This window comes from Numida meleagris, chromosome 5 (genome assembly GCF_002078875.1).
Source record: "Numida meleagris isolate 19003 breed g44 Domestic line chromosome 5, NumMel1.0, whole genome shotgun sequence".
Lineage (NCBI taxonomy): Eukaryota > Metazoa > Chordata > Aves > Galliformes > Numididae > Numida > Numida meleagris.
This window is the reverse complement of record NC_034413.1, coordinates 3,581,579-3,633,704: the sequence shown is the minus strand read 5'-3', so window position 1 is coordinate 3,633,704 and position 52,126 is coordinate 3,581,579. Positions and strand designations below refer to the sequence as shown.

The 52,126-nt window shown below is 42.4% G+C and overlaps 1 protein-coding gene across 3 annotated transcripts; it reads right to left on the bottom strand.

Moving 5' to 3' along the window:
- CHST15 (carbohydrate sulfotransferase 15) lies at positions 491-44,817 on the bottom strand. Of its 3 annotated transcripts, none has more exons than XM_021398297.1 (8): positions 44,690-44,817; positions 18,029-19,095; positions 16,958-17,297; positions 12,766-12,912; positions 8,510-8,666; positions 4,696-4,852; positions 2,334-2,481; positions 491-1,128 (listed from the first exon to the last, which is right to left on the bottom strand). In XM_021398297.1, the coding sequence occupies exons 2-8, from the start codon at positions 18,569-18,571 to the stop codon at positions 938-940; spliced, it is 1,683 nt and encodes a 560-aa protein (XP_021253972.1). In that variant the 5' UTR covers positions 18,572-19,095; positions 44,690-44,817; the 3' UTR covers positions 491-937. The 3 variants fall into 3 exon arrangements, with proteins under 3 accessions (XP_021253972.1, XP_021253974.1, XP_021253971.1); XM_021398299.1 differs by lacking the exon at positions 44,690-44,817 and adding an exon at positions 43,619-43,760; XM_021398296.1 differs by lacking the exon at positions 44,690-44,817 and adding an exon at positions 27,929-28,161.

Here is a 52,126-nt window from a genome sequence, read left to right as displayed (position 1 = left end):
TTTCTGGAGAGGGAAAGATACAGCGTGCAGCTGATTCAATAATTAACATAACTTTTCCATGAGGACACAGGGTACTGTGCATCCTGCCCAGACCGCTTCTGTAGGAACCAACAGAAAACTCCACAAGAGCTCTCCATGGCCAGCACTGGACTTTACATCAAGCCCAACAGCTGTTTCCTGGGAAAATATGCAGTATGAATAGATGATACGTATTCGTATTAATATAAACAGAAAACGGAAGTCAAATGGATTTGTTACTCTAAACTTTGAATGCGGCCAGTTATCTAAATTTCAGTCATTCGTTCTTATGTGAAAAGTTCTTTTAATACAGCCACAAGAACTATGGCTAGGAAAACCCATTTACTAAAGATATAAATTAGCCTTGGAAACGCATGCAAATATAATTATCTATTAAAATTACTTTCAGAATTAAGGACATATAGAAATCCTAGTGTGAGTGAAGACCACTTGTGAACAAGAAGGAACAAAATTTTGGCTGAATTCAATTAAAAAATTTAATGACTACATGACATTGATAGTTTGAAAAAATGAATGAATTACATATACTGAAAATGAGATTATAAGTGTAACTGTAAGAAACTGATGCTAATCCCGTGTTGCAGCATCAGAGATAAGGTTAAACTTCAACATCCCAGCCAAGAGTGTAAGACATCACCTTTGTACTAATGCATTTCCACTCCACACTTCCGCTGGGGTAAAAGAAGTTGCAAGAAACTGATAAGCAAGATGCTTTACATTCTCACAAGGAAAATGTGATACACCTGTCGTGAAGTGTGCTGACTGAAGATGAGAGTCTCATCTCCTCAATCGGCATCTCTTTGGAATGGGAAAAAATGTAAATATCCACACACAAAAATAGAATTTAAAAAAATAAAAACTCCTTTAAGCGCTGTATTTGTGGCACTAAATTTACAGATTATGTCCTCTTCCATAAAAAAGCATCATCAAAAAGAACTTGTGCCAGTTTTGTATTAAAAGGCCTGTAGAAATCTCTTAAAATTGCCTTTGTTGTTGGTAGCATAGGTCCCAGGCTTCTGTCTTCAGGTCGTCTGGTGTTTGACGCAGGACTTTTTGTAATCAGAGCTTCTTGTTTCTCACTTAGAGGTCCTGTGGTAAAACAGAATATTATCTTAATATCTTTCACCAGAAATGCCCTTGCTAAAGAAGACAAATGACTAACTTGGAAGGGTTGCCAAGGGAAGACAAATGGAATTTGTGTTAGCAGAGACTATGTTTCAGAATATTGAATGCGGGCTTAGATTAGTAAAATAAATCACGCTTAGTAAATATGGAAATAATATGTTTTTTCTCTCACATTAATTAATCATCTCTAAAACCAGCAACATAAATCACTTCTGATGGAAAAGATTTGTTTTCAGAAAACAACCATGACATTGAGTATAAATCCCTGTCCATTTCAGAGTCAAACTTCTTATATACTGTTATTTCTTTTTATGATGCGAGTTGTCTACAACGCCAGTACAAACTCCATTAGACTCACTCGTGCCATGAAAGGCCCTTTGTTCTTGTTTTTGGGGCTGTCAGTGGGATCAAACTGACACACAGGTACAGTTGTATATATATTCCAGGATTACACCTTAGCCCTTGACTATGGACTTCAGAAAGATAAGAACCCATAGACTTTTCCAACATAAACCATTTTCAGGAAGATGCCAAGCTCTTCATCTGTTCAATCTGCTATGTTTAAACTTTCTCATCATCTAGACCAATGTTTGGACCAGCCAGACTATTTTGCAGCCACATTTTCATCCTCTTGCTACTGTCAAATCAACATTGGGCAACAGTTTGTCTGGGATTAGCAACAGATGTCTCACTCAACACAGCAAAAACACAATTTCCCCTTTCTTCCCAGCTAAAAACACAACCTTTCATCATATGCAGATTTAAATGCTGGATCATTTTTAGCTGGTAACAGCATTCACAACCTGGTAGCACTTAAATAACTTTAAGTTGCGTGGGATATCTCTTGAACCTATGTAAGCCGATGACAAACAAGCCCTGCCTGCCTTCAGAAGCAGGACTGGCTTCTTTCTGGTAAGCTCTCTACACTGTGAAAGATTCTGATTATTATTATTATTTTTTTAATTAATGTAGCCTTATTAAGTTCTTCTAATACCAACTGTTCTATGGGACTTCAGGAATTTTATTTGACTCAAGGCAACAAGATTAATGCAGATGAAAGACGGATTCACACGTTTCTGTTTTGTCTGCTAATAAAGCAAAAATGACCTAGAGGAAAGATAAAAACAATTTTATGTGCACTTATCTCCAAGCAGCCAGAGAACACCTACCCAGATCCAGAAACTGGAAAACCATGTGCATGGTGTATTTCACATTTGATGCATGGTCCTCTAAGCGAAGAACAAGTATCTGATCTTTGTCAAAAACAGTCAGCCAGTCCAAAAGATAAACAACATAAAGCCCAACCTGCAACCTTACCTGTAAGCACAAAAAAAAAAAGAAAATAATTCATTTACAACACTTTGAGCAGTAACAAACCAAAACTGGCCTGTGTCTTCTAGGCAAAAATCCTAGATTTGTTCTCTGGAGGGACCATGAGAAGACAGTACCTGAAAATGTTATCATCTTCCTCTTGTTTTCAGGGCAGCTTATGGAAATCTTTGCAAATGGTCTCAGGGTGGAGACATCATTTTATGAACGGCCTGACCACGCACTCCGAATGGCAGAAGCACCAACTTGTGCAAACCAGAGAGGACAAGGATGGGTGGGAAAGCTTGTCCTGACCTGTCTTTCTCTCCCCCCTCGGTTTTACATAACAAGTTGCAATATTAAAAGGGTTGTCTAGGATTCTTAGAAGTCTAGCCTCTGGCTATGCTTATGAATACTTGTCTAAATCTCTTCAGGCTCAAGAGAGAGGAAGAACACAATTCCTGCATCATAAATGCTTTTCATAAAAGATACTTAACTTCTTCAAATCACATTTCCACAGAACTGATGAAGACAGATAACAAGTCTCTTGTTTCTTACATCGACTCATGTAACCTACACTGATACCTGAATTCCAGCAAAATAATCCATATTTTGAAGGACTAAGTCATTATTATTATTATGTGCTTTCTTGTCTTTAGAAAGAACCTTCATTTTCTTCCCTGTGTAGTATACTGTATGACTTCTTTTTCACTGCTGTTCTTCCAGAAAGTTGCTTCCTTCCTAAGCTCCAGTGTTTCGCCCTGTGCATCAAAATGCATCAATTTCCCAAGCCATTCTCCCTCCCACAACATCCACATCTGCAGATTTGGTTTGATCACTGTGGGCCTGCATGCCTTTGTCCAAGTAACATCTTTTTCACTGACTCTCAGCAAGGACAAGCTGACAAGCACCCCTTTTCTTACATGTTAGCACCCATCACTTATAATGACAACATCTATGACATTCACCTCTCTTATTTCAGGAACATATTAACTAGTAGCAAAGCAAAATTCTTCTGCTACAACAATTAGCAAAAAGTCACATAATTAGCAATCTAATGAGCTCTTAGGGGAAAATAATCCCTACTTTTTCAATCTGTAGCAAATGATGCACATAAAAGAGCCTATTAACTTGGCTGAAGAAGAGGATAAAGTCCATCAAGGAACTGTTAGCATCTGTGTTTTATTACGAACACCTGCTTGTGTTCACATCTTCTTCTGAGGGCTGCCTAAGACAACAAATGAAGAGTGCTTCTGCACACTGAGTAAGAAAAGAGGAAAAAAAAAAAATCATTCTTTCTGGTTCTCTCCCTAAACTACAAGAAAGACATTCATGCAAGCAGACAGCCACAAAGTATTATAACGCTGCCTGGCAGGAGCTCATGTCTGTAAGGCCCTGGAGGCTTCCATCCAAGCCTGGCAGCACCCATCTACCTGCCGAGGTAAGGAAGAGGAATATCCTGTATGCCCAACCACTGTAGGGCTTGCAACTCTGCACTACACTATTTATGGTTATTTTATGGATTGGAGGAGGCAATAGCTTCACCCTGGTGACAAAAGAAAGAAGTATTCCCTCTGAGGTCTTTGAAGTCTTAGCAAATAAAGTAGGATTGAATGGTAAACTGGCCAGACTTGATACTTCAAGTCAATCTCTTTCATATTATTCTGCAAGTCTTTCTTCTCCCCCTCAAGCAAAATTTGAAGCCAGTTCTACACCAAACACGTGAATTTTGGTATGACAAGCTCAGTATTCTGATCTCCTGGCAGCAGTTTCTGTATTTCTTATCATTTTTGGACATGCACTATTATAAAAAGGTTTTATCTAGTTATTGGTAGCTTTTCCTTGAAAAAGAATACATAATTTATTCTGATTTTGAGGCAATTTCATACCACAAATATCCTTGCCAGAGCTACTTTTAGGATAGATCTGCAGAAAGCTTACACATTAAACTGCAATCTTCACTAAATGTGCTCTCCATACGCCTGCACAATAGAATGACCGTATTATTGCTGCTGGCATTCATCAGGGAACAGACTGGTGACACAGCTGAGCCAATACATCAGCTTTTACATGCTTGCATGTATATTTATGTCATGTGCTTTACAAATGAAAAGAGAATTTTACTTCTTGATGCTTATAGGCGTAGTATTTCGGCATTTTAATAACCTTGACACAGCGTGTTGTTATACAAGCAAGGAATCCAGTGGCACTGGGAATACGTACAGGCATGGCATTGTTAAGGGTGTTGTTGTAGACACAGGCTCTCAGGGAGTAATCCAGCATGCAATTCTCAAACAGCTGCAGCGATTCAGCCACTTTTTCATGAAAATCTTCTGCAGATTTATTAGCACTTGCAAAGTACAGATAATCGGAGTACAATCTGTGAATGAAATATGTGCAAGTAAATGAGAAGGGAAATGAAAGAAGATCTATTTACATAACAATTGCAATCAGCTGCATGAATTGAGAGAAGAGCCACGTGTGTGTGCAGCATTGCCCCACCAGCACTGTTCAGCAGTAACACGTTTTGAATTCATTTTGATGGGTTTTGGTTCAGAATGACAGCTACTCCAGGGAGCTGCTCACCCTCATCCCTGCGTGCAAGGTCAGCATATTGTGAAATCCAGACCCTAGCAAATTGCACAAGCGTTTCCTTCTAAATGCAAACTTTTTGAACGTATAGAATGGCTTTGGCTGGAGGGGACGTTAAAGATCATTCCGTTCTAAGTCCCTGCTTGTGGACAGGGTTGCCACTCGCCAGCTGAGGCTCCCCATAGCCCCATCCAGCCTGGCCTTAAGCATCCCCTGACATGGGGCACCCACAACTTATTTGGGTAAGTTGCTCCAGTGCCAACCTGTTCCAGTGAACATACCAACTTGACACTTCCGTTGTCTGTGAGTTGGTCTCGGGTGATATTGGTACCCCCCTGTACTATACGCTCTGCTATGGATAGAAACAGTTCTTAGAAGCTTACAACTAAAATCAAAACCAAAAGGGGAATGGGATGAGTTAGAAACAGTTATTTTTCTGTGATTACCAGGCTGGACATCGTCAAAAAATTCCAGACTTCCTAGTTATTGCAGTTACTCCACCTCAAATCCCAAACAGCTTCTTTGTCAACTTCCCACCAAAAATTCCCCAAATTACCAGTCCCAATCCTTTTCAAGGACTGTAGGACATGGCCCCATGTCTTTGTAGGAGCTGAGCCTTGTGTCAGCCACCAGCAGCAGGAATTCCTTTAAGTTGCAGCTCAGGAAGTATCCCCTCGTGGCATATTTTTAGTACAAGTTTTATGGTTGTTTAACATCGCTCAGAAAAGATCATCTAACATCTTGTCCCTTGGGGGAATGTGGAATGGAAAACAGCCCAAAACCTAGATGCAAGTAACAGATCTACTTGCATGTTAATCCTTAAGAACTTGATCCAACTCTTCCAACACCACCTGGTTGAAAGAGACCAAGCAGATGCTGTAGCATGGCATAAAACTGTGAATCATCTATGGAACACGGTATTCTCATTTTCTCTTATTTAGTCAACCTTGAAACACTTGAGAGGGAGTTGCTTTCCCATTGTGTTTGCAGCATATTACACTCCACAGCACCACCTCTCAGCACAAGTCCATTGATCCTATCAGCCTCATTCAAAAAACACGGACTCATTTTATTGCTCTGGCAGTCTTTTGTATTGCACTCGCTCTATTTATTTTTAAACTTCCCTAGATTGCCACAGGTACTTTAAAATTCATCATTTTATTTAGAAAGTTTCGGCTCTAATCCAGCAAAGCACTTAAGCACAGGAATAGCCCCTTTGCACTTATTTTGGTGTTCTGCAACAACAGGATCTTAATTCCCACATGACATAAATGGAAACTCTCTGTTCACTTAAAAAGGAAGAGAAGGGATACATATGTTGCAGAATGGCTTTCATTTAATTTTTTACACCCTTTAAAATAGAAGTTACAGCACACCATAAAAGAAGAGGCAGCAGCACCCAATGCACCAACTATTAAGAAAGAATGACAATCCTGATTTTCGCCCAGTCCTTTCCATCTGGCAAATACCGACTTAGTGCTTAGGTGATGCTGCCTGGCATCACCTTCTGTGCCCACGGGTGACCTGGCTGCACAATCAGTGCACAGCGCCAGCCGCCGCATCCCACCGTTGCTCTTTGTGGTAAAAGCAGAGAATTTGCAAACGTTTCTCAGTTTACAGATTTAACACTATTCTGCCATACCATGCACTGCATATTGTGTTTGATCATGGTGCTTTGAGAACTAATTAGAAAAAACACCTCAGCAGACACTTGGCATCAGTGATGTCCTACAGATAATAATTTAATGCTGATAGCCTAAAAAAAAAAAAAGATATTGAAATATCTTACTGGCAGTTTGCTTCATATTTTGTGAAAATTACCATGAAAGTTAAGGATTAAGACATTACCTTAGCCCTGTTTATGAGCAATAAAAAGAGGGAAAAAATGTATTTAAATGGAAAAGCTCTGTTTCAGAGCTGAGGGACAGTACTAAGTACAGTACCCAGACTATGCAGCGCTGAGGACAGCGATGCCCAGCAGTGCATGAGGACTGCATTGATAAGCTGGGACAGAGATATGGGGCAAAGCAGGCATCACATACAACACGGGCAGGCTGTCACTTCTTTGAAAGGCTTAATAGGAGGGCTTAGTATTTCTAATCATCCATTAAAATAAACCCAGATCATTAAAGACTTGCTGACATCTTATGGAAAGCTACAATCTTGAAGACAAGCTCTCTCTCTGCAGAGAGAGAGATTTTCTATATTTCTTTCCATCTGTTTTTAATTCTGGGGACATCTGCTTGGAAATAAAACCTTCACTGATTGGGATTTCAGCTGTTCCAGCTCCTTAAAGTCATTACCCTCTATCCCCATCCATTACAATGGGATCTAGATGTCCACTGCCCCAAACCTTGAGGTTCTTCAAACATCCCCAATTCTGTGGGCCTCTCATACACCAGGTTCTGTGCAGCAGCTTCACCCTCCCAAATATTGCAAGGTGACTGTCCCCAGATGCCCTTTCTGCCATTCAGATGGGCTGTCTCCAACAAGGGCACAGGAAATTGTAAACAAAAAGAAGCCAATTGATTATAAACACAGTAAGGGAGGTGAAGCTCACTTTTCATCTCATCCTTATTATAGCTGGCACACACATTATGGAGGATGGTTAAAGCAATCAGGGAATTTGTAGGTAATTTACATGAGGGAGCCACTTCAGCCATTTCTCCTGCATAAAATTATCATCTGCTCAATCCTGAGGTCAGGAGAAGCAGTTAAAAGCTGAGAACTGTATTTGCTGACGCGGGAGACTGAAAGCACTTGCCCAGCTCTGCAGCTCATGAGTGGGTGCCTGCTGACACCTGCATCCTCCTTGTCTCTGTCATAGAATCGTTAACAGTGTAAAAGACCACTAAGATCACCAATCCCAGCCCACCCCCACCATGCACACTGACCATGTCCCTCAGTTCTGGAACACTTCCAGGGGCAGTCCTCTGACCTGGCCCAAGTAACCTCAGTAGGCACCTGAAAAGGTCTCCTGCACCCTCCCCATTATCCTTCTCCTCATCCTCTTCCTCCAGAGGACACAGTGGAAAGAAGTCCCCTAAAAGACTGGAGAGAGAAGAAGTGCAATGCACATGGAAAGGATATTTGTGGCTAAAACAGCAGAAAACTATTCAAGAGCAGCTCATACTTTTGCAAAGGTAGAGCCCTTCCTTCGCAGAGTCAGGAAGGCCAAGGGTGAGCTCCTGAGTAGCAGTTAACTCAGCAAGATAACATTGTCTAAATGAGCTTTATGAGTGTTGCACTGAGCATTTTAATATTTAAAAAAGTTTGTATCACTTGATGACTCTGGAGCTCTTTGCAATCTTTTATTTATTTGGAGCGGCATGTCCTTGAAGACATAAAGCTTATTATTTAATACGAACTGAAGCACTTCATGGGACCACTTACACCGAGGCAGGTAAATGCTCTTGCATACTTTTGCAACACAACCCTTGCTCACCTTTCAACAGGATCTCTCAGCATGATGATAAGTTTGGCATCTGGCTGGAAGGCATGGATAAAATCCTGGATTAAGAAGGGAGGTTCTCCTTCGCTACTGTTGTCATAGAAGAAAATCCACGCATTGTTGTCCCACATCGTGGAGGCACTGGCTTCCCCTGGAAATAGAAAGCATCTCTGCTGGTAACTCCTTTCATTCTTTGTATCAGAGTGGAATTTGATAGCTGGTGCAGACCATTTAGAAGTTGCAAGCTCCAGCACACCTTGCTGGTTCTTGCAGACTGCTCTGGCTCCTCAGAGCTAGAACAATCACACTGCGAGCTACAGCTTGCAACAAAACAGAGAAGGAAGCGGAAACAACCACTTCAGTGGGTCAGCACTGCACAGAACAGAAACAGGAGAGCTGGTGAGCACGTGGGAAACAAAACAAAAAATGCACTGGCACAGAATTCAGCCACTATAGTTCAAGCATCCCTTTATGAAAGAAGTCAAGTATTAAAGATTAACACATGGTTAAGTGTCAGATTCTTACATTCTTTGATTCTTAAGCTACTTACTCCTACAGTAGTGCTACAGGGAGAAGCACAAGCAGCAGCAGCACTGACAGAACAAGGTGTGTGATGCTCCAGCTACTGAGTAAATGATCTGGTATGATGCTTTGCATGGTTCATCCTTCCCTCTCTTTTGAAGTCATACTGGCATTCACGTGGCATGGATATGTTAATAAAACATACATAAAAACTTTCTGGCAACTTCCACATGTTGAAAGTTTAATGAAAGCTAATTCTTGTTAATGAGGTTTTTCTTTTTTTTTTTTTCCCCAAAGGTAACGAGATGAAAAAAATAACAATGTTCCAGACTTGTAGACTTTCACATGATTTTCCTTTCTTGATTTCTCTCTTGGGAAAGTCCAATAAAGATTTTAAAAGATTGCCAAAACACAAAGTGAAATAGGTATTTGTTCCAAACCAGCTTAGCATAATGTGATTCATTAGTAAAGTCTTGGAGCTGTTAGAGAACACATTAATCTTCTGTCATGTTCATTTTGCCTTGTTTCAAAAGGAGGAGATCAGGTCTGTTGGCTAAAGCTGGGTGTCCACAACGGCTCTGCTTTTCCGTTCTAAATTAATTAGCCAAGGCACTGCCTGATCATCGGTGCGCTTTGACTCGTCAATTAAAATGCACTTGGCCCGGGTCCCATGCTGGGTGAAGCAGAAGCACAAAAGATCCAACAGAGGACAAGAGGAGATGGCCGGGCCAGGAAGCATGGCATAGCTGTACCTGTGCCAGCAGAGGAGGGCATGGGGCATGCCCAGAGTTACAGGATAACGCGCTGTGGGGATGGAAGGGCCTTGGGAAGTCACCGTGACACCTCCCCGACAGAAAGGGCTGTGCTGAAACCACTTCCTGAGCAATGTTTGCTTAAATCATGCTGATGATTAAAGTCTAGAACCTCATTAAGCGCCCTATTCTTGTGCTTCGTAGTCCTTAAAACAAGAAAAGTTCTCCACATGCACAGTGCAAGTTACCGGCTGCACTGTAGGCCCCCACCATCTCCATGCCCTCTTATACACAGCCTCTTCCTCTCTGTTTTTTCTGATCTTTCTTCACAATCCTCTGCTCCAAAGACCTCTGATGATATTTAATGCTCTCTAAAGGATTTTCCCTAATTAGCTTATGTAGAGTGAACAAAGCTGAACACAACAACATCTGCATACACAGGTGCTAGCTGAACTAAATAAAGTCATTGCACTTAGACATAAATGGGATGATATTCTCAATGCCACAGACCAGAATACTCCACAGAAATAATCTCAGCTGCACCCACCTACATCCACAGGTGGGTCAGAAGCAAAGGGCGATCAGAGACACCAAATAATGCTGAAGCATTAACAGGGGCTTGAGGCACTGCTCTAATGCACACAGCCCAGGAGAGCTTGGGTTCACAAGGCAACTCTTCTCAAAACAAGATGGCCATCCAGAATTAAAAAAGGGGGAAAAAAATAAAATCCTTCTGATCTCTTCTGACTCTTATAATTTTAATTTCCTGAAACAGCCAAGAAAAGCCTCCTTGTAATTTGACAGCGTTCTCTTCTGTGTTATAATACAGATTTAATAACTGCAAAGAGAGTGAGCCATACTAGACGTGAGATAAATTAAACTCTGCTCTTAATTATATCTCATTACTGCAGAGCAACCAAAAAAAACCATCATCTTTTCTTATGGACTTAAAGAACATATGAATTACTAAGCTGCCCAAAGAATAAATGTATAACTGATGTATTTGGTCATGAATAGGTTATAATCATATTATATTTTCAAAAGACAATCTTGTGAACTCATCCTATTAATGACTGCAGATAAACAAGTCCTGCTCAGAATGCCTCAAGCTAGAGCAGCATTGTCCGCTTTGGTTCATCTCTCAGCAGACATCATTTTATTTGCAAAAATGCAATTATTACCCACTAAGTATAATATCCAACAAAGCTGAAGTTTTCAAAATAATGTAGCATGATAAACTACTGAAATACTTACAGCTTTAATTAGATTTTTGTTTCTAATCATCCAAAAAAAAAGAAAATGGAGGATTCTAAGCAAACCTGATATTCATACAAATTCAAGTTAGACAAGCTAGCTGTGTTGTTGTGGGTTGTGTTGTTTTTTTTTTAACCAAGGTAATAAAAAAATGACTTAATGAGAATAATCATTCAAGACTTTTCCTGTAAACTTAATAAGAAAAGTGAACAGAACCTTAATGAAACAAGAAATGAGACTACAGGAAAAAGAAACACAATCGCGCTCCAGAAAAAGCTATAACAGGAGGTAAGTAATCAAAGATGTACATTGCTGATTAGATTAGGGAATATAATTAGTATAAACACTTCACCCATGAAAGGGCAGGAGATATTACTGTAAGTAGGAGGAAAATCTGCAGATGTCCTTCATGGCAACATTTCTTAGTCTTACAAGTTTTGCTCAGCACTGAGTATTTGATAGTGTGGGTGACAGACTTAAATGGAGGCTGAGGTGGTGTCACACAAACATGACTGTAGACACGGATATGCAATGGAAGTCAATGTCACCATTTCATCAAGTCAACAATAGGCTCATTTTTTTTTTGTCAGAATGCGATGAAGAAGATTCTGAGGGTATTCCCTCCAAGGGAAGGAAGCAAAGACCTTGATTCATTTTTGTAGGATGGACAACTGCAGCTTACTTCAGAAGTCTCTTTTCAACAAACCAGTCTTTTCATGGAAGCATCTGGCTTCCTTGGCAGATTTTGAGGCAACAGAGTAAGATTGGCAGAAGTGTCTTCCCCCTTGGTTTTCTGCTTCCAGCAGAAAGCAAAACCAGAACTTAAGAACGCCTGCAAACATTCCTCACAGGCACCATAATCCAGCTGCACCATGGTGCATTGGCCACCATGTGTCATGGAGAGCAACTCAGGCATCTTTCATGGAGCCCGGACCCAACTGTGGGCTTCCCTGTGGAGCAATACAATTGCACTTCTGAACTAGACCTTTACATCCCTAATGCTAATTGAGTAAGTTAATGCTAACTGGAGCCATAAAATTATCTTCTGACTGGATCCTGTACCATGCCTCTCAGTTCCGCATCTGAAAAATAATACAGCACAAGATAGCCTCAGCTTGGAACTGTATTTTCCTGCTAGGAACTTGGGTTATCTTTGCTGGTAACAAAGCAGTGCAGGGGCTTCATCAAGTTTATTTCAGTACACCACAGGCCACGTAGGGATGATGACACACAAAATGGTGGTCCCTTTTCCTACGTGTCTCTTATGATGGAGCCTGAGAAGAGCCAGCTGGAGTTGTGTTGCTATCATGGAAACCTTTGCTCGTCAGCTACATGATTTCTACAGGACTGTAAAAACAAATGCCACAATTTGTTTGCTATGCCTGGGGAAAAAACACACACCATTGCAGTGTTTGAACCTGAAGCTACAGGCAAACCCTTTGTAATGAGAACAAAATGCAAACCGTGTTGGAAGGAGTAACCAAGTTCCCTCGTTCTCTTTTTATTGTATTATTTAATGAAATGCTGTCGTTTGTCAGGCATGTATTGCTTTCTTAGGCATCCTACAACAACTTCTGCACTATCCACACACACCAGAGGAAACCAATATCAGCAGCCCTGTGCACTGAACCAGTCACACCTAAGAAAGTGCCCCTCCACATGTCAACTCCAGATGCTACAAGCCCACAGACACAAACATTTCAGAAGCTGTATCTGCCCTACCAATTATGATGTTATTCATCTTGCTGTGCTCCTTTACTGCCTCGCTCTGCAGCACACCCTGAATTTGATGAGCTGCTAAGTCAAATAGATCGAGGTAATCTTCCACTGGGTAGCGATCATGAAATCCATCCCTCAGACGAATGATTCCTAGAAACAGTGAAAAGAGAGAAGTTAGAAAAAAAATTAAAAATATATATATATATATAGCAGGGCAAGATTAACTGCTGGGTAGACGAAGACAGCTTCGTTAACATTTCTGGATCTGAGCCAGCTAACAGCAGCACAAAATTAGAGCCATGAAGTGTAACACTCAGATTCAAGTGCCAATAATGAAGTAGCTAAGATTCAAGATACTATACGATTAAGCCATAAATTCACAGAGATAGGAGATATCTTAAGTATTCTGTTTTATAGCTTCTGCATGAATAGCTTGTATTTATTTTCTTCTAAATTTAGCTTTTAGAATGAATATGAAAGACCAGATTCTGCTTTCATTTACATCAATGTGAACTGGAGTAATACAGACTCCCACTAGAGTTACTGTATTGAGACTAAAACCAGACTCTAATGCCAGATATGGAAACCAACACACACTCAACAAAATCAGAAAACTGGGAAATCATTCATGTGTTCCTCTTTCAGAAGTACGAAAGCAAGGCTCCATGTTGGCACCTTATTTTCTCCTCTCCCGCCTCATGCTCCAGGGCATGTTCAGTGCCACCAGCCTTCTCCCTGCCTGCACAGTGCTACAGATTGCCTTGATTTGTCATCACCCCACTTCTGTGAGTGGAAGCTGTGGCTAAGGGCCAGGAAAGAGAGACAGTCAAGCTGGGACAAAGTCCTGCCAAGCATCAGCCATCCCAGCAGAACAGGAAAGCGATGATTTGTGAAACGGGACCTTCCCAGGAGGGTTATTTGGCTTCAGCTGAAATTAGTCAGTCTTGTAAAAATCCTTGAATTAGAGAATGCCATAGAACAAAGAGACTTTCTTCTCCAGATAAGTGTTAGAAACTAAACAACTTAATAGCCAGCAACATAGGAGTCATACCCACAAGCTGGCTTTTAAAGGGGTCTGACTCAGTTTCACAGGTTAGCCCATTTGTTTTATTCTCCTTCCTGCCCAAATAGCAACCTTCAGGTGAAGTATTGCTGAGGCAGAGAGAAATGACAACAATTTAGTCTTTCTGAATGACAGACAGCCTAAGATGATCAACAGGTCATCTTTACAGACCTTCCTCCCACAAGATCCCAAGCTCTGCAAGCTTTCCTCATTCTTCAGCTTTAAAAAAAATAATGTCAAAAGATTTAATTATGTAAACGAAGATCTCATGGAAGACGCAATCTTTTACAGATGGCTTTGCTGATGGTCTCTGCAGCTCCACACCCAGAGACAAGCAGCATGGCACTCGCAGTGTCCAAATCTCAAATCCACTTTCCTCATTGATCTGACTTTCCGCCCTCAGCTCAGGAGATATTTCTTATCATTCACCTTCAGCCAGCCACTGCCTGTGCAGAATGAGCTCCTTCCCATGGGGCTCCGTGGTCACCACAATGCTTCTTGTTTGAGTTCACAATTCGCCCAGCTGCCCCATGCACACTGGTACCTGCAGCATCTCCAAAGTCAAAGTCAAAGAAAGCCCAGCTCACTGCTTTTGAGCTATTTTTGTGCTATGCTACATGTGAGCCACTTTCTCACGCCATTTGCAAAGAAAGAAAACACAAATCCTGAGAAGAAAGCAAAGCCATTTCTGTATAAGAAGTTAGAAATCCCAGATCCATGGCTGAGCCCTCCCCAGCAAGCAGCAAAGACCAAACTCCCTGCCCATAGGAGCTCAAGGGCTCTTCTGGGCTCCAAGGCAACACCACGTATAGGGGAAAGAACTGAAGGTAAAATCCCCAAATAAAGAACAGAGTCAGCACTGCAGGTGTCCCAGTCCCTCAGAAAGCAACCTTCTGTTGGCCATGGCAGATCATTAGGAGAGAGAGTTTCCTATTTCAAGGAAGCTTAGAAAAGCACCACAGGAAAGTAGTGATGTAGAGGCTTCATCACATCACAGAATGCTCTACTCTACAGTGTTAGGTTTTTCCTTGCTCCAAATGCAGTGTCTGCATTAAAGCACAACAAATCAGAAATAGAAGCAAAGATAGCGTCACTGAAAAATAACCAGTATCTTCCTCTTGGAAATGGTTATATCACTGAAAAACCTGTGAACTTTGATATCAGTGTCCTAGCTCTCAGTAGCTGGACCCAATCTCCATTACAGGGGGGAAAACACAAAGCCTGGGTGGAATAAACTGAGTACTAAGGAAAGCACTAAGCACACATCAAAGCCAAGAACCAAAATTGGACCTTCCGAGTCTCATCTAGTCTTTCACCACAAGATTGACCTGTGCTGGCACCCAGGGGAGAGAGAACATGAAGGACATAAACACTTCAGCCGGATAAAACGATGCACTCAGGCCCACAGCTCTCAGCCACCCTTTGAAGAGGCAACCACAAGAGATGGATGTGCCTTGCTTCAGTAGGCCATAACCTCAGCTGCTGTCTGCCTCTAGAGATGAAGAGTCATGTCATGAAATATTGACGCTACTCAGGAGAAAAAGCATTAAAAATACGTCCAGGTTCTTCGGTGGGAGGGAGCTGTCTCACGCAGAGCATTTGACTACAGCTGTAACACTAGCAAAGCTGCTACCAAAACCAGTTGTATTTTACTGAATCAGAAGGACTGAAGAGACCCATCAAATACCAACCCAGCACCATTCATTTAAGAAAGGCTTTACAGAAAAATGTTGCAAGGCAAAACCGTTACCGTTATTCTTTAAATCTCCTGTCACAACCTAGCTGTTATTCATAGAATCATAGAATGGCCTGGGTTGAAAAGGACCTCAAGATCATCGAGTTTCAAACCCCCTGCTGAGGGCAGGGTCACCAACCACTAGACCAGGCTGCCCAGAGCCACGTCCAGCCTGGCCTTGAAAGCCTCCAGGGATGGGGCATCCACAACCTCCCTGGGCAACCTGGGTGCGTCACCACCCTTTGAGTGAAAAACTTCCTCCTAATATCTAACCTACATCTCCACTGTCTCAGTTTAAAACCATTCCCTTTTGTCCTATCGCTATCCACCCTCATGAACAATCGTTCCCCCTCCTGTTTATATGCTCCCTTCAAGTATTGGAAGGCCACAATGAGGTCTCCCCGGAGCCTTCTCTTCTCCAAGCCCAGTTCCCTCCACCTTTCCTCATAGGAGAGGTGCTCCAGCCCTCTGATCATCTTGGTGGCCTCCTCTGAACTCGTTCCAAGAGCTCCACGTCTTTCTTGTGCTACAGGCCCCAGGCCTGGACACAGTACTCCAGATGGGGCCTCACAAGAGCCAAGTAGAGGGGGACCACCACCTCCCTCTCCCTGCTGGCCACTCCTCTTTTAATGCAGCCCAGAACATAGTTGGCCTTCCAGGCTGCCAGCACACACTGCTGGCTCACGTCCAGCTTCTCATCCACCAGGACCCCCAAGTCCTTCTCTGCAGGGCTGCTGTTGAGGATTTCTTCCCCCAGTTTGTATAAATACCTGGGATTGCCCCAGCCCAAGTGCAGCACCTTGTATTTGGCCTTGTTGAACCTCATTAGGTTCTTGTGGGCCCACTTCTCCAGCCTGTCCAGATCCCTCTGGATGGCTTCCCTTTCCTCCAATGTATCGACTGCACCACTCAGCTTGGTGTCATTTGCAAACTTGCTGAGGGTGCACTCAATCCCATCACTTTGTCACTGATAAAAATGTTGAAGAGCACCAGTCCCAAGACTGAGCCTTGGGGGACAACACTCGTGACCGGCCTCCACCCTGACGTAGAACCATTAATCACAACCCTTTGGCTGCAACCAGCCAACCAGTTCTTAATCCACCAATTCTTCTTGCTTTTAGAAAACAGCACTGGTTTCATCCATATTTTTTCTCTAGATTTTCCAAACCACTGCTAACGAACCAGATGAAATGTGCAACATCTCAAAAGGTTTAACCCAAAATACCATCAAACAAAAGCAGGCTAGAACCTGTCAAGCATTTGTCACCTGGATATCTATTTAACTATTAACTTCAAGGTAAGTCAACATGCAACAAATCCAACAAACTCATCCCAGATACATACAAGAAGCATCAAAGAGACAGCTCTCCTGAATACCAGAGGGCACGCTGACTCACCAAAGCGCTTCCTCGTCCACCAGTGCGGCTCCTTGATGGCTGAGAACCGAACATCAGGGTGCAGCCGGAGCCTGTCGTACAGGTCCGTCGTCCCACACTTGGGCTGCCCAATGATGTAGAAGTGGGGCAGACAGCGCAGCCGGTAGTGTTTGTCCTTGTAATGGTACAAGTGGTTCCAAAATACCTTCCTGAGGTAATCGAAAATGGTTCGAAAACGCTTTGAATACAGTGCATAGGAGTTTGTTGTATAAGGGTCTGTGGTTGTGTTTCCTCTGTACTCTTCATACCAACAAGGATTCTTGCTATTTGGAAGGAATTTATTAGGAATTACTGAAAACATCTGCAACATAAAGAACAACAATTTCAGTAAAGGCAGCAAAAAAATTGGCAATTACATTTATTTTTAACTTAGCACAGTAAGCAAACAACAGAAACAATATTTGGACGTAACTCCTTAGTTTTAACAAAAATAACTTTTTTTTCTGGTGGCATTGGAACCAAATCCAGTGCAAACAGTCAGACTGGGAGAGGAATACAATGGGAAATGCTTTGATTTTAAGGCCAGAAGGCAGATCCACACTTCCCCACCTCACTGCCACCCCAGGAATTAATTTTTCAAGTCAAAGTTGTAATGTTCAGATTAACTTCCAGTCATTAACTCTGAAGTACAAAGTTTGCAACATCCAGCTTTTTCAGGAATGCATACTACTGACAGAAAGGCTGCTTTCTTATTTATCATTTCAGGTTGCTGGCAGATGTGACTAACTCAGAATGACTTTGAGTGAGACAAGGTTCTCAATTCAATTAGATTGTACAGCTGTCGGAAGACTGCCTGATTTTTCGTTTCAGGTGTCAAGATCGTTTAGACAGCCCATCCATTTTGCCTGTGACTCAGAAGGATGTGGTCTGTAATATCAGCTTTTCAGCAGGCGTAAATCAGGAGGCTCTGGGTGGTGTGAATCACAATGCAAACATCAGAGCAGCTGCACTGTTTTTGTCTCAGAAGATTGACCCCAAATCCTCAAAATAAACCAGTATACAGCAGTTTCAGATGCGTTAATTTATACTTACATGTGGCTCTTGTTTCCTCAGCTCTTCTAAACCAGGGCGCTGTCTCGTTATGAACTCTATCTTTGAAGTAATAGTGTCAATAATTAATTTAATGCTTGGATAATCCTTTACGTATGAAATATTAATTTTAGAAGGCTGGTAATGGTCTTTCATGTCACTAAGGCTTTCATTGTCCATTAAGCTTGGATTGCTAGTAAAAGCTCCGTAATGGAAGGGAGATGGTATTAACAACAGGCCGTGCTTGGCTCCTGTCAGTACATAGGATGCCATCACTAGAGTCATTATAATCAACCCAAATATTAAGCTGCATAGCTTCCCCTTCTTCAAGCAGAAAAATCCATTCCAGCTTTCACTGTGATCAGTCCTTACTTCCAAAACTGCAAGCAACTTCATCTGCTTGCTATCAGCGTACAAAGGGATTCTATTTTCTTCTTTGCAAACAGGACACTTCTGGTTATTGTGGCTATGGCCGCGGCATCTGAAACACTGTCTGTGCAAGTCATTTGGTAATAAGTGTATGCAACAATTAATGCAATGCCTCATATTAATACTGTTAAACTCCTGTATTAACAAGCCAAGGACAGCCACAAAAACGTTTCTGAAGCGTGAGTCATCTTCTGCAAGACTGAAATTATTTAATTCCTTGAATGATTCTATGAATTCTCTGCAACATAAAAGGGCAGGTTCAAACCAGAATAGTTAGAAGCACTCCAAAAGCGACATGTGGCATATGCAGAAAAAAGAATACCAGCTACAAAAATAGATGTACTGTGGACGTGGTTTCCAAGAATTTGGCTCAGGAGGAGGAACGTGGCAAAGTGAGAATCAGCTGCACCATTGGCTCAAGTTTTTCCCATTGAACAAAATGGGAAAGAAGAAAAATTGTTACGTAGTGTGAAACTCTGCAAAAAATAAAATGAATTCATTGTCTTCTGATTTATACTGGAATAGGCAAATGCGGGTAGAAATTCCCAGATATTCTTAAAGCACTCAGATTCCAAACCAGGCTGCTGCTCCTGGAAGCTTCATTGTCCCAGAGATGTTCTCAAGGATCTGTGTTGTGCAACCTAAGGAAACAAAGCCACATACATTGTCACACAGAAGAGCAAACTGAGTAATACCTACATTCACCTTCGTTTGAGGTTATGGCAGGACTACAATCCATCACCAGTAATTTCACACTAGCACTTGCTAGTGTGAAATGCTAAGTACATTAATTACAGCACTCGTGATATTAAACCTGGGAAATGCTTGGCTTCAGGTCCACAATGGGTTGCTGTTTCTTTGCATTCACACTCCTGTCCACATCAGCAAATAGTTGTAGCAGCCACAGGTAACACCACTGTCTTTCCTTCATCTGCTCACTGACCTCTGTAACAGCTTTTAATCTGCTTTTTTTGGGTAGCGGCTAGTAACACAGGTTAAATTCTCACACTCTCTGCATGACAGCCTGACATTAACTTCCCTGAAATGAGGCAAGAACCCAGGTCAGAGGATGAGGCAGGGACAAGACAACAGTCTGCTTTCAAGTACATAGGGAAGAAGGTTGAACAACAGCCAACCAAAGAAGCCACAAAGCAAGCATTCAGTAAATTGAAGGGCTAAAACATAGACATAAGCAAAAAGCTTACATCAGGATCTCTGGCTTCTGGACCTAATGGTTCTGGGACAAGAGCAACTACCAGTAACAGAGAGAAGCCAGCAAGACGCTTTCAGCATTACTTGTCAAATATACCTTGAAAACATATCGCTCAATAAAAACATCGAGACGTTAGTTAAATGAAATGTATGATCAGCACAGCAAGTTCAAGACAAGGCCCTGACCCAGCAAATACTCTCAAATGCCAGCACTTTGGTACAGGAAGGTTGTGCAGGAACCACTCAAGTGGATGTTCCCTTGCTCCAAGGACTTGAACACTCATGGGTGCAACAGAGACCTCCCCACCCATTCAGGCTGAAGGACCCTGCTGCACAGAGCACGTGCCATCCACTGCTACACACTTCCTCACCGCAGTTGCTCACAGCCAAAAAGTGGCCAGAGGTGTTTAGAATTTTTTGTGCCAACCTTTGTGCTTATGCTTGGCATTGCAGGCAGAACTCTGAGCAGACACTTAAATGCACAACCAAGCCATCAGCCTTCCAAGGGATGGTCATAATTAAAGCACAGTTAGGTGTAGTTCCTCAAGATTTTCTGAAGCGTATTAAATCCCTCACTGGGACTATCCACATTTTTCAGATCAAAAGAAAATCTCTGTATTGAGAAGACAAATGATCAAATACAAAAGTTGACAGATGATATATGTGCCTCAGTATTCTAGGTAACACTTACATTTCTATTTCTGAGAATCCTAAGAATTACTTCGGTTTGGAAACTAAAGACAGGAAATATTTTAAAGCAATTTTGAAAAGCCAAAAATGAAGCAGCAAACTTAAGAAGAGCTGAAAAGGAAAATAAAGGATGCTGAAAATTTAAGGAGCAATTGTAACATATGCCTCTGAAGTTCAACATTTATTTTGGCTTTTGCCACTTGATATAGATAGAATGGCTCCATCACTTTGACACCCTTTGTCCATCCCCATGGAGACATCCGTGAGAGCAGAGATCCACTCCCCCCACTACCTCCGTTCCTCAGCATCAACATAACAACAAAGGGAGAGAAGGATCGAAGACTAAAGTGGGAAAAAGGTCAGCAGTTCTTCAAATCACAGACCAGCAGAGATGGGAAGGGGCCACTGGAGATCACCTAGTCCAACGCCATGACACGGACAGTCCCAGTTGCTGGAGAGATGGAGGACGAGGAAGGGCAGTTCTGGCAACAAGAGAAGAAAGTTTCCACTTTGCCAGTCAGCTGTTCAGGTGGCAATACATCACCTGAGCAGATATTTTCACAGAGGAAGAAAAGTTGGTGGGAAGAGTCTGAAGGAGGGCTGATACGGCTATCATCCATGAAGCCTGAATAGAGGTTCCAAGAGAGGAAATCATGAAAACAGAAACAGATCCATAAAGAGATCAAAAACAAGAAGAGGAGATGGAAACAAGGGCCCCAATAAGAAAAGGGAGGTAAAAGAAGTAACTTCTTAAAAAAAAAAAAAATGAGCAAAGAGCAGACAGCAGGTTATGCTGGTAGTTATAAGATCCGAGCAGCCAGAAAGAACCATGCAGCATCAGTACAATTAAACATACTAGGTGTTACATGTGTGCCTTTGTGCAGTCCTTCCTCCCCAAACTCATCCACTTTGACACACAGCCCATATCTCAGAGAGACCAGTCACTAAGCACTACTAAAAGAAAAATCTATTTTATATTCCTATTCTTCTAATAAGGACCCAAAACTCTCTTGGTGTTAGTAGCTGAACAGATTGATCTGAGACACTCCTGCACAATCAATTCAAGGTTTGGGTACTTGACATTAATTCTCAAACTTCTTAAAAGAGCCATCGGAGATGCATTAATGGATCCAGAGCACAGGATCATACAAATGCTGCATGAGCTTCTCCGTACAATTTTATGTCCATTTGCATGTTAATAAAATGGACTGGAATTTACTGAACCCTCATCAGGTGTAGTGAATATATTATAAACTCAAAGAAAAATCTTGCTAACTACATCTTTGCAAGTTGAGGGAAATGCTTTATGGGGAAGGTGATACAAGGGCAAAAGAGAAAAGAAATATGCTTAGGCTACAGCATAACTGAGACCTTAATCACACCAGGGAAAATTTGAAGTGCCACCAGCAACCATAACTCTGCCAGCTTACACACTGCAACAAGCTGCTTCATTAGATGATCTCTGAAGACCTACCACAGGGCAGTATGACATTACTCAGCTAATAGGACACAGGGAGGTGGAATTGTAACTGTTAGTTGCAGACTTACATTTTGTGTGCTTTCCCACTGTCGTGTTCATGTCATAAAACTCCACTGTAATAAACACATGAAAGCCAGGATATAATTCCCTACAGCCATTCCCTTTCTTTACCAAGAAGTTTTAATTAAATTCATTCCCCATTCTTTCACTGGGCAGTGCAGGATGCACAGCAGGATTTTCCCCAGCATAATCAGCCCAAGCTTTCCTCATTCATCCCACAAAACCAAGCAATCCAAAGCATCTTTTTGTCATTTCTTCCATTCAACATTTCCAGCAGTTGTAATCACAGGCAAAGTTTACCTTTTTTGTATGTCAATACTGACTGAAGTAGGATGTGAACTGCAGACAGAAGCAAGTCTGTCAGACTTGAGTTGGTAATAAACCATTTATGTCTTTTTATTTTAGTTGCAAAACTGCTGTCGGTTCACTGGCAGAATATTACACTCTTTACACAACAAGCAGCGTCTTTGTACATTCTTGAATAATGTAGCATGTAATTTCCTCTTGTTGAGATGAATGGTGAATTATTTATGATCATGTCTATGCATGTAAATATATACCAGCTGACGAAGCAGGAATCTACAGAAGCCTTTTCAAGTGCCTTGGCCAAATCAACCCTCCTCTTAAAAATGAGAATATCTGGGGGATCTCCTAATTAGGAGACACAGATATAATAGAGAGATGACACATCAGAATGGGAAAAAAAAAAAAGCTGTTCTTTCATGTATCTCAAATTTCAGTAAACTACTGCTGAAACCAACAGGTCCTGCATCATTTCTTTAAACTGAAGCAGACTCGAGCTTGTATAGATAGCAGAGGATTTAATAGGAGTATTAAAAACAGATTTTGTCTTGCTAGTTTCCCTGTACAACTCCTTATTTACATAAAACTGCCCCATACTGCCCATGCTGGGCAGCCAGAAGACTGAATATGGAGTATCCATCATGTCTTACTTATTGCCCAAAGGGCAGCTAAATAGGATAAAAAGATAGATCCCACCAGGAACAAAACACGCCAGATTTTTCATTATTCACATATTTTCAAATGCTATCTAGAAAATACTTGAAATTTTGTTCTATTTCTTTTAAATAAAGATTTAATATAATCCTCCTCCTTTCTTTTAAAGGATTGTAAGGAAAGAATAATCAAAGTGACTATGAAAAGAAATTACTTTCATATGCTCAGTCATATAACCAAAATCCTCTTCCTTGATGAATAAGATAAACCAGATGGAATAGATTTTAAACATGCACACACATCTCCTTGACATCTCAGCGTGTGACTTCTACTTTTCAGGTCACCAGTCTTCATTTTTAATGCACTTTTTCTTTTTTCATATTTATTTAAAATGAAGACAAAACAAATTTTTGCTACTATGCTTAATTCTAAATTTTCTACTAGCCTTGTTACTTTTTAGATATGCTCAGCTTTTCCTGCTGCCACATCAAAGAGTGACATACCGCGAACCCACAGTAAACACACTTCAAGTAGACCAGTAACATATTTCCCAGTTTGATGTATAACAGTTTTTCTCTGTTTGATATCAGTGGAGCCACATTACTTTGTTTCCTTTCTTCACACAATATAATTAAAATGTGGATCTCATCAAGGCCAAAAGTTTGAATGCATTTAGAAGACATTAAACAATTAGCGGAGAATAAATCTATTGATGGTTGCTTCCCCCAATACCCACAAGCTTGAAGAGTTGGGGCTGGGAGAAATCTATAAATACCTGCTCGTACATTCTTTCACTGAGCAAGGCCATGCTCACTACTGGCCATGACCAGAGGCAGGAGCCAGGGACAGAGACATTGGTGCCATTGGAAGATGTAACCTGGGAAGGTTGTCCTATTGGGCAAGTCACAACCTGAAAACTTCTAAGATGAATTACAAAACCATCCACCAACTCATAGGCCAGACGAGGGGAAATCCAGCCAAAGAACATTCCTCAGATACCTCCCACAGATGAGCTCTGCAGTCTCACCAAATGACATTGTCTCTTTTTTCTCTATCTGATTTCCTATTACCACCTGTCCCAGGCACGCTAAGGTTTTGTCTGCTGATGTGCTTTTTACACCTGAGAAAAAAAGGTTTTTTTCTGCAAGGGATGTTCTTAATATCAGGTTGAGTATTAGGAAAAAAATCTTCTCAGGAAGAGCATAACGCATTGGAACAGGCTGCCCAGGGAGGTGTTCCAGAACGGTGGAGATGTGGCACTGAGGGACATGGTTAGTGGGCAATACTGTTCCATCCATGGTTTCCTGATTGTTTTCAGCAGCCTGGATAAATACTCTCTCTACCCAAGTGCTTTCCCTGCAGAAGATCAGTGCAATTCAAGTTCTCAGTTTGTGCTTTTAATGTTTTTTGAGATCTCAGAGCAAAGCTGTTCCTACATCCTCCAGGAATGCTCCAGATACGAGTTTACCTCTGGTGAGAGCTCATGCCTGGAGCTCCTGTGCAGCTGCAATGAAATGTGGGGCTTTAAGAGAAACAGCTTGCAACCATATCATGATAAGGAGCGGCCAGGCACTGGAACGGGCTGCCTCGGGAGGTGGTAGAGTCACTGTTCCTGGAGGCGTTCAATAAGTATTTAGATGTTGTACTGAGGGGCATGGTTTAGTGGGGAAATATTGATGGTATGTAGACGGTTGGACTGGATGACCTTGGAGGTCTTCTCCAACCTTGGTGATTCTGTGATTCTATGATCAACTTCCATGACTCATATGAAGAGAGAAAGAAACAAGAAAAGGCAGAGTGAGGCTGGTACCATGAAATCATCATGAAATTTTCATATAAGAAAAATAATTGATACTCCAAGCATTGCAGCACAATCGCATCATTTCTTTCCCATTCCCTCATTGCCCATTGACCCACTAGCCTTTTCCCATACAAGCTTACTGAAAAGGACAAGGATTGGCCAAGATTAGAGGCTGCACAAAGGTTTTGCTCTTGAACACAGTCTCATCAGGGCAAGCCAAGGTATTTGTACAAGCAGTGCAAGGAAGTTCATCCTGTCAGTGGGCAGGAGGTACCCGTTCAATAAACACACAGTACAAGTAATAAAAACTGGGTCTATAGGAAAGAAAACAAGCTCAGGAAAGGAGAGGAATAATTGTGGATTTACTCTGTCCTGCTTATTGTACACATTTTGCTGCTCAAGTTAGCACTTCTGGAAATAAACTTTGCCTGAACTCTCTCCTATTTACCTCAAAGAAATCAAACAGCTGCCAAAAAAAATGATAAGTCAATAAAATGAGAATCTTGATTCACTGATCTCTGAAACCTCCTTGCAAGACATATAAATAACTGTAAAATAAAAGAATAATTTAAGAATGCTGTCGCAGAGGTTTAGAAAAGCTCAGTAGCCTTTTGCAGATTGAAGTTGTGTAGCTCCTCCATTTGCTTAAAAACATTAATATGTATGTTAATATATATACATGCAACTGCCAAGAAATGACATCAAGCCACCACAGATGTTTTTAAGGCAATCACTTGAGAAACAGTTGCAGTTTAAAAGCCAGAATATAGTGGTCATAACTCATGATTATACATTCAGTCTGTTGAACAACTGCTGAACACTTGTTTAAGAGCACAATACTTTTTAAAGGATGCAGCCCTGAAGCCTTTAGAGCCAAAGCAAACCTCCTGAATCACCACTAAATCACCAATCTTGCCTAAACAATAACTGTGGCTTCTTTTCTAACACAGATGGTTTATCCCTCAAGATCTAATCCAAACAGGCTCTGCTCCTTACTCATCAATGGACTTCCCAAGAAAATGCAAGAAGGGAACAAACAAAACCCTCTATTTGCAAAAATCAGCAAACTCTCTAAAATCAGAGTAACAGCAGTATTTTCAATCAAATAAAGACCCACTCTTGTTAGTCCTGCGGTGCTCAGGAAATAGTTACTAGGCTTGAGTCACCACTTAACAAAGGCATTAATGCTGCCGGAGTAAAGAGATTATCAGAAGCAAGGAGAAAGGGGGATGTGGGGAGAGGAGCAGCAGACTGTCCTGGAGCAGCTACAGGGGAATGCCTTCCCCACAAACCCATCACCGTAACTGAAGCCTCCTGCAGGTTCCTGGAAGTGATGCAGGCACCACTTCTTGCTGCTGTATCTGCACGTTCTGACGTGTTATCGTTTGATTTGCCTTGAAAATGTGAAAATAATTATTCAGCTTGATATTGCCCACTTTTAAATTAATTAAACTATTTTTCAATAGAAAAAAAATCACTAAAAATTTCAACAACAACAAAAATGCATCTTTGCATTTCACCTGATTTACACTGACCTAGAATCAGACCCATTGTTTCTTTAAGTGCAAATCAAAATGTCCAGACAGAAAAACCAAACAGATCTGAGGACAGCCAGCCTCTGTCCTAATGATAAACATCAAAGCACATCATGGTCTCTCAGTTAGACCTAAACTAGCATTAAGGTTTAGAAGGCAAGGGCTGCATTCCTCCACATTTAAAGCAGGGATGAGGCTTAGTCAGTAGTTGCCGCAGACCTACACAAGGTCATTTTCCAAAAGCAACTCCCATGCAAGATTTATATCAAAAATGAGAGCTGAAGAGAAGTGTGGAGTCTTCGGGCATCATCTGCAATGAAAACCCTAAAAGAAGAAAACCCACCACCATGAGCCACTAGCATGGCATGCCCCAGGCATGGAGAACCCCTCACCCTGCATCCAGATGGTCTCACACTGCTGCGTTTAAGTCACTCCTCCCCTCCAACTACAGAGCAAAATGCTGTTCTCACGTATTTATAAGGATAACTCGGAGCAGAATTTTGCCTACAGTGCTCACTGGCTGCTCAGTGCTTGATCAAAGCATGTCGCCCGTGATGTGCAGCATCTCCAGTAATTCATCCTTTCATTTCACTTATTTTCTATTTATCTTGAACAGTGGCTTGTTAGAGAATTACTAACAGATTTATACTGATTATGGAAAAAGTTGTGCATTGTAGAAAAACTTAATCTTTACATTAACTGCGGCAGTGCATGCCTTCTCACAGAAGAGCCATTTTAAGTCTGAATCTGGCTTAAAACATTATGAACAGTCAAAGTTCAGTATCTTTTTTCATTCTTGTTATTACTCACCGGTTACTGTAAGCAACCTCCTGACATAGCCTACACAGTTCTTGAGGTCATTCCACAAAAACAGAGAAAGTGATACATCCTTTCTGTATGGCTCACAGATTCCCAAAAATACGGAATCAGATTTAAAAGTTGTGGCATTCAGAATTCAAGCAGAAATCAGATCTATTTAACAGCTATCAAAGCAGTCGGCCCCTCAACTGAGTGTGACCAAATCACCACAAGCCAGAAGAGATGCAAAATACTGGTGTTAACAGCAATTAAATTTTATCCCTTGCTGAAAGAAAGCCATGTTTTCTTCAATCTACAGAAAGATATTCACTGTAAACAACCAGATCAAAATAGACAGGTGGTTAAACCACTCAGTGATTTAATATCACTGAGAATTCTTCAGGTTGGATTTGCCATATTCATTTTCTTTCGTTATGAAGCAAAAGGAAAAGAACCAAGGAGCTTGTGGTAGAGGCAAAGGGAACACTCAAAATACAGCTTCAGGCACAGCAGAAGCTATGAGTCTGGCTGTGCCATGAGTGTTTTTATTACATATTTAATAAGATTAAACAGCTCTTGAAGTTTTATTTTCAGCACAGGATATCACAGTACTTCATGATGACAAAACTTCTTGCCTACACACACTTTCGAGGAATAAATCACACTATCATCCTGCAAATCAGCAGCATTCCCATGAAAAGCACTAATTAAACACAGAAACATGAAACACAAGGGCTTAATCTGATACAGGACTCTTCCACTCCAAGTATTTTTATCATCAAAATCCAGGAGGTGGGGGGAGGCAGGTGGGAAAAGCTTTCATATCTAAATACAGCTCCCATACACCCTGCAGTTGGGCTGTAATCAAAAACAAATAAGTACTTATCTTCAGAAAGCTCTGGAGGCAAAGAGCTGCTGCAGTACTGGAAGAATTCACTTACCAAACGCAGGCTATTTTTTCTCATGCACTTCTTTCTGGCTGCTGTCCATCCCACTTTCTTTTCAGACTCCCAAGCTTCTTGTCTAGGTCTCTGGACAGGCACTGCTGTGATTCACTTAAAAGTGCCCTTCTGGAGCAACTCGCTCAACAGGGATATGCCTTTTGCATTCCTGCAAAGCTGGTTTTGGTGAGGACAGCGTGCTTGTTTCCATCACCTTATCTGACCATGCGAAAATTGCTCTCTGTGCTCACACCAGGGCACCAAACTGTCCTGATACGGTAAGTACAGAACACACAGATACTAAGCAGTGAGTGCTTCCAAGCCATTAACAGTGAAGCTCAGCAGCAAGCTTGGGTCACGCTCTTTCTTTCACCAAAGAACAAGACTGCATGGCTGTGCAGCCCTCAAGGCAGTCAGACAGCACACAGCAAAACCCTGGGCAGATAACAGCTCTCCTTGCTCACTGGGCAAGTGCCAATCCTAAAACTGCAGTACACATAATCCACAGCAATGGTAACCTGGAAGGAGGAGACATCCCCAATGCTGTCCTGTCATTCCTGAGTCAAGCAAACAGAATTTCTCCCCTGCTTTCTAATATTCTAATGAAAGCGGACAGGTCGGCCTGTTCTTGTCCTCAGATCATAGTATCATTTTGTAACAGCCTCCACGACCAAACTTCACAGAATCATTAAAACTTCATAGAAACATTAAGGTTGGAAAAAGACCTCTCAGATCCCCAAGTCCAACCCCAAGCCATCCCACCATGCCCACTGCCCATGTACCTCAGTGCCACATCTCCACTGCTCTGGAACATCTCCAGGGACGGTGACCCCATCGCTCCTCGGGCAGCTGTGCCAGTGCCTCACCAGTCTTTCAGAGAAGAAAATTTTCCTAACATCCAACCATTCTACTTCCTTCCAAGACTTAACATGTTAAATATAGACATCCTAATGGCAGAGATATACAAATTTAGATTATAGTGCAGTCTCATGCCATTTACCAGACTGTATAAACAAGAGTATGATTAATGCAGTGAAGCAAGTAAAAGTCTGTTGTCAAAGCTTTTGTAAAAATAACATCTCTGAAGTCCACATTATTAGAGCATTAACCTGCAGAAGCAATGCTGCTTGTATCTGCTTGCACATTCCAAAACTCATTCAAAAACAAGCATTTCCAGGGCGTGTTCAACCAGTCTAATTTTAACCTAGCAGCTTTATAAATTTATACTGGGTGGCAAGCCAAATTGAGTATCCATTTGGCAACTTCATACTTCTGTTTTCCCCCCCCAAACAGCAAAACTGCGTTTGAGCTGAAACTCACACCTAAGGATCCACTTCAGAAAATCAGAAATCAGAAGAGATGAAATTCATCAGTAAAGTAGATGCCAGAGATCTACACTCAATCTGGTCAACACTGGAGAGTCATCTGTTAGGAGCAGCCAAAAGACAAGCCATGTCCTTGGAAAGACTATTTCTTTGCATTGGTTGCAACATGAGATTTGATTGACTGCCTCAGATTTAGGCTCATGCCATCCACACCCCTAAGGTGAGATGTACAACAAAGTTTTACTGTGCTGAAGAGAAATAAATCTTCACATTCAGAGCGTCTGCAGACTCTTATTCAAGAAAGAGATGCAGATTGAGTATAGCACAGCTGAATTTGCAGGAAGAGATCTTTCAGTGCTGAAGAGTTATTTTCAGCACTGGTCTTTGTCTCCTGCATTGATTATGGGTCCAGAACCAACACGTGGGAGATAAATGTTCTCCGGGTATTTCCAATGGTCTTGCCAAGCATTTTTAGCCTCAGCATGCTGCAAAACAGTGGGCATTCACAGTTATGTTACTCTGATTACCATCTTGTTCTTTTTACACATTTGATTTTACTTGATTTTAGCAGCTGCTACCTCAAGTTGATTTAAAGTGAGAAACATATTCTTTCCACCATCTGAAACCTAATACTTTCTGTCACTTCACAAATGGTAGGCAGTAGGAATGGCTAAAACTTGTGAGCTGTGAGAGATCAGCTGCTAATTTAAGGATGCCTTTGAGGGATGAATAACATTATATGGAATAAATAGAACATGCAGAATATGATGCCTTCAGTACCCGTTCATCTTATGGTTTGGTAAAATTTATCTGCTTGCAATAGTACAACAAAAGGATATCTACTAGAATCCATTTGATACACCTTCATGCTTCAATAAATAAGCAGCCTTTCTGAAGAGAATTTGTTGATGCAATACTTAAACACAATATTGTTCTGACAACTCTAGAGTGTATGCTACCAGTTGCTCTTCTGATTTTTAATGACTGGAAAAGGGATTTTCCTCCACCTCCAAACTGAATTTTCTCCATAAACTTGGTTATCTTAACCCTGTCATCTGAAATTTGCCATCGTGACTCATATATGGTACCTTCTCCATGAGACGTGCATTAAAACGGATGGAAAAACATTTCTCATCTGCACGTAAGTACCGTGTAAGTACTTCTTCATGAATAGGGCATTTCATCTTTCATCTAGTGCTGAGTGCATGAAAGGAAACATACACAGCTGCATCCTGAAAAGACAAACTGAGTACTGGAGTCTGTCATTAAAGTTTCTTGTAAATTCAAACAAAAATTAGTCAACAGAAACTATTCATTGATACCAGATCACAACTGTGGCTTTGTCTCAATACTTAAAGAAATAAAATAAGTGTTCCAAGAGTAGCAGTAACTTTCATAAATGTTCAACAATTTACATTCTTTAAGTGACGATACAGCAGATAAATCTCAGTCAGTGAAAGTACCAAGAAAGTACACATTTGCTCCAAGCTGAAGTCAGTTCAGGGCCTGAAAAGGTCCAAGTATCATCCAGTACGTGCTAATTAGTTATCTCTGTAAGCATAACATGGTACCACCACCTAAAATTCCTCCAGGTAACTTGTGGCTACAGCTAATTAGGCAATTAGGTTTTTTGATGGATTACATAGTTTTCAGTGTCTTAGGAAAGTGTTTATCCTGGCATACGTCAAGCAACATTTCCTTCCAAAGCCTTCTACTGATCCTCCTAAGCACTTCACCAAAGGCTTAGCCCATGCTGTTCATCTATGCCACATGTGCTTTAACTACACAGAAGTGATACTAATTTCTACCAACCAGCTTACGAGATGCTCTCTTTCTGGAAAAGCCTTGTATGGCTGCTATCTGTTAACCATTGATAGCAACGTGTAACTTCAGCAGCAGAGCACGTGATGGATGTGGAACCTAATGCCATTTGATAATGGCTTAAACGCTCGTTATCATCCTCTCATTTCTTCAGATAATCACAGCTAAAGGATAACACTCAGACCACAAACTTAAGAGGAAATTCAAATATCTTCATTTGCCAATACCTACTACTACTACTGGAAAGAAAACACTCTTTTATCAGCCTCTCACAAATTCACTGCTCTTGAAGCAGCTTTCGTAGCTCAGTAAACTCCAGCCCAGTGATCTTGTAACTGCACAAAGATTCCAGTTTACAATGAAATAACAAATAAAACCGCGCTGTGTATGGGACCAACCTGTTCCCAGTAAGTACATGCTGTAATATCCAGAACAACAATACCATAAATCTGCTCCTCATCCACTGGGTCACTGGCTCCTTGGACTTGGCCATGTGCTCCTATAGATTCTGCCCGTGTTTGGTTTTGCTGTATTTGTTTTCCTCTTGGAAAGAACACAAGCACAAATGCGTTTGTGTGCTTTATGTCGCACTTAGCTGGAGTGCAGACTGTGAACAAGCAAGATAAAAATCTGAGAACTTTCTTTCCATGGAAAGAAACCAGGAAAAAAAAAAAAAGAGAACAAACACCACCTCTGCTTATGGATGAATGCACCAAGAAAAACCTGGCATGCATCCTCCACACCCTTCCTTTTCTGTAAGGTTTTCTCTAACATAAAGGCAGCATTTAGCACAGCAGTCCAGACAGTCTTTATCTGTGGCTCAGAGGTCAGCCAAGGCAAGCTCTCCAAGAGAATCTTTTCCCAATGGAGATGTCAAGTAATTAAGTCACATATGAAGGGCTCAACACTCACTTTTTAAAGCTGTGCATTGAGAACATGAAAAAAAACCTCACCCTTAACCCAGCCCTACTTGAGCACCAGGGGGAAGCTCAGAAGAGGACAGAGCTTCCTTTAGACACTGCAGTCAAAATCAAGACCTGAAGTAGTTATGGAGCTCTGGTTCCACTTCCTGTAATGAATCATTTACTGAAGCAAGTCACAGAAAAATGGAAAGCGACACAAGTTCTAGCAACCAGCTTCTCAAGAACAGATGCGAGACTGAAATGAGAACACAAAAAGCTTAGTTTCTATTTCAATTTTTCTGCCATTAGAGTATTGACGTTACAAAACTCCAAAAAGAACGAGAAGCACCTCCATAAAACATCTCAAGAAATGTTTTGTGAGGGCCTATAAACTCCAACTTTAGCCAAATTAATGTATCTAATCAAAATCAGCTCCAGCAAAAGCACCTCCTAAGTGCTGAAATACATTTCCAGCTGTTAGCTTTCTTTTTTTCCCAATAGTATTTGCTCTTCCGCGAGTTAAAGACAATTCTTTGATTTTATGAGCTTAATGCAACACCTTAATTTAGGTTGTTAATGCATTCAAGGCCTTCAGACACCCAGGAGACTCAGATGGCATCAGGAGCATACTGATGCTTTAGGAGGGATATTTCTTTCTTTCTTTTTTTTTGTTTTTAATGTGAAATAAACTGTGAGTTCCTTAATATAAGTCTGCAGCAAGGACTACACTGAAATAAAAGCTTAAGAGGGTGTCTTAGGGCTAGAAGAGATGGCCTCCAAGCCCATTTATGGTTTCTAAGCACTACTATACAATATGAATAATGTCACCATGAAAAACCCCTAAAACACTGTCCATAAATGACAACACAAGCATTCTAGGAAAGCAGGGTTCATTTCTCAAGCAATACTCATGGCTACAAAGCAAGGATAAATAGAATGCGCGTGTGTTAGGCAGATAACGGTGTGGAAATATGCTTCAGTTATGGCGCATTTGGCAGTGAAAGTGCAAGCTATAGCTGATGCATCAAACTTCAGCTCCAGGGATGGCCCTTGTTTTAGTGCCTCAAGTCCAGAGAAATGTGAAAAATGGGCTCCGTGGTGACCTGCTCTATAAATAATGCTATTGAATTACGCCTCCAGCTTTATTAAGGGCACCAGAAGGAGTTTTATGGTTTCAGAAATACAGCATTGTACAACTTGGTTTGTGCTTGGTTTCCTTTAATGCTTTCCACCCTCAAGAATGCTGTTAACAAAACACTGCAGAAGGTTGTATCAATCATTGTCTTCCACAAAGATCACTCCACGCCCACACCTAAAGTCAGCAACATGCAATAAAGTGCCGCTAAACGCCACGACTCTCATCACAGCCCCAGGAGGGTGACTCAGCAGCCAGCAAGAGCCATCTCAGAAATAGCAGCCCCATGGCACAGAGGTGCAAAGCCAATCCTGTCACCCCTCTGTGTCTACAGACACCTCCAACACCAGGGCAGCCAGAGCCTCATCACCCACACGTGGGGGTCTCTCAATCCAAGCAGTGAGGCTGTCAGCCAAACTGGGCAGTTATTAAATCACTAAGTGCTTTGGTGCTCAACCCATGAGAACTCTCCACCTTTTGGCACTACCACTAGTGGTGCACCCAATGGGAAAAGATTTTCTAGTGGGCAAAAATGAAGCCTTCTGTAAAAGGCACTGTAAGTCACTCACCTGCTGCTTTTACAGCACCTAACCAGCGTGTGGAGAAATAAGGCAAGCTAGAAAGCCAACCATCCTAGTGCCACAGGAGAAATGACAGTCTCACCATTGACCATTCAATTTAATTTATAATTTTCCTCACTCATTTAAATCCTGGAAAATGCTTTCACTATCCAAAACTTTTGTAATCAAAGTAAGTGCCTCCACAAGTTCTGAATAATCTATAAATGCAGACAATTTCACAGTTGTCCTCACCAAGTGAAAAAATAAATTACATGCTGGTAATATTCTTCAGTTTATTTATTGCATAACTCAGTATCATAAATTAGACTTTGATAATAAAGCTAATCAAAACAAAGCCATACAATTATACATTTTTTCTTCCTTTGAAAATTATCCCTACATTTTCCTCATAGAGGATACTTGTACAGAGCTAAGCTAGGCCAGCAAAACCCATCTGGAAAAGACAAAATGCATCCTCCAGAAATGAACAATTAAAAACGTAAAGACAATATTCTCAGCTGCAAACACTTACGACTAAGCAGCAGACTTGGGGAGATGACAGAATGTACTAATGTGTACTCAGAGGTTTGATGAGACCCTCACGGTATGGACACCATTTTCTTTCATGGAGCATCACCCAGTAGCAGATGCCAGATGCGTTGCAGAGGTGCTCTTTGGTTTGTGGATAACAAAATGACTGAGTGCTGACATATTTCCTATATTGCCATATGGTGTAAAATGGTAGAAGTCCAAGAACAACCTAGATGTCCTTACTCACCATCTAGAATCCCACTACACAGGGATTGAGAGACACTAACAAAAATTCAGATAAGCATTGTACAAGATGGTCACTGGCAAACCAATCCCTAAATAAACCATCTAAGACAGCACTGAATCTCAGTTTGCCCTCGTTGCCACATTAAACCAGACAAATGTCAGTCTCTCTTCGCCATTAAAAGAATAAGCAGGTCATTTCTAGAAGGTAACGGTCAGGACGCGCCGCCTCCCGCAGCGCGGAGCATACAATGGGGTCACTGGGCCCAGCTGAGCGCCGCCCCCGGGCCCGCCCTGCCCGCGCTGGGCCGTCCCCCAGCCCGGCCGCGGGCGCAGGTGCCCTTTTCGGTACTACTGCAGCGAGTTCTGCAGCAAGGAAGCGAAACCCTCGGGCTCGTAAACAGCGCTCTGCTGAGACAGTGGAGCCCTTCATTAATATAATCAGTCTCATATTAGCTGCTAAAACACCAGTTTGCCCCATTTATTAGTCAACACCATTTCTCTTAAACAACCCTTTGTTCTTTGGTTTTGCTCAAGCACTGAAAAAGGGCAAAAAAAAAGTCTGTGTCATACACTCTTGCCTCCAGTTACTGAATACCATACTCAAGCGTATTTTTCATCACGGATGAAAAATGAAGGTAGGTAGTCTTTCACAACAGCTGCTCCTGAGGACCCCAAAGAAAAAGGTGAGAAACGACGTCGTTCACTTCAGACAATGGATTTATGCCTTCCAGTCTGCATGAGACACACACAACTATTATGACAGCAACCCAAAATGAAATTTAAGGTAGAAGAATTTAAAACATTAAAATCAAACAGAAACAAAATCAGAAAAGCACTAATTGCTCTCCAAAAAAATCCTGTTTTCAGTCTCTTTGCTTCAAGCCCAGTAACTTCAATTTCCACTTTCTCACAGCACTGCCTTTGGAAAGAACATAGAACCCAGAACATAAGCTCTTTGCTCAGCAGTGAGAATGAGCAATCAGCCATCATATCCTGCTCTCCGAGACAGCTTATGCTCATTGGGGTTGGGAGAATCAGTTGAGCACCAAGTGTCTCTTCTACAGTTTAGAACACATCTACCCATATGTACATTCTGCATTTAAGACTTAAAAACCGGATGATGAATTGCAGAGTTCTTTAACTGGATGCTGTTTTCTAATTTTAGAAGCGGCCCTTTCCCTGTCTTTGCATCCTTCCACCTTGTTTTCAGTCTCGCATGAGTTTTTGATCCATCTCACTGCTTTTAAATTGGCCAGAGATGAATAACAGGTAAACTCCTGGTTAAGGCATCTTTAATGATTGCACAGTTCATAATAAAAATCCATGTCCTTTCCATAAAATGTACATTCATCCTTCTGAAAATTCAGTAAGCCTATTAATTATGCTTTTAAGAAATGGATTTCAAAATGTCACTGCTGACATTTAAGGCTCATAAAAAATGCAAGTCTATCTTGTCTGTGAGAAACAGGTCCATACAATCTATTTTAAGATGAAAATATTTATTAAGAAAGGCACTTGCCAATTATGAATACAAACAGGAACAAACCCATTTAGAGCTGGTTGCTATCTTTCTTTTTTTAATCTCTACACACGAGGACACATTTCTCCCCAACACAGAGCACAAACTAAGTGACATCTGGTGGCTACAGGCTGTAATATAAGTAGGCAAGTCATGGCAATGCTGTTAACCATTTTGATTAAGTTTATTGCTTCCTAGTAAAGCTGTGAAGCTTCTTAGATGTTTTATTTATTTATTTTGACGTAGATACTTCCGAGACTCTCGTTTACTGTGATCCCCGGCAATGGTGACAACTGCTGTTAGCTAATTAAAGTGGGGTTGTCACATTCGCATCAGGAAAAGCAGGATTCTAAAAAGGAATTAGCAAGGCATGGCAAAACAGCACTGAGGTTTAGCCAAGCTACCCCAGTGCACATCGCAGAGCCAGGGCATAAGGAAAGGTTGCACACACACAATTTTGAGAAAGAAATCATTCAAAGCACTCTAATTAATTAATACTAGCTCAGATTTTTCCAAACTGTTAGATTTTGTATTGTTAGCTTTAAAACCAGAAGAAATAGATATGATTGTTATGCTGGGTTTAGCAACGTACTGGTAACTAAACCTGTAACAAACCTGGAAGTCTTTCCTCTTTTCATCCCTTCTCAATCCTCAGCGGTGGTCACATCTAATCCATCCATGCCCTCTGCACCTACACCTGCAGTCCAGGTGAGGCAATTAGAGCTGCCCTTCCAACTCCTGCAGCCAGAAACATCTTTCCCTTTCAGAAAATAATAAGCCTCTCTTGGATGATCAGCAAAGATGCGGTCAGCTACAGTTAAAATTACAAAAATGCCATCAGCACGCTTTCAAAGCTTGTGATATCAATCTCTCCAGTAATAAGTATTTACAGAAAAAAGTCTGTAAGCACTATCGAGCAAAAAATCAGATGGAATATAAACAGAGTCTAAATATTTATCAGCAAAGGAAGTTCAAAATTATCTCTGCAAAATAAAGCGGATGGCAGGCTAAATCCAGAGCCAATGAGTGTTCTTCGAAGGATGTGCTAGGAGGAACTTCATTCTCAGTTTGACATCACTAAATCAAATTAATTCCTTCCTCCTATTCAATTACTACATAAAAATCCTTGGTGCCAAAAGGACAACACTAAAAATGGCCCTAAGACCATTCCTGAATGCTGTCCCACGCAAAAGACTGCCCAAACTCCTATACACACAATGCAACAGTCTAAATAAAGAGGTGGATTCTGGAGGTTGCCATCACTTTTAGGGCCTAAATATCCATAGCGGGGAAGTCCACCTGCACACCCAGCTTCCCTTAGTACTAAAAGCTGCACAACTCTGCAGTACCTCAAAAAAAGTGGACCACTGGCATGGAGCTGGATCAGGAGAGGGTAGCACAGTGGGCTGGGGAAAGGCTGTGACTCAGAGGGCGGTGGGCACAAAACAGCTGCCCAGGGCAGGGGGCACAGCCCCAAGCTGCCAGAGCTCAGGGAGCAATGGGACACCGCTCTCAGACATTAGGTTCGGATTTTGGCCAGTCATGTGGGGAGCTGCGGGTTGGACTCGATGATCCATATGGGTCCCTTCCAGCTGAGGATATTCCCTGATTCCATGATAACACCATCACTGCTATATCATTTCAAATGAAAACATCATCCCCTTTCACATGCTCTCATCCGCAGCAGACATCATTTTCACCTTCAGACTTCCCAGCTGAACTAAGGAACATATGCACAGAAATCTACAGCTGCATGACTCCAGCTCCAGCAACTCATCAAGAAAACTTTTTAAGATCTCATTTCAATTTATTTTTATTTTTCAAATCCTGGCATGCTTAAGTCAGCAGGAAGAGTTTTCATTGATTTCCATGAAGCCAGAAGTTTATCCTGAGAACTGCTGTGCTGGAATGAGCGCAGCATTTATATTACCTAATTTGAAACCCTGTAATTTGTTGTTAAATGCAGCTTAATGATACTGGCTACTGCAGAATTATTTGTTATCTTTAAAGATACACAAATAAAGTTATTAAAATATTGCAATGTAACATTTTTAGGGATTATGGTTGGGAAAGTCTTGTTTCAGTAACAAGCAACTGTTTTTAATGCACATGTTCTCATAAAATTTCACTTTAATTTCTAATACTGAAAAGCCTTATAAAAAAAATTGCCTTGGCAAAGTATCAAGGAATTGTAATAGTCCAACAAAAGCCATTGTTGGTATTTACATGGTTACATGTTATTTTGAAAGTACATTTTTCTGTACTTTTGTCATTTATTATCCAGCGTAGCAGTATAGCAAGACGAAAACCTACAAAACTGGAGGGATTACTGCACCCACTTAATGGCTACCATTAAAAGACAAAGCTATTAAATCACAGCAGAAGCTTTTTATGCGTTCCACTGTATTACACCAAAAACGAGTTATTGCAACATTGAAACTGTGATTTCAAACAAGAATACTGTTGGGTTTTTTTTGAAGCTGTAGGCAGATATATGCAGCAGATGACTTGAAGCCACCTAGGAAGGATACCTTATCCAAAGAGTTACTGAAACCTGTTTTAAAAAAAAAACAATAATAAATAAATGCAGAGGAGACTTAAGCTAAAGATTCCTTATTGTCACTGTTCAGCAGAGTCAAAGGCACCAGAGAACACTCCAGTCCACTCCTGATTCACATGGTCAATACTGAACTTCTCCAAAACAACTGGAAAATATTTTCATTGCCCACAGTTTGGAAGAGCCAAATTCTGGTTTCCCTGACATCACAGAATCATAAAGTTTGGAAAAGATCACCAATACCATCAAGTCCAAACATCAACTCATCACTACCACTCTCACTAACACCACGTCTCTCAGTGAATACCAAGAGCTGAGCTGCTCCTGGCCAACTCCAATGCAAGATAAACCCATTTGGGATTTCCATGGATACCAATATATAATCCATTTTACTACACTGAGTATTTTTAATTTGGCTGCTTTCCTTAGCGATGTTCCAAGTATCTCCTCTGAAGAGTTAAATGCTTCCGTATTTAAATAGCCTGATGGTAGACAAATCAATTTTTCCTCCCTCCTGTAATGAGAGCATTGAGCTTAGGTTCCACTGTTCTTTTCTGTTCACCTCTCACATCTCATTTCTTGTTCAAACTGTTTTAAAGCTGACATAAATAGCTTTGAAAGTAATTCTAATACTGAATGTCAAGAGCAACAGTGGTTTCATTCTGATTTATTCTTATCTCTTCCTCGGGCAAGTTAATCCTCAACCTGAGATACTGTTTTCATAGCTCTATAATTTATGATTTCTTTTTTCATCTAAGTTATTTTCTTTATGAATAGGTCCAACGAGTTGCTCAAGGCCTGAAGCTGTAATAATCAATGCCGAAGTGCTCAAGAACAAGTTTTTGTCCTTTTAAACAGAGACAACTGTAGCTCTTGCAGTAATTGCTCTTGGTAGCTTTTCATCCAGTGAAACTCAGTCACTTGATCTGAGCTCTGCGCTTGTAATAGATGCAAAAACTACTATCCAAATATCATGGTTAGAAATCCACAGAGCCACCAAACTCCAAACTAGCAAAGAGTCCCTAATCCTGAAGCAAAGCTGCAGACTGTGAACCCATCCTCCTTTGTGGAGTTGACCTGCCATCAGCTCTGCATGTGCTCAAAGCCTGATGCACACACGCAGCCTGCCCCTCTTCCACTTCAACAAAACAGCATCCAAAATGCTTTGCAGAAATGACCCCAGGCAATTTTCTAAATTCTCTGCAATCAAGTCAAAAGGATCAGCTCTACAGCAGTAGTCTACAAATGCTCTCACCATGACTGCAGAGGGAAGAAGAGCACAACCCTTGGCATCCCACTGTGAAACAGAGCTACAAAGAACTGAGCTTTAGATATTCCTTAACAGTCTTAGAAATTTTTAAGTTCTATTTTACTTAATGTGAAGTAGACATTGTTAATGTTATCTATTTAATATCCATATAGTTCTGTCAGAAGACAGATTTCTGATCTAACAAGTAGCCAAAGTCCAAGAGGTTGGAAAGAAGTACTAGATAAGCCACACGATGGCCCTGCAAAAGTGTTGGCTCTAAGACTTTTAAAAAAAGACTTTTCAAGGGATGAAGCTTCCTAGGGAAGAGCTTGCCTTGCAGGCAAACCCATCTCATTACATGATAAATATTCCTAATATTAAATGATCCCTCTTGATTTCCTCCCATTTCCAGCTTTACACATTCAAATCTCCTGGCTATACAAAACAGTCTTTCTTCTTTGGATTAATAAATTCTGGTATTCATAGGCCATTACATCCTATCTTAGGCACCACACAGTTAACACTGCACTCAAATGCACAATTTAAGGGTCTACAATCCAGGTTCTACACTGACTCCTGCATTTTAGATTGCTTCTAGGGGGTGGATTAAAAGCCCAAAGCTGCACTTGGATTGGGGCTGCCTGAAGGACTCTCTGCAGAGCAGTTTCATTCTGGAGAAGGGCCAGAGTGCCACCTTCTAGTAAATTGTGGGTACCATACTAGATATTATGTCTTTCCATCTTTCACTTCCATCTTAGCATGAAATTCCAAAGCCTGTGGCATTTCCCTACCACTCATTTGGATCCAGTAACATGAAGAGGCAATGGGCTGGTGTTGTCAAATCCCTGACTCCGGAGTGTAGCCACAGGAGGATACAGAGGGGACAATCAGCCATCGCTACCCAACTAGATTTCATTTAAATTTATTTCTTCTTGCTAGGCATCAAGCATTTCACCTGGTTGCCTCTTCTTGACAAGGACACCATGCACCTCCATGTCACGTTTGCAAGCCACATCTAACAGCTGCTGAAAGCCAGGTGTAATATAAATTAATAAATATTCCACAGCAAAGCTACGTTAACTGCTTGCCCCTAAAGTGCTGTTTAGTGGCATGTCGGGCACAGCTGTGTAATCAAAGGATTACAGAGCTCCCATTGCAGCGTGTCTGCTGCTCTCCAGCTCCTCACGAGCCTTCCCATTTCCCTCGCGTGTAAAAACCAAACCGAGCAACTGGGGTAGAATTGTAATCATGTCCTTCAGATCAGAAGCACAAATGGAAAGGTCGTACAGACAAACAGCCAGTGTGGCTGAGTGCACAACGTGCTTTCTATTAGATACACACACACAGCCCAACGTATTTTTAGGGGAGCGGGTCAACAATGCTACACATAACCAGGCAGTTTTAGTGAAATCGCAGTAGAAGCGGAGAGATCAGTGTAATTCAGGCTGCTTTGAGATAAGAGCTTGTGGGAGCTTACAGATCCCATCCCCTCATGTGAATAGCTGTATTTAGACTCCAATCTGGCACCACAGTTCTTCAGTTAAAAAACAACAACACTGCACTCCACTAAATGCATAAATAAATAATACTAATTTGTGGGGAAAAGCACTGAAAATTATGTTCTTTTATTGGAAATCTACCTTATTTTTCCACCGTGGTTTGCATTCTTCAGCCTAGCAACAGAACTTCAGCCAAGAAGTGTGGTGGGAACACGAGGTAAGAAGGAAAATGGGTGGGGTGGGGGAGGACTGAGCCTGAAGAGAGCAAATAGGGAGCCCAGCTCATGCCAGGGGTTCTCCTGTAAACTCTGAGCTGTTGGAAATGGGGCAATTCACATCACTTGAGTTTTCAGAGCAGCACTGAGTGATTTAACAGCACATTTCCTTGCAGTTTCTGGTGGCAGGATACGTAGCCCTTAAGGACAGAGTAACTGCAGGTGTAATTAAGACCTAGGAGGTAGAAGGAGTATATTGGCACCTATTTAAGTCATGGCTCTCTTCGCCTGAGTGATGCATAGGTACTGAAAGAGCAGCACAGCTGGATGTTCCAGCTCCCTGAGTCAGTAGGCCATTTGGGCACCATCAGCTGCTGCTGCTGCCTCATCCCTAAAGAAGGTGTCTGAACAATGTTTAGAACACAAAATGTGAAGGTAACACAGTGCTGAGTTACAGCTTCTTCAAATGCTGCATCTTTGAACTCAACAATGGAAAAAATTTAATAATGAGGAGGATCCCCTATCCAGGCAGCAGAGAGATTTTGGTTTTGTTTTTTTTTTTTTTTAAAAAAAAAAACCTTACATGGTGATGGGGATGTAGGATCATATTCAACACTGCCCCATGGACACTGGGAGCTTGCTGCCACCCACCTAACTAGTCCCACTTGGGGATTTCAGTGCTGAGATACCTTCCATCCTTGAGAACAAGTAGGATGCCCACTGAAATAACCTGGGCTCCAATCTGTGCCCACTGAAATCACCTGGTTCTCGTACAGCTCCTGGCACAGGTGTCTGCTACCAGCCCAGAAAAGCAAATATCACCCTCAGTGACACTTCAACAAGGTCTGAGACTGTTATGGGGTGCTGGGAGACACTGGGAGGTCATTAGCACGGAGGATAAATCACAAAAGAATAATTTGTCAACTGGTATTAGAATTGCTCATCCCAGTCTGTGATCATTTTTGTACATGAATGTATTTACTTTGTCCAGAGGGCCAATGACTTTCCGGCTACTTCCATTTTTCCCACCATAAAAACCTGCCATGTGTTTCAGATTACCTTAATTTGATAGTTACCCAGCCTGTTTCTAGCAAATCAACCCATTCCAGCCAGTAACTACAGAGCAATATTCTGTACTTTAAGACAGCTCCAACATCATGCTACCTCCAGGTACAAATAGCACAATGTCTGTGTTGCTTAAAATAGCGTTAAAATATCAGCAGGATCTCATTTGCCTCTCTTTGATTATGCCCACATAATCCCATCCTTGCTAATGCTGTGAGTGGATTATATAACTTTATCCTTCCACTTCAACCACACAAAATAATCCAAACACCAGAGCCCGCTCCAGCCTGCTCATTTGGAGTTTCCAGATAACTCCTTTTTGTTTAGCAAAGAAGATAAAATCCATTACTGTCTTCCACTGCATTAGTGGAATTAAGTGTTTTGTCATGCAAATCTCCACTGCTTCATCATGTTCCTGTTCCAAACCCTTAAATAAAGCACTCTGAATTTGAGATTAGTCTTCCTATTACAAAATTTGAACCATAAAACTGTTTTGTTATTGATTTCAGAACTGCACGTTGGCTGCACTTGCAGGCACAGGATCTAAGTGCCATTTAAAGGGAAAAAAATGAATTCGTTTCCCTACTAGATCTCCACAGAGGTAGTTTCATCCTTTCTGCATTCAAATTGATTTTGTTCCTGGTGGCACGCAAAGAGCCAGATGAGTACTCTGACTCAGTGCCCAACAGTGGGATGGCACCAGCAGCAGAGGAGCTCTCAGGCCAAGAGATGTGGGACAACATTTTGATCGCTGTCAAAGAGAAGCTCCAGGACAGCTATTCCATCAGCATTAACAGTTTAAGAGTATGTATATATAGATGTATATATATGTGTGTGTGTGTCTCTCTCTCTCTATAAAATATTTGTATCAATTTATATAAATAGCATAGATATAAACATATACATAAATCCACAGAGATGCTGTGACATCTCACTAATGGAAATTTCCCTTCTTGCCAGAGATCAAGCATTCCCCAGTTAGCATGAAGTGCAACGCTGTTCATTTAGGCATCTGTTTACGCCCGTGAGCACAGAAAATTTTCAGTAAAACCTTAAAAATATTTACCCTTCACCAACAGCTCCAGCAAACTTTGAGTTCTAGCCTGCAATCTGCTCGGCTGAGCGCTCTGCTCTTTTCTTGCTCACCGCACACAAAAGGCACACGTTGGTTCTTTGGATGCTCACGATTTTCAAGAAGCGAAACCTTCCTTATGTCATATGCAAATAAATCAATAGGAAGACACCGTTAGGCCAAAAACCATAGAACGCAATTAAAAAATATATTACCTTTCCATATCTGAAAGTTTGGTCAGTGCTGAGACGTGCCATCTAAGAACTATCCTCTGTCATCCTGCACTATCATCCCAAGGCACTGCAGAGTAGGGCTGTAGTGTTACAATGAAGCAGCTGCAGGAACACAACCAACCAACCAAATCCCCAACAACTCACCCTTTAGGACACCGCCAAAGTTCGGATGGAGAATTGTTGCTGAAGGTCCTCTCACCATAATAACCCATCCCCGATCCCTGACTGCGCTCTCAGCAGACGCGCGCAGGAAGCTATTTTTACCAGCCAGCAGCTCGCATTTAAGAAATACCCCTCTTCGCCTAAAAATACGCAGCGGTGAATGGCAACATCCATCCACAGCTTCATTCCAGAGATGCGCTGCCCGAATGGGATGCAGCTCTCCCAAACAGCCGATCTCCCAAACCTCAGCGACCGGCGCAGCGCTTCCCCGGCACGGTGAGAGAGGAGCCGACAGCAAATCTTCGTCACCGTCCCCAGAGCAAATCCCATTATCCTTGTCACCATCCCCTCGGCAAACCCCATTCCCCGCGTCCCGCGTGCGGGCACTTCCCAGCGGCTGCAGCCCTGGGATCCCCCCAACACCCACCCCCGGTGGGGGAGACGCTCCCAAGCCCCACTTCCCAAGGGCGGGGGGTACCGGCACGCTTCGCTCGGAACCCGCGGTGCCTCCGGGTGGCGGCGACGGTGGCAGCACCGCACCCCCGGGGCCGCCCCCTCGGGGTTCCGCGGTGCGGGCTGCGGGCTTCCAACTTCCCGCAAAGTCGCCGCCGCCTCCAAACTTGGGGAGAGGCGGCCCGAGGAGCCCCGAGCCCGGCGGGGATTCTCCTACCTCCTTCTCCCGCTCCGCCTGCCCGCAGCCGGGAGGCGCGCCTGCAGCTCGCTCCGTCCGCCCATCCGCGCTGCGCCCGCCGCCTACTGCCCTGCGGGAGGGGTGGGGGGGGAGGAGGAGGAGGAGGAGGAGGAAGAAGAAGGGAGAGGGAGGGAGCAGCCCCGCGCCACTCCTCGGCCGCGCTGCGTAGCCCGGGAGGAGGCGTGCTCTGCTCCGCGGGGGAGGAGGTCCCCAGCAGTGCCTCCCCCCCCCCCCATACACAAACGTATACGCGCTCCGACCCGCCGGGAGGAAGCGTTCCGAAGGAGATGGGCTTTTCCCGTGGGATCCCGCAGGAAATTCCGTCCCTCCCGAGCAAACGGTGCGGAGAGGGAAAGCGGCATCGCAGAGCGTGGCGGGGGGGGACAGGGAGAGGTAGACCCGAGAAGGGACGCGGCTCGGGTCGGGTCCCCATCCCTCCTCACAGTATCGCCATCGTCGATTTTGTAATGAAATCCTCTCAAGCACTGATTAAGAAGCCAAAAGCCAGTACTCACTAAGTACAACGTTCATTCACTGTAGAGAGGACGCTGCCGCGTGTACACAAACATACATGTTGATGCGAATGCACAGCCCGTTTATTAAACCATCCACAGAACATGTGCACGTACCTTCTGGGACACAGCACGCTGCTTCACACAGCACTTATCCCAATGTGTGCAGCCGGTGTGTGTGCTGGAGGAGCACAGCTCTCCGCACCGCCCTCCTGACGCTGCACGAAGCCTCGGATGGGCTTCAGTCCATGCACTTCATGCTCAGCAGTGTTACTGCCAACAAGTTGATGTAATGAAGCGTGAGTTAAACGTGAAAATAGTGCGTTTCGGGACAAGGTTTTCTCTTCCAGCGTTGGTTATAACTTTCGGAAGCATCTCTAACAAGCAGTTGTGGGAATATCCTTTGAAGTGAAACCATAGTAATCATAGTAAAATACAAATTTAATAGTAAGAGAAACCATATGTAATGTAATAGTAAAATACAAAACAGAGCCTTCCAAGCTACACTTATGATTTGGAGCCAAGCAGGTTAAAGATTTCCAATGGGTGATTGATTATACACCGGTAAGACCACATGTTGATAATTAAGGGAGGGACTCCCTTAACACACATCCACAGATTTCCTTCCACGAGGTGCATGTGGGCTCTGGATGGATCAGAGAACCTCTGCTCAGGTCGCGTTGGAATCTCACTGATTTTTCATTGTAAAATCCTCCCGGAGCAGAACAGCTGACTGAGGGAAACCTGTGACTTTGGGAATATTCACACACACCCCTCATTCCTGCTCCGGGTTAAACACGCTGCCCTCCATGGCCTTTTTAGGCCCCGTGAGATGCTCTGAACTGCAATTACACACAGCTAGATCTCTGCATAATTATACTCCCTTCCTTCCTTTTTATGTATTTTAAACAATTTCTAAGAAATGTCGGGAAAACAAGATCTTTGTTCCTTGGGGAATGCTCTGTAGCACTGTTCCCTACCGACAGCCACCTGGAGTCAATGTTTCCCTGCAGCGTCCACAAAGTCCCAGATGATCCCTGAAGGCTGTGTCTTCACAACGTATTTTCAGTGCTATCAGGTGAGGTGGAGAGGGAAATCCAACGTGTTTTGCCATCATGAGTCACTCTCCAGCAACTAATTATGTTATCGTGGGCAATTATACTTGGAAAAAAGAGCAATCAGAATAAATAATTTATAAAACCAAGGCTGGACTTTAATTCTCATGATTCAAGATCATAGAATCATAGAAACACTAAGGTTGGAAAAGACCTCTAAGACCATCAAGCCCAACCCATCCCCACCATGCCCACTGACCATGTCCCTCAATGCCACATCCACCAGTCAATTTCAATAGAGAATTCAATAGAGAAATCATAGAAACATTGTCTATCAAGGTTGGTTTTCATAAAACAAAACCTCCTGACCTCTGCCTCTGTTCTTGTGATTTCTGCTGTTTTCCAGGCTCACCTTGCAACACAGAGGATCACCCCATTTCTCAAACAAGTTTGAACGTATCCCTTAGTTCTGAGCAAGCTTATCTAGCAAAAAAAAGTGGGAGAGCCCTCTTTCCCATTGAAAAGTACATCTGGGAGTGCACATGTAGGAAAGTGAAAGGTGATTTTTTAAGGCAAGGGAGTCTGTCCCTGTTGTCATCACAAGCTACTGACCATGCTGGGGCTGAGGCCTGGAGGAGAGGCCCACTGGCTGGGCTTGCCCACAGCAGAGCTGCACATTTACAGCCAGGTGTAACTCTCATAAACAAGTTGGAGTGTGTCCTCAGAGCACAAATCTGATGGGATGCTAATCTGGGGAAACGGACTGCTCACAGTGTCAGCATCTTTAGGCTACCCTCACAAACAGAGGTGGAAATGCTGATGTTTCTGCTCTGTGCCTCATGCACTGAATGGAGAAGTTCATTGTCCATAACTACCCCAGAAACTTTTGCTTCCTGTTCCTGCTGCTCTTGAGGAGCCCTTCTCCCATGACCTCCCACCCCCAGGCACAGTTTCCAAAGCCTTTCTCAAGGCGTTTTGCTGCTAGGTACCAACACATACTCATGCCCTCACTTCAAACTCTTCTCTCACCAGGATCTGATGAAAGTTGTAACAGGGAAAGTGAATGGAGAGTTTCCACCCTCCTTGTGCCATGAGCTGTGAGGAGCAAAGAATCATAAAATCACAGAATGGTTAATGTTGGAAGGGACCTCTGAAGGCCATCTGGTCCAACCCCCTGCAGTACACAGGGACACCCACAGCTCCATCAGGTGCTCAGAGCCCCAGCCCCTGACCTTGGCTGGATCCAAAGAGAAAGGGCAGAGAGCCCTGATCTGCAGGAGCTGGCAGGTTGGGACTACCCCCTGGGTGGGGACCTCTGGCTGCAGCTGGGTAGTTTCCATGCAGTAAGCCCAAAGAACCACAAGGTGATGTATATATATACACATCATAGCAGTTTTAGAAATCACAGGGCTGTGCTGCTGATCCGCTCTGCTGAGCAGGGCATGGCCAAGTCCAATTTCATGCCGACATTCAATCCTGTTCAATGCACAGCTGCTTTCTAAGACAGGCTGGGGTCAGGGCTGCCACACCGTGGCATTTCTTCCCTTTCAGCACCTCTTCCAACTGCACAATGGCTCTACAAGTAAATTAGAGAAAGATTTATTCTTCCTTGTGAACTGTTTTCCTGTTAAAATATCGGTACAGCTCTCACTGGAATTAATGGAATGTGTATGTTGTAAAGAAATATGTTATTACTTTTATTTTCCCCGTGGTATCCTGGCAACAGATACATTCTTAAAATTCAGATCACTGGTTTCATGTCTTAAACATCCTTTGGTGCTGGGTAAAGGGTATCTCAACCTTCAAAAACTCTGAACATCTCTTTGCTGTTTTCCCAACTTGGCATTGGGAGTGATGCCTCTTTCTCATACGTCCCTGGACTGCATCTAGGAGTTCTCTCTCAATCTTTAATTGAAGACAATGGGATTTTTTTACTATTATAGGCAAAAATTAATACCAAAGCAGGGTTAGATAAACGTATTGGAATTTAGTTTCCCACAAATGGTCTGTTAGACTTTAACGATGTATGTTCAGAGCCAGTTTCCCTTTGCCTAACACCATCCTTTTATCCCAAGTGGTATGTCCTTCAGCGCCCTAAATAATTCCTTTTTATTTGTGATATTTATGCCCTCCAAGTACTTGTTGAAGGGTATCGTTTCCCTCTTAGTCATCATTTAGCCAAGTGATTCATATTAAGTTCCTTTAATCTTCGCTCATAACTCAGTCTCTTCAGACCCTTAATCATTTTTAATGCTCTTCTATGAATTCCTTCCAATTTGTCTGCATCTCTCTGGCAACGAGGTACCCAGAGTTGAATGCTGTATTTTAGGCATGATCTCCCCACAGCACTACAAAAAACGTTACCTCCTGCTACTTTTATCTACCACTCATTTAACAACATGCTGGAATCACGAAGTAGCCAGGAATCAATTAAAATAAATTTTAAATGGTTCAGCGCTCAGAATTACCATAATGCTTTTGTGGCTCCACATGCAACAAGAAGGCTTGGAGCCGGTTGAAGCCTGCTGCTTTTGGAAATACGTGCCTTTAGCTCCTAGGGCAGGCAAAGCTTTTCAGCCCAGTGTGTGCTCAGCTCTGTGATCCTCTAAGAGAATATGAGCGAGGGGTTGGGATTTAGAAGAAGACGGAGATGGGTTCAAATTGGCACCAGAAATAGCTCACGAGTGCCGATTTGCATTGCTCCTCCTCTCAAGTGTGTGGCACCAACCTAGAGCTCTTCACACCCATGAGACATCCACGTGAGCTGGCAGCCAAGGGACTCGACATTTGTTGGTTCCAGCTCTTACTTAAATTATTTGTTTTCCTGCAGAAAATAAGTCTTCCCATGTGCACAGCTCAGTTGTTGCCTATTGCTTTTGTGAGTGAGAAGGGAATAGTGTTGCTTGCTTTGTGCTGCAGAGTAATCTTTTCCCCTCTATGTTATATATTTAAAATGTCTCTCTCCAGGAACATTATAAAATTCACATCTTTCACCCCTGCACCTTTGGCAGGGAATTGTAGGTCACTGGGACATTCTGTGTGCACTCCACTGCCCAGCATTTCTCCTTCCATGTCATTCATTATTCCTCCTCCAGCTCCTGGATTCAAAATGAAGCATTTGAAATTTGATCAGGTAAAAACCAATACTTGGATTCTACCTCTCTCTTATTTTCTCAACTAATTTTGACCATTCTGCCTCAAGAAAAAATCAGATTAACTGTATACAATGTATAACATCTTATCAATGTAAGTTTGTATACCCTATTCTTTCCCTCTTTGCCATCTGTTCATGCCTAAAGGTAAGTTCCTTCCAAACCGTAACCTTCAACAGTACCCTCTGCATTGAAAAAAGATTGTAGCATGAACCTAATACACATTTAATAAATGTGCGGTCACAGAATCATAGAATCACAGAATATACTGAGTTGGAAGAGACCTGTAAGGATCATCGAGTCCAGCTCCTGGCTCCACACAGGACCAGACCATGCATGCATGTATGCATCTTAAGAATTAATCACGTTCTGGATAAACGTCTTGTATTGCTTTGGGGGAAAAAAATAACAATGAAATGAAAAAGACTGCTCCTTTTAGCCAAGATGTGTAAATATTTCAATCATTAGGGTTGTTTTGTTAATTGAAGTACTGGGGGAGTACGGCCACTCTATGGACTTGCCATTTGCTGCAATAGAAATCCTATGCATGAGGAGCAAATCCCACGCCTGCATGGGAGGGGGTGCAGGTGGTGCTCAAAGCTGGCATGATGCTGCTATCTGGCTATTCTGAAACTAGAGGGGATGAAATGTGGAGCCCAGCCACGGGCTGAGGCCTCTCAATGCTTTTGCAGGCTCTGGTTTCATCCTCAGGCAGCACTCCCTGATGGTGCTGGGTGCAGGGAACAGCATGGCCAGCACGGTTCCCATAGGTGTGAAGTCACGATGAGGTCAGTGCATGAGGTCAGCCGGCTTTTAGAAGAGGGTTTAGTTGAGCAGCGACAGCTCATGCCATTCTTCCTTCCCTCCAGGCCGGATGAGGGACCCTGACCCCGTCCAGCTGCAGGGTGATGCTGCCAGCACACTTTGCTGTGTTTGCCTTCGTTTTGTGTACACAAATAAAGTCATTTAACTTGCCAGACGTGATGTGAAAAACATCGAGCTGGATCGGCTGTCTTTACCTTCAAAGTTATGAAAACCATTATTAAGAAGATAAACCACATACCTCCTTGCTGACACACTGATAAATGTTTTCTCCAAGTGTAATTCTCTCTGCTAATTTCAGGAAAAAAATGAATATTCCTTTTTTTTTTTTTTTTTGCCTTTTTTTTTCTGCCTTTTTTTCCCCTAAGTCAGGCTTCATTACAGAGTCATTTCGACGTGCAATCATTCTTCCAGTACATCTGCAATGATAAAACTGGTAAACACTTTCTTATCTCATCATTTTTAATGACTGCCGTCACTGCAACAGAATTTTGACTTCAGGGGGAGCGCCAGAGGTGGCAGAAAACAGAGAGGTAGCATTCAGTCTGCATCTTATGAGCTAAAGAAACAGCATGGGAGGGATGAAACCCATACATAAATTACCAATTCTTACCGCGTGTTTTTTACTGATGAGTTTATACTCACACAGCTAAAACACAGCCATGTGCAAATCTAGAAGGGATCTCCCGCTCTCTCCTCGTGCTGATTACTTCCCCTCTCCCAGTGTTTAAAAGCTGGAGCACAGCAGCAGAGCCTCTGCGCTGGTAACATCTTGCTGAATCAGGCACCTTGGTGCAAAGCCAATTTCTCTCACTCCCGTGGTCTCGCATGAGAAATTACTTTTGTTGAATCGGCGTTGACCATTTAAAGCACAGCGCCCGTGACTCACAGGGTATTCCAAGAGCACTTCCAGATATCTTGATACTGTCTCAGTATTTTTACAGCCTGAACGTATTCCCCTGAGGTTTGTTTGTCTTTGTGTTCTTTTTTTCTCATCCGCGTTTCTAGGGGCTTTGCTGGGGGCAGGCGGGAGCTTCCCCACTGCGGGATGCTCACACCGTCTGGCACAGTCTTGTCCTTTCCAGTTCACCCACCTGCAAATTGGGAACAATAATCAGCACTTCAGGGGGAGTAATTCACACGTCTTGCTCAAGACCTGTAATGCTGGGCTCTCCAGTGGCTCAGCAGAGAGAAATAGCTCCTCATTAAGATGTTTTGGATGGCCATCTGATGGGGCCTGCTTCTGTCTGCTGATGGTAAGTTCTTAACTCAAGCACCTCAACATCAGACTCTTCAGTCTGTGCCAAACAATGCGAGCATCCTCTCTCATTTCTCATCCTTCAATCACTTCCATGCTCTGCTTTCCGCTGATTAACTCAGTGGCTTCCCACGTGTGCAAAGCTGAGCAAGTTGCAGGATGAAGGCCTTACATACCCCCAGTGATCAGAGAGGGTGAATGAATTAGTATTTCAACAGTGCTTTAACTGTGCTAAGCACAGTGAAAGTGCTATTAATTATCAATATGGTCAGTCATTATTATTCATTAGTGGTTACAGCAAACTACCAAGAACTGAGCTCTTTGTGTTTCAGTCTCAAGACTGAAACAGCGTGACATTGAGTAGGTCACTTTACCTCTCCCATCTTTATTCTTCATGTCATGAGGATATCTGCCCAATTCTTCAAGGTAATATGAACCTTAATTAGCTTTGAAAAGAGCTTTGGGAGCTTCTGGTGAAAAATGAAATATTAACGTCAGGCATTACTATGCAGGTTGTATGAAACACTTGGATGCCCAGGGAGGTCATGCAGTGCCCATCCTGGGAGGTGGTCAGGAACCATGGAGATGTGGCACTGAGGGACATGGTTAGTGAGCTT

Bases quoted from the DNA above. Each gene is read 5' to 3' on its own strand.
- CHST15 (XM_021398297.1), bottom strand. From the start codon at position 18,571: ATGAGGCATTGCATTAATTGTTGCATACACTTATTACCAAATGACTTG. The intron at 12,913-16,957 runs GTGAGTCAGCGT...CACTGTTTCTAG, and splicing joins GTGGACGAGGAAGCGCTTTG to GAATCATTCGTCTGAGGGAT. The intron at 8,667-12,765 runs GTAGGGCAGATA...TTCTATTTCCAG, and splicing joins GATGAATAACATCATAATTG to GGGAAGCCAGTGCCTCCACG.